At 41.9% G+C, this 71,522-nt stretch overlaps 6 protein-coding genes and 1 long non-coding RNA gene across 7 annotated transcripts in view; 1 reads left to right on the top strand and 6 right to left on the bottom strand.

Annotated features, from left to right (window-relative positions):
• The window catches only part of msna (moesin a), a 15,307-nt gene extending 13,905 nt beyond the window's left edge, over window positions 1–1,402 (bottom strand). Inside the window, exon 1 of the mRNA XM_079237280.1 lies at window positions 1,127–1,402. Coding sequence (XP_079093406.1) covers window positions 1,127–1,138 — 12 coding nt within the window. The 5' untranslated portion in view covers window positions 1,139–1,402. The remainder of the gene's footprint in view (window positions 1–1,126) is intronic.
• A 10,138-nt stretch (window positions 1,403–11,540) lies between these two features.
• Window positions 11,541–14,916, bottom strand: zc3h12b (zinc finger CCCH-type containing 12B; the record flags this gene model as incomplete). The annotated part of the gene is made up of 5 exons (XM_079237279.1): window positions 14,204–14,916; window positions 13,922–14,061; window positions 13,497–13,731; window positions 13,074–13,180; window positions 11,541–12,967 (listed from the first exon to the last, which is right to left on the bottom strand). The coding sequence occupies exons 1-5, from the start codon at window positions 14,830–14,832 to the stop codon at window positions 11,541–11,543; spliced, it is 2,538 nt and encodes an 845-aa protein (XP_079093405.1). The 5' UTR covers window positions 14,833–14,916.
• A 5,902-nt stretch (window positions 14,917–20,818) lies between these two features.
• amer1 (APC membrane recruitment protein 1) lies at window positions 20,819–24,996 on the bottom strand (the record flags this gene model as incomplete). The annotated part of the gene is made up of 2 exons (XM_079237899.1): window positions 20,819–23,957; window positions 24,914–24,996. The coding sequence occupies 2 exons, from the start codon at window positions 24,994–24,996 to the stop codon at window positions 20,819–20,821; spliced, it is 3,222 nt and encodes a 1,073-aa protein (XP_079094025.1).
• A 965-nt stretch (window positions 24,997–25,961) lies between these two features.
• On the bottom strand, window positions 25,962–36,336 carry gab3 (GRB2 associated binding protein 3). Its single transcript, XM_079237283.1, has 10 exons — window positions 36,250–36,336; window positions 33,255–33,555; window positions 31,157–31,313; window positions 30,596–31,056; window positions 30,384–30,433; window positions 29,334–29,580; window positions 28,880–28,970; window positions 28,573–28,657; window positions 27,481–27,600; window positions 25,962–26,780 (listed from the first exon to the last, which is right to left on the bottom strand). The coding sequence occupies exons 1-10, from the start codon at window positions 36,319–36,321 to the stop codon at window positions 26,664–26,666; spliced, it is 1,701 nt and encodes a 566-aa protein (XP_079093409.1). The 5' UTR covers window positions 36,322–36,336; the 3' UTR covers window positions 25,962–26,663.
• Window positions 36,337–40,766: 4,430 nt separating this feature from the next.
• Window positions 40,767–45,971, top strand: radx (RPA1 related single stranded DNA binding protein; the record flags this gene model as incomplete). Its single annotated transcript, XM_079237277.1, has 14 exons — window positions 40,767–41,364; window positions 42,018–42,160; window positions 42,274–42,466; window positions 42,561–42,669; window positions 42,814–42,914; window positions 43,045–43,164; window positions 43,262–43,357; window positions 43,447–43,614; window positions 44,083–44,234; window positions 44,320–44,465; window positions 44,600–44,829; window positions 44,913–45,149; window positions 45,271–45,453; window positions 45,601–45,971. 14 exons carry the CDS (start codon window positions 40,767–40,769, stop codon window positions 45,735–45,737), a joined length of 2,613 nt encoding a protein of 870 aa, XP_079093403.1. The 3' UTR covers window positions 45,738–45,971.
• Window positions 43,407–44,427, bottom strand: LOC306753416. Its single transcript, XR_013771237.1, has 3 exons — window positions 44,306–44,427; window positions 44,049–44,137; window positions 43,407–43,609 (listed from the first exon to the last, which is right to left on the bottom strand). It is a non-coding gene; the product is annotated as an uncharacterized lncRNA (long non-coding RNA).
• A 4,241-nt stretch (window positions 45,972–50,212) lies between the features above and the next one.
• On the bottom strand, window positions 50,213–63,381 carry npas2 (neuronal PAS domain protein 2; the record flags this gene model as incomplete). The annotated part of the gene is made up of 21 exons (XM_079237282.1): window positions 63,308–63,381; window positions 61,972–62,028; window positions 61,038–61,192; window positions 60,801–60,892; window positions 60,404–60,493; window positions 59,845–59,965; window positions 58,598–58,711; window positions 57,748–57,863; window positions 56,580–56,662; window positions 56,391–56,497; window positions 56,129–56,276; window positions 55,867–55,951; window positions 55,633–55,759; window positions 54,595–54,689; window positions 54,398–54,484; window positions 53,921–54,121; window positions 53,017–53,274; window positions 52,405–52,580; window positions 52,013–52,105; window positions 51,696–51,909; window positions 50,213–50,401 (listed from the first exon to the last, which is right to left on the bottom strand). Exons 1-21 carry the CDS (start codon window positions 63,361–63,363, stop codon window positions 50,213–50,215), a joined length of 2,664 nt encoding a protein of 887 aa, XP_079093408.1. The 5' UTR covers window positions 63,364–63,381.
• Window positions 63,382–71,522: the final 8,141 nt, after the last annotated feature.

The raw sequence follows: 71,522 nt of genomic DNA, 5'->3' as shown, positions 1-71,522 counted from the left end.
GGCTAGTGATGCACAAGATGATGAAAAAAAAAAATACTAATATAGGTATATAATGAATTAAAGTGCCTCCACTGTGACATCTAAATGTCTTTGTACAAAGCATCAGCTCCATCACATGGCTCCTCTGTCTCTCTTTGCAGCATAATGTCCCTTGTATTGTCCGAGTGAGCGTGTGGGTCTGGACTGTGAATAAGAAGGATGCCACACAGATTTCCATTTCTATATGAACTTGTACATTTAAGAGCATTGTGCCTACTCAAAGGCCAACTCACTCTCTCACCAGAGGCAAACAGAAGAGATGGGTTGGAGCCCACTTTCCCTTCTATCTGCAGCCGATGAAGGCATGAGCCGGACACACTGGGCTCTGCCCGGTGCTGTTTGAATTAAACAAAGAGTGAAGTCTGAGTCAACCACCATTCTCTTTGTTCAGAGCCACACCAGCACAAATCCATGAAGCTCTGCTGGGTGCTTCTTCGTGTGAAACCACAGCGCAGAGCAACCCTTTTGGCCTCTTTTCTTAACAGTGGCAATAATGCACCATAGTTCTTAGTGCCTCCCCCTTGGGCCACCTCCCTGTTTTTAAGTTTGCCTCCATTTGCTCCAGATTTGGGCAGCACAGCTGGCCCGAATGACAGTTCAAATCCCTCCTCGTTAGACCTCACTGAAAAGGAGGCCTAGCTCGTTAGCCGCGGCAGCAGCAGGCCACACAGTCGGCTTCCGCCGAAAGCCGACTGTGGGAACGTGATTTGTGGCTCTTCAGTGCGGAGAGAAGCTCGCTGTAACGTAATAGCGAGCCGTGCTGAGCCACAACGCCTAAATGAAGGATCTGATTTAAGGCGCTAATTTTTAATGAACAAACAGGCGGGAGCGCGCACGCGCACACATCTAACGGAAAGTACCCGAGTAACCCTCGGATGAGTCTGAGGGGATGGAAAGGGTATTAAAACACCACAATGTGCCCCAGAGATGCAGTCGGGGATATTTAAAGGTTAATATCAAGTACCAGTGTCAATAAAATAACCCCCAATCCTATTTGTGTGGAGGGTATGGAGCGAGAGAGCGACAGACAGGACTACACCGTAACGTTAGTTTTTACATGATAGCGTTAATGCGTTTTCATTCTTACCGTCTTCGGCATCTTTCCTTTCTTTTACGTCCGGTTCAGGTTTTATTAAAAAAATAAAAAGTTCTTAAATCAGACGAGCAGTTAGCGAGACCAGCAGAAAACTTTTTCCCATCAGAACAACGGCGCCAATCGAACGCCTTTCCCGTCGCGAGGACACGAACGTTACTTTTCGCTCGACCACAAAGAACTATTCTCAACCTTACGCGCGTGCGAGTGTTTTTTTCTTTGTTTCGCCTTAAAGTGAAATGGCTCGGGCTTGATTTCCTGCTAACGGTACCCCTGACTGCAAGACCACACCCAGGCCGATGACAGGACAGCAGCCAGCCAGACAGAAAGAGAGGGTTCAGGCCGACAGACTCCGCCTGCCGCCGCCGCATCGTCACGGCTGCAGTGTGCTGCCTCTCATTTCCAAACCCGAAGGATTCCCAGCACTCTCCCTCCTTTACCACACATCCATAGGTTACTTTTGTAACCCTCGAAATGTGATCAAGTCCAATATGCACGTCGCATTGATTCCATTAGAGCAGGTCCTGTCAAGAGGGGCTGTCACTTTAATTAATTTGAAACCCTAAAAACAGAAGGGGGGCCTCTTAATTAAGGGTTTGCTCAGTTTGCCAGTTACCAACACAAACAGTATGGTAGATATTTAATGATACAAAAAAATCCATGAAGTGGTTTAGAGGTGGGATAAAAACCTAATACTACTAAACAGATTGAACTACTTAGCCTACTTAGTAGCAGTTTTAAATCTCTTAAGCTTGAGTACATTTTTCCAATGCATTTTATATTCATTTGTATTTAAAATGCTGGTGTCTTATTTCGCCGGCTGCTCACATCCAGTAGACTACGTGTAGCTTACTGTCTGTAGCATGAGAATCTTAGTTTCACTGTCTGACACGAATCTGCTTTTCTCTTTCAGGTTTGCTCATGAGGAAATTGAATGTAATGAGCACTTCTGGCCCCTCTGGAGGTCACGTAGATATCCAGATCCAAATAAAGAGGGGGTGGACTCAATAACGACAGTTACTTCTGCATTTATTTCATGGTAATTACATGAGGTAGACATAATAGTGCATATTATACAACTGACTCTTTGAGGTAACTTCACATTTGTACTTCTGCAAACTTGGGTTTATGAGGTCAAATGAAAGGCATAAAGGACATCACTGCGGTTATGAGTGCTCAAAACAGAGAAAGAGAGAGACAACGGACAGAGCTCTGAAGAGGACATGTCATCAGGGCCCAAAACACAAAGAAAAGCCATTCCAAGTGCTGAATTGAGGTGCTGACAAAATGATGACAATGTCCAATGACAAACCAATGGGTAATGTCACACATTCACTTTATACCTACAGTATAATAATAATAATACTTGTATTATTATTATTATTCACAGTGGGAGCCTATTATTCCCAAGTGCTCAGCTTGTGTGGTCAGATTTGAAGACGAAATAATAATTTAATTGTGTCACACAGAGCCTTTTTCATAAAAGGTTTGATTGTTTTGTTGCACTCCCTGTGTAATGTACCAACATCATTTAATGTGACGTAGACATGCACCGCTACCAACTGTGTCGTATTGACGGAGAGGCGGAAACATTCAGGCACCACTCCAGAAACATCGGAGTCTGGTGTCTTGTTGAAGTTGCTTTCGTGGTTATGAAACGGCTTCCATGATCACGGACGTCCTGCAGAGACATCATCGTGCGACTCCGCTGCCTTCAGGGGAAAAATCAGATCATTGAAGCTAATCTTGCTTTGTCAGAGGTTCAACTTGTCACAAAATGTTCCCTCCCTGGACTTTATCGGACCAACTGAATACAGCATGGTGACTCATCATACCACATCATTTTCCCACTGCTCAGTTAACCAAAATATGTCTTCTTTGTACCACTAAAAGTACACTTTGTGTGTGTGTGTGTGTGTGTGTGTGGCTGCTCTGGATGAAACTTGCTGCTCCAATGAGACTGATAATTTGTGGCCGACACTTTTAGGAGTTGTCTCCGCTTCTTTTCTTTGCAGCTCAAGTGTTCTCACAGTCACACATTCTCCTCGGCAGCAGCCCCTAAATGATGACGTCTTAACCTGTTTTTATTTCAGTTGCCGTATCTATGGCCTCCAACAAAATCGATTAAATATCACTTCAAATCAAGAGTGTGTAACGCCGAGCGTACACTTGCACCCTGTGGACACAGCAGTTCAGGTTTCAAGCTCTCAAAGTGACTAACTTGAAAACAACTAAAACCATGACTACATGATGGAATCCCAGGAGACCGGCTGGTGCTCTAATAATCCCAGAGAGAGAGAGAGAGAGAGCACAGAGACGTCACTGCGTTTGCATGTTGACTCATCTTACACTCCCAGGGCAGGGTGACCTCCCACAGTCTCAACCAGTGAGCTGCTCACTGCAGCCGAATCAAAGGGCGTGGAGTTCCTAAAAAAATAAAAATTAAATCAAGGTTGATGCTGACCAGACCTTTAGTGTGCGTGTCACAAGGCCTCAGCTGGCCAGACAGAACAGGGCTGTCTGATCCTCCTTCGTCACCATCGCTGCGTGGCTTCTCCATACAGTCTGCCTCATTTTCACTCAGCTGAACGTGGTGGAAAAACAGCTGCTGAACTCAAGATCTCACTCGGCGTTAAGTCACAAATTTATATTTCTGATTTGTGAGAAGTCAGCTCGGGACAAATGGTTTCAGCAGCTGTGGCTTTGTTTTTTTAGTTTTTACTGCATTGGTCCAACAGGGTGATTTTAGTGTCTGTTTCTAAAAGGAATCAATGTAAAACCATGAACGTCTGTTTCCGTGAATGTGTGCGTCTCAATGCCCGGAGCCATTACACCCTTTAACCACCAGATAGTGTGAGTGTGCTGTGTAACACCATATCACTACCAAACCTCTAAGACCATGACAGGAAAATAAGACATCCTGCTCTTTGGGTACATTGTTCCTCATATACGTACAGTATGTACTTTCCATTCAGCCGGCATGGGTGAAGCATGACGTTATCATCTCAGTACAACTGAACAGGATCCAACATCTCTCTGTTCCAGGCTAACTTATTCAGGAAACATGTCAAAGTTATTGAGTAGTTGCTACAGAAAAGGCTTGAATTCAGGGAAAAGTTATATAAGAGCTGTAAATATCAGTCAGGACGCATTCTGGCATATTCCACAGAGGGATATATCTTCTTCTGTCAGTTTATTCACATAAATAAATAACACATTAAAACAGTTTGAACAGCACTTTGCTTTATTTATGAAGAGAAACACATTTTGTCATTGAGACTTACATTTTGTTTGAGCCCACGGACCCAAATAGTCTATTTTTGTATATTTTTGGTCTATAAAAGCAACGCTTACAATACTTGCAGATCATCACAACACATACACAAAAAAAACATGCTTTATATCCCTTTTTTATATTTTAACATTGCAAACACACTGGTCAACTCAAACAGGAGACCGACTTCAGAAATGTAACCGCTGCACTTCTCAATACTAGTAAACACCAAAGTATGTGATTTAAAATGTTTGCGTGACATTGACCTGAGTGTTACACCGTGTGTACGTAGTTGTGTTCAAATATATCTACCTCTTCTCGTCTGCATACCAACAATTTGATTTGCTCACAACCGTTTGTGTAAGTGTGTTTGGACCGATTGTTACAACAGGCGCGTAATGCCTCGTCTTTGCCTCGATCCAACGACCGATTCGGAGCTGAAGTTGACGTCACATTGACACCATCAGCCTAACTTCTTGTAAACGGCATGAGCCCATTTTCCACAGGGCCAGCAAAAAGTATGCAAACTGGCCTCAAATACATAAAGTGTGAAATTACAATTGGTGAATGGTACAAAATACACCTCTTCTTTGTCAACATGCAGGGTTGGTCATTGAATCAACTGTCAAACACTCCCAATAAGTTCTCATTTCAAAAAGGATCTGTATCTTAAGAGCGTTAAACGTCAAACACAGGTCGGAGTAAAACCCTTAATTTGTGTTTGGTGTTCACGTGACTCTGGATTCACGTTGTGTGGAAAATAAACCCTCTGTTTATTACTGAAATACAGAATGCATTGCATGACCACCCCGAGTCGAATCACAAGAACAGTATATGTTTGAGAAAGCCACCCAAGAACAACTTTGGCATGTTTTATTAGGCAAAAATGTATTCAAAATATATCGAAATTCCCATTAAAATAGCGCAACGCTGACACGTCAAATCAGAGGAAATAGATGCACGTTAACCAGGGTACACAGAAATCGTTTAAGTATTTTAACAACTGAAGTAACAGTTACATTTACAGATCGCATTCTATGCATATATACATATACACACGCACACACGTGTGACTATGTACAGAGAGGACATGATGCTAACTACTGTACACAGGGTATCTGTGCACCGTTATGCAGCACGTTAATGTCCCTGTAAATTAACTACTGTACCCAGTAAGAATTAGTACATACCAATGGGCTACTCCCAGTGACACACAGTGTCACGAACATTATGGCATAGATTTTTTTTTTTCTCCCTTTATTTAAATAAAACTATTTTCATACTATACATTTCATATTTTGTTACATTCAAGGTATAGATACAATTTGTATCAACAAGCAAAAGTCAATTCTAGACATTTGTGGCTTAGTTGTTTGCGGCACTTTCAAAAGGGAGGGGGAGGGAGGGGGGACACCCCGTTCTTGGCCTCTAGTGTAACCTTTTAACAAAGTATTCTCTCGTGATAGTGAGTATATCTTTAACTTGATAGTCTACTGTCCAGCGTAGCCAAATCTTTCTGGAAGTAGTGTCAGGAACAGGGACGTAAACTGAGTAATCCCCAATAGAGAAGGAAAAATCAATGAAAGACATCGCAACAGAATGCATGTCCCTACATTTATTTTCTCTCCGTGTCCAATGGGTGAACGTCTAACCTGTAGGATTTGGGCAGCCACCATCAGTACCACTTCAGCATGATGGGCACACAGTTAACTGCCACTGGGCTTTGAATGTGAATTTGCTCTCAAGCCCACGCTGCCCACGAGAGCATTTTATCTAATGACAGAGAAGTGCAAGCAATGTGGCACGGTGCCAGAAATAGTAGCACAGGTCAAACAAGCTTAAATTGATTTGACGATAATTTGACGGGGTGTAAATCCCGGGTATACTGTAGCGATACAAGGTTTACATAGTCATGAACTGCTTCTGTAAACATCACTCAATGATTTACTTTTTTATACCGTAAAAGAATACAAATCACTATAATAAACCCCTGACTCTTTTCACTCTGAACGGGCTGTGTTGTGGTTTAAATTACGCCGAGTAAATGTACTCTGCGTTCATCAGGATGCTTGACTATCCCAGTGTTAAAGAAGGATCTCACTATCACCAAGAAACATATTTCAATAGCATATTAACCATATCAAAGTCAAATCACTACTAATCACTCAAATCATCATTACTTTAGCCTCTCAATCAGCAACAACGCTGATATTTTCTTGCATCGAGCACACGTTTCTAGTCGATGCAACTATTTAGAGGGAAAAGGATGGCACGCAAACTTTTAGCCAAATGCCAGAAACAACCTTGACAGCAGCCTTGCAATCTGATTGTTTCACATGAAGAAACATTTAGGCAGTTTGTTTCACCTTCTCATGAGCAGACAGCCGGCCTTAGGTGGCCTCGTCTTTTTTTCATGAAAAAACAAAGTCAGCAAAGCCCAATAGTCATTTGGGCAAAACACATTCAAATTTTTTATTTTTATTTATGTCTGTTTATATACCACAGTTGTACGTAGACATTATAAAGAAATATAGATTTTTTTTTAAAACACCACCAATGAGAAAAAGTCAGGCTCACACAATCAGCCCTGTTAAAGAGTAATACCGCTCAGTTAGAAAATTCCCAGACATTTTTCTTTGTAATTATGAACATTTCCTAATTCAAAAGGACAAATATACGGGTCTGCTCCATATATTACAAATGGGAGGCAACTTTCTAGACAGTTTGAGCTCTACATCACCTCCTTTATGCTTTATTACCTTATTTATTAAGATAATAAAACAAAATAAATTGCCACCAATAGATTTCTGTTATTTGATCACAATGGAGTCAGAAGTGACATTTGGGGCGGCTCCTCTATTTCCCAGGCCCGACGTACTATACGGTAAATTTGTAATGCTCATACAATCCAATAGTAGGCCGAGGAAGACCTCACCTGAATCTCGAAATTAAGTGTCCGTTCCCTTCAAATGCACTGAAAACATGATCTCGTTATTAGAGCTGGCTTTACATGTTACAACCTCTTTGCAATTTATAGGCTGAAAGTTGCATGTGGCACTTTGTCCTGAGAGTGGGAATAAAGGCAATGGGTCGTTACGATCATGGAGGTTTATCCACTTGGGAGCCTGAATGTGCTTCGCATTAGTTCATATTTCTTGAGAAGTGATAGCTTTGACCTGAGGACCAGATGGCATGGTTAGCATCCAACACTAACGTCCTAAGGCCCAAAGTCTTGGGTCAAATTTAAAGGTTGAATCGAGATCATTGGCGCAACAACTGCCCGACAACCAGCATATTAATACAATATGGGGAAATCAAACTCCCATTTTTGATTTTGGCTGCATGGGCACCGTTATGGACACCAACATTACTTCACCTGACTGTAGCTGCATCACGTAAAGCCATCCCAATGCCATCTCCACCTTTTAACTGCACTAACTTTTAAGTACTACATGTTACATGTAGGAGGTTCACAAAATATATCACTACTAGATCAGAGTAGAATCTTGCCAGTAACCACTGAAAACTAGAAAATTGAAAGCATCCTGAGAGCAATGTGCTGCAAGGCACAACCAGACCGTCCACGCTCCTGAGGGCCAGCTGCATTTTTGCGTTCTGTACTGTATCTGTATTCCAAGCAGCCTCCCATAAAAATACATTTTATCTTCAACATGCTTTCTAACATTCCCTTCATGTTTGTATACACTTATTAAAGCCTCATACTCTACAAGACATAACAAAATGAGTCCAATATACAACTCAGTCCCAGTTCTGACTGTTTAAGCCAGATTCTTATCATTTTATCTGACCAAAGGTAACATCAGGCAAGTATTCAGTCTTTTGCAGAATTCCCTGTGCAAACATATAAACGGTGATGGTAAACACTGTTCCATCTCTAATAGCAAAGTTTTATCACATCACAGCCTAGTTAAACAAATTCTCAATGTTTCACTACGTTTACATGCACTAAGGAACCAGGTAACTTCCAGAAACCAAGTTTAAGGCATGACGTGGGGCAACTTGTTTAGATGCACTGCAATGGTTGGGTTTCTATAAAACCAGTTCACACGCAGTTTGTCAGAAAGCAGATTACTCCCATTCCTCCACCATACTTTAAGTGTATCTAATATGTTATATAATAAATTGGGGACACTGCCACATTGTTTGTTTTTTTTTGTTTGTTTTTTTAAATTGGCGCATTTGGAGTGACAGTAAAGTGAGAACGGTTAGCATGAAATCACTGGGTGAGTTCAGCATGGGCTAGTATGCATGGGCATAATTAACCAAATTGTCTTTAATCCTGCTAGATTTCTGCCACAGGAATGATGCCTTCCTTCTCCTGGGTCTTTGTCATGCACATTAGCACGCATTAAAAAAAACAAAAAAACTTTATAAAGTCTATAAATAGGATTCCATCAGAAATCTAGCAGGTTTAACCAAGTTTCTCTTAATGCTTTAAACTGATAAAAAGCTTCTCCTGCATCATGATTCAGGTCATTGAGAAAAGCTGGAAATCATCAGACTGCTAATGTGCATGTAAAAGTAGTCTTTGAAACGACATGAACCCACTCCTTAAAGCACACTGCTCCTCTGACAACTTAAAGAAGTCCATTAGAGCTACTGTTTGAAACAAAGATACTTTGAATATGTTCACATTGAAAAGAATCAGCACAACCAATTTGACAAATATGTATAAATACTTAAATCTTGGACGTAGCATCCCAAAAAAAATCTGAAAGGTAAACTATACAGTACACTATAGGAAATGATCCCAACACAGATGTTAGTTTATACTGTTATCCAATCGCTTCCAAGTTATGTAGAATACTGACACTATATAAAGTCTTTTTTTTTGGCATTATTTAGCAGCTTATAAATGACTTTGAAATAATGGCTTTTGTGTGATTATATTTACATAGATATGTGCACGTCTATACAAGTCAAATCTCTTTTTTGGCTTGCTTTGTGCACTGTCAAATTCTACCAAAATAGTAGCTTTGTTAAGTGAGGCTGAGAAAATATATCTCTTTAGATACTGAGATAGTGCTTTACATTTGAAAATAGGAGGCTTCAATGATGAAGACTTTCATTGAAACCAATTAGACAATGACTAAAGCGTGAGGTCATTCAGATATAAGGCCATTAAATGTCATAGTTCATGCTGTGAGGTATGTCACTACCCCCCTCTTACTTATCCTTAAAATAAAAGCACAAAAAAGTCACACAAACTATTTACAGCAGAGGCAGACCTAAGCAAGGTTATTTATAATTCCACTGCACCAGAAACCCTTTAGATCCCTTCCATAACACGTTCATAGGGCCTCAACAAGACCTTCATAGAAGCTACATTGTGTACAAATGTTGACATTATCTTTAGTCAGATTTAATAAGTCAATTATGGTAGATTTTTCCGAGTTATTACTTCCTGTCCACTTGGTTCACATAAACTCACATAAGGATCAGTTTCATAATGACACAAGCTAGCTATATTAGTTATTTATTAGATCATGATTGAAGTTAAGTCCAAAATATAATGTTCAACCAGCCGGTCACGATAATTATGTACTCAGTATTACTTAAATCAATAAAAGACAGTATGGATTAAACGTATGCATAAACTATGTAAAATATATAAATACATTTGATATTTTTTTTATAATTTAAAAATAGTAAAACTCTACACATGAAATTGGACTTCATTATTCTTATTGTATGAATACGTTTTTAGGATTATTTTTTTCCCATTCTAGAAATAGTTTTTTTCAAAAGTCTGTTTTTAGTTCACAATGGCATTTCTCCAATGACGCATCATTATCATCACGTCATTATTTCATAATGACACATACTATTTAATACAGCCATTTTTGATGACCTGATGTTGTCACAGCCTGCTCACCTCTCCAACGCCAAGCAAGCAAGCTCAACAACTGCTAGATTTAACCCTTTAGCACCTGTTTCACCTAGCGCAACAACAATGCCACTACTTCAGCTGGCTTGCAAACTGGCATACTTTAAATTGGGACGTACAGCTTCTTCCTAACATTGCACCTTTAACTTTGACCCTCTTGTTCATAAATATGCCATGCAGAGGATTGTGGGTCAGATTAGTCTGAAAGCATGCTGGTTTACATACTGCTAAATGCGACCTGATGCAGTCGGACATCCTGGTATTTTTTGGCATACTGCATTTGACATACTATGTATTCGGACGTACAAAATATTTTTCCTGCCATACTCCAGTCTGGTAGTATGGGCACTAGGACACACAGTAAATATGATAGCAGTTGTTAAGGTTGCTAACTAGAAGCAGGACATGTGATGGGTTGACAGGTGACAGGGTGGTGACATCACCACTGTCATGAAAACTGACATTTTGAAATAATAAATTACATTTTCTGACATGTAATAAAAAGTTACAGGACATTAAGCGCCATTGTGGAAAACGCCTTTATGATATAAACATTTTTTTTTAAGGGAACTTAAAAAATAAAAAAATAAATCTAATTATTTCTTCAATAAATGTACAGATTGTTTCATTTTGTATTTTACCCAATATATTCATGTGGTTATTTATATCATAATAACTTATTTCTTAACATAATGGTGAACAGTCCGGAGCTCCATACATCATTTTCATTACAAATGTTATTAATCGAATCAAAGAAACACTTTCAGAATTGATCTAGTGGACATTTAACAGCCCCACTAAATGTTGGCGGATTATTCTGTATATATCGTCTAGAATGAATGATGTTGGACAAAGGCTGAGTTAATTGTGGATATGGAACAAAGCTGGTATGCAGCTCCTGCTCAGGTGGTATGAATGTGTTATGAAGCAGATTTCTAATAAGGTGTACTGCACCACACTTTATATAAAAATGTAGCTTTCAAATGTGAAACATCTTACAATTTGAGATAAACTTATCAGACAAACTTTCTCTATGTTGATTACTTCAAAGTCATCTTAGTGATGTAAAATCTTATTTCCTCACCCGAGACATAAAAAAAAAATAAAAAAAAACTCCTGAGGGCAGATGTTGCATATGCAGCAACATTTTAACAAGTGCCTATCTTTGCAATCAAAATCTGTATTTCCCTTATCACATCACTTGAATGTTTAATACGATGAACTGCTTAACGGAATGCCCTCAGTTTTGTGACAATGATGGCAGCAAGTTGTTGTGGATCTGTCAAATGAGGGTTCTTCTCCATTACCGAGTGGACTACGTAAGCAGGAAAGATGTTACAAAGGTTCCGATATGTTTGATACTGGTGGTCTGGGATGACATACCGCTCTTGATGTTCAGCTGCAGACGGCATATCCCATGGCGAGTTCCAGATCTGTTCCATTTTGTCTGGCATGCTGCGGACCATCACTCGCTCGCAACACGGCATCAGGCTGTTACTCAAAGGATATGAATGATATCCATAGGACTCATTACCACAAGGCAGAGGGTCCCAGCTTGCATGCTGCTCACGGCACAGTGGAGGTCGCCTCTGTCTCATTGGGTTGCTATCGTATAGCCGTGAATCTGATATGCTGTCCATGCGAGTCATACCAAGAGATCGTGTGGGCTGCGAGGACAAAGGTGGAAGGACATTCTGAGTGAGGGGATAATCTCCGGGACAGCTGGACCTGGCTCCCACTGCAACATGCTGGATGTGTGGGGCCAGTCGAGATCCAGGCAGCTTGCGGGGGCCCTGCTTGGGTTCCTCAGGTCCATAACTCTGTACCCTAGACAGTGCCTCATGACGAAACCCATGGGAGAACGCGTGCATCCTACCCTGAGCAGGAGACTGCTGCTGCCCCTTCATGCTCTCCTCTAAGCTACTGTCCACGGAGCTTGGGTACATGTCCCCATAAGAGGAGAAGGAGTCACTGTTTGAATGGCTGAGGCAGGATTCAATGCAGTGGCTAGGATTCCTCTTATACACGCCATGCTCGTGCTCCATGCTACAGAAACTGTCGACATTATGCATACTGCTCATGCTCATATTGGAAAAATCACTGTGCAGTGAATAATATCCATGGTCGCTAACTGAGTCATACTTTGGGAACTGGTCACCGTATGTAATAGAGGCGCCGTGACTATTGGTAACTAAAATAGGAGGGTACTGTACACTGGACATGTGCTCCAGAGAACTGTGTGCGAACTGCAAAGAGCCTGGCACCGGGCTGCTGGCTGATCGTGTGTTCAAGGCCCCAGCTGCGTGACTCTTGGCGGGCTGCATGGTGGGCACGCTGAGAGCAGACACAAGGGAAGGCACTGAATTTGCCTCAGACTTCCTCGCGACGGACAGCGCCTCAAGAGGTTCACAGGCCACTGAGCGAATACTGGGGTCAGATTGACGTTTGGGTGCCACCCGTTTGACCTCGGAGCTGCCGTCCCCCTTTAGAGTTGCCGGACCAATACCGCATTTAGCTAAAGCTCCCTCACTCAGCGTCTTCACCGCAGACAATTTGGCAAAAGCCCGTAGTTCATCGGCCACCGAACGCAGTGGCTGGTTGACGCGCTCTGGATGATAGTACTTGCACTTATGTCCATATGTGCACTTTTTCCCTTGTTTAAAAGAAAGGGTACATCAAGTCAACAAAAGTACACATTCTGCAAACAAAACTGCAACATCATTCAGACCATGAATTGAAAAGACAATTAGAGAACTTACCATAGGGGCAAGGTTGTTTTTTGTGCTCTGGAACAACCGGACGCTTGCGGAGGAAATTTTCTAAGCTTGGACCATGTCTTCCCAAGGGATCATCAGGCGGCATAAACCTATTTAAAATAAAAATTCAGAAAATGTCAGCTTCATTATTTCCAGCATTAGGAGTCGCTGTTGATTCTCTCATGAGCAAAGGCCAGAATACAATCACTAAATAGATGATGTCACACATAATAGCTTTGAATAAATAATGTATACTACCAACCAGCTTTGATATAAAAAAAAACATTGTATAGTAGTGGATGAAATAGCTTATCTTTAAATAACTACCTTATCCTCAAAATTCATGACTTCACTCATGGGTGAAAGAGGCCGAGAATGCATTTCTAAATACTTTGGAATCTATAAGAATGAATTGTGGTTTCTTACTTGTCATTGACAAACGAGTACATGAGGAGACGCTCTTCTATGAACTTCTTCCACTCTGGCTTCTCATTTTGCAAGTCCCTGTAGTTGTCATTTGACACAATAATTCCATCAGAATCATAAGACAGCTTCACTATGAAGCGATCGTCATAGCACACCACTCTCCTTCCTTGAACCCTCCGAGATGGGGTGAAGACCAGGATCTTCTCTTTTTCCAGCTTGCGTAATATTTCTTGATCTGAAGGAGAAGTGTCAAGTAAGTTGCCATTTTGATTGAACAGCTCATCACAAATGCCCTAAAAAACAACCAAAATCCATAGCACAGAGCATTTTGGATGGCAATGGTCTGCATTCAGGTCCTATAGTATTTTATCAATTAGCCAAGCGCCACTTTAATTAGCAACCACCTCACAAAACAGCTTTATTACCTGTGATGAGGGCATCGGGCCTAGACTGTTCCTTTCTCCAGGCTGGGACAAACACAGTGATGTCCTTGTGTCCTTTCTCCAAGAACCATTCAACAGCAAGCTGGATACCACGGCACGAGAACACCTCTTTATTCCCGTGGCTAGAAAAGAAAACAGTGTGGAATAAGGACTTCTCTGACCTCACAAAATGGACATTCATTAGAGGCAAATGTTTCCGCAACAGAAGTGAATTCTGCATCAAGTGAAGACCAATTAAATGTGAGTGTGTGTCAAGTGTGTTACCTCATTGCCACATTTGAGCCATCAATGACGATGGGCCTGAGGTTATCAAACGTTTCTGCAGAGTCGTCTTCCACCGACACATCTGGGCTAACAGTCTCTTTCACACATGGGGGCCGTAATATTGATGTTGCTATGCTGCCACAAGGTTGGATTTCAGGCTCTACTTTGTTTCCAAGCCTCACCAGCTCCGCGAGAACGTCGTTAATAAGCGCAGCAGCCCCCAGCTTGTTGAGCACCGTCTCCACCTGCTCTCCCGAATAGCCCAACTTCAATGCAAATTCCATCTTAGTCTGGTACTCTCTGTCACTGGCGGGCTTGATCGCTGGTCCGGCGCCGGTGTCATCCTCGCGGAGATCTTGAGCCGTGCTACCCTGGGAAAAACTGGGCCGGTCGAGGCATGGAGAGCGACAGAGTTGTCGGTGGGGCTTTGCGACAGCCAATGGCTCCCTCTTCTTACACCTGCTCTTCACCCGAACCCTCTGGTGCTGCTGCTCTTCTGGTTCGCTTTCCGAGCTGCTTCCATCCTCAGAATCATCACTGGCATGCTGGGCCTCGCTTGAGTCAATGTTCTCCTCCCTGCATGGGCGTTTTTCCATTTTGAGCTTCTCCACCATCAACCATACTGTCATCACGTTCGTCTTGACACCTCAAATTTCCACCCCATGCTTCCTCACCTCCACCGCAACCAGGGAATCATACTGAATGCTGGACTTTAGCGCCACAGGTTCTTTGTTTAGAGCCAAAGTAACACGTGTGGGCAGGCAAAATCAAACTATTAAATCCTGAAAGAGAGCAAAAACACAATGATGAGTTTCAATTTTAAATGAAACAAAAGGAATCATTTGCCTGTGTTCCCAAACATAGGCAAAGAGTCCACTTGAATGAAACATTTTACTTTGTTAGCTTGTGAATTCAGTCATCTTTTTATGCACTTTGGAGAAGATCCACAGAAAGACGATTTAATTTGTGAATATATCTTTTTCTTGTCGTTTCAGCACTCACTCCAGAGTTAAACAGGTGTTCCCCCGCCCAAAACGGAGCTTTCCCAAAATGGTTCTCAGGGTGTGTAAATCTTAAAACTGTGGCTTGATGTTTCAGTGTGTACAGAGCAAACTGAGCTTTTGCAAAACGATTACCTAAGCTAGCCCAACAGGGGTCCGTAGCTGTGGGCCACCTTGCCAGTAAAGTTAACTTTAGTCGCCTCTAAAAGCAGAGCTGTCATTCACATGGATCTGTGGTTATTTTGCCAGGATTTTAATCACCGCTGGTCAACATGTAATGTTTATACAACAAGACTAAATAGCAGTCATACCACAAAAAAAAAAAAGACAGACAAATTTGCAAATGATGACAACTCTGATTCGACGCTAATGTGGATGCAAAACATTTTCACATGAAAATAGCTTTTGAAAATGTGGGCGTTAACTCAGTCTTCAGCGGCCCACCCTACTTGTGGTAGACCATTAATTGTCCCACCTGTGGGAAACACTGCTATCTGGGGCAAGTGACAAACCTAGTCAGACAAATGGAACATATTAGTCACCAGCACAAAGATGGAAAAAAAAAAGAAAAGAAACACACAGCCGAACAGGAAAAGGACTGATATGAATAGGTACATATGCATGGTCTCCCTGTCTGACTGTGTTTTTCTGTATGTGGTTCAGAAACGGCAGAGTTCATCTTTTGTTGTGTTTGTTGGCGAAACTGGACGGGTAAATACTCCGTCACTCCTGTTCTGAGTAAAAAGCTGTATGTCACAGCTACAAACGCTCCAATTCTTAAACATTTACAACCAATGATGTACTTAAAGCTGTAAGTAACTGCACATTCAAACTATAGCAAAACAACGTGTACTTTTTCACGATAAACAGATACAACATAGATACAAAAAAAGAAAATGTCCTTGATCGTCTCTTGCGTGTAGGTGCAATATGTACAAGTATAGATAGAACAGACAGCAACGTCTCAACCTGACTTCCCCGTCTCTCTGGCTGACTTTGCACTGAAATGAAAACCTCTCTCTTCCAGCACTGAACGTGTTAATGTGCTGCAGTACAACCCTTGTCTATATGAGCACAAAAGCCTTACTGGTCTCGCAAGCAACATTCGAGCCAGACACACGTGGAGTGAGTGCATGAGTTAACACAACCTGAGACAAAGTGTGGGCTGCACAGTGCATCCCTGCGCCTCCAGCCCTCTGACAGACAAACTGGATTCCTGAGGGAACAAAGCTGCTTCCCACTGAAACGGAGCGGGACTGCAGGTGCAGCATAAACATGTGTGCATCTTCACATGTGGTCACCCAATAATCTGGACGACGAGTGCATTCTTTCCGCTTTCCTCCGGTCTTGCAGAGAGAGACGATAGCAGCCCGGCTTCGAGCTTCAAGAGGCGCAGCCCCATGATGTGGGTTGCTTAGCAACACAGCTTTGTCATCAGCTAACTCCTTTTTACCAGTCACGACTAACACAAACACAGCTCATCATCTCTCTTCAGGCAGTCAGTAAATGCAGAACACGTACAGCTACACTACAAATCTACACTAAAACTATTGAAGCAGCATATTTTGTGATAATTTTTTTTTTTTTTAAATCACATTATTTAGCAAATACTATGTCACTGGCAACATCTTCTTCAGGTAATACACAAGACTGATATTCATGGGAAACCCTGAAGGTTGATAGATATTCTGAGGGTCAATCTACAGCTCCAAATGCATACCTTTTACCTCCCAGTTTTTAGCTGTGTACACGCTCTCTTAGGTTTAAACATTTCAATCAACTAAGGGGGAAAAGGGTGCTATTGAAGCACTATTGTGGAAATCACACATCCCACTGCCATTTATGACATTTTACAACATGTTTAAGGGGGCAGAGCTCTTCCAGTCCTTTCCCATCCACCTCCAGATTCACAGGCAGAGAATCAGCAAGGCCTCCAGACTATCTCTGCACATGCACAGGCTCGTGTGGTTCGGTTTCATAGCAACAGGTCCCCGAAGCCATCTTTTACATTGCTGATGCTGACCCGACATGGTATCCAGTATAAAGCAGGGATATACTGCACCATGGTCAGTGTTGGTTACACATGTGCCACTTGGCTAGTTGGATATCTTGCAATTAAGATTAACAAATTAAAAGTGAAGTGCAGCCAGCACTGTAAAAAATACAAATAAAAAAAAGATCCTGCAGTCATATGAGACAAATGACAGAATGGCATATAAGAGTACTGTGTATAACTGCGTTATATAGTTCTGACACTTTCAGCAGACTTAGCAAGCACCTTTCAGAAGACCTTTCACCTCAAAACTACAAAACTGAGATTCTCTTGAACAGCGGCCACTGCAACATGTAGTCGGTGTGTTCTGCAAAAAACAGTGCACGTGAAGAATATCCATGCCTAGAAATAACCTTACAAACATAAATAAGAATGTACATTTTTGGTCATGTATATGCTTTAACATATCCAAGGGGAAGGTAGCTGTCAACGTATTCTTATTTCCATTGATCAGATGATGCCACTGTGCTCCTATCTCACTTAACCCTCATTAGATCAATGATCTCTTCCAGTGTGTCAAGCTAACACTTCACCAAGAAAAGAAGATTTGTCATTCATAAAAAAAAAAATTGTCTAAGTGTCAACGGCTTATGTTGCTGAACAACTTTCTATGGAAATTCACTATAAACAGTCTAGCTTGAAGTCAGGCAGGGAAAAGGGAAGTCATTTCAGTCATTTTAAGTACAAACTTAGCCACATGTCATTACTGGGTACATGGATGATTACTCCTCACGTTTTAGGCCAACAGGCTAATCTCCCTCCAGAAAAATCTGGATCACTGCCTCGCACCACAAATACATAACATAAAGTTGCACCTATTCTCGATACTGTTACTGTCTTAAGTATGTGTTAACTTGCTTTATATCATTCAAGTGTATTGATTGTCAGGAACATTGCATGAACTTCTAACCAACAATGATGCTCTATTGATGGGAGCTTCTACTTCTATATTTTTTTGAGTTTTCCTCTCATCACTGAGAGGAAAAGGTAATATATATTAAAAGTAAGCATAAAGAAAGTGAGGTATCGAGATGAATTATCATGTTCAGCCAGTTCCTCCTTGACTTCACAGCAAACTACACGAACGTACAACCAAATCCAAAGTCTGCATTGATCCCGAGGACAGTGATCATACATAAAAAGCTCCTGAACTGTGAAATGAACCTAGACTGGATTTATTACGGCATCCATCAGCAAACTAGTTGACACGTCAATAGAAGCAAAAAACTCAAGTATGGCTTGATATCATTAGCAACAGCATCATGAGTAGAAGAGGGTGAAAAGCAAGGTTAAACAAGATGACAGCCACAGAGCGCTCATACTTACGATGCACTTTTCTCTGAACAGTGCCGTAATGTAACCGCTGTACACGACGTCACGTTTGTGCTCTAAATTGACTAGAGAGCGGCTGCTTTGACATCCTAAGGCCCCGAGTCACACTTAGCACGCGCTAGCACGCTAGTTTACCGTTACTTGGCCAGCCGGAGTCAACGGTTTAGCGTCATTAACTGACCGGCCTACTTCGGGTTATCCGTGTCGGTCAACGGCTCGAGAGCGGTTAAGGCAGCGGTTATCGGTACCAAGCTTGTCCGGCAACCCGGTCTGTGTTTAGTTAACGGTCGCAACGCTCCGCCGTTCGCTGCCGTTACCGCGACAGTAATTACAGCCAGCGGCTCTACTTAACCGTCAGGTTGCTAACGTCACTTAGCTCTATAGCTTGTGAGCGTGCGCTGACATTTTTCCCCAGAATACTACTGTAACTTGAGATAAAGTTGAAATACCGTTGACTATTTCAAGCGGAAGCGGCACACGGCCGCACAACGACAGTCTCTCCGTGATTTAGCAGTATTCCCCCGCTCTCGGTGACTTAAGGCGGCGCTCGTCTCACCTTGTTGCTGTCATCCTCCTCGCCTGTAACAGCTCTGTTTTGCTGCCATTGGCGTTGTCGCAGTTGAGTCCGGGTTGCCAGATAGCGCGAGGGAAACAAGTAATCCAAGCGGCGAAAAGACACCACGGGTCACGAGCCAGGGCAGATAATGGGAATAACGTCATCATTAATTAAAATCGGATCGTACATTTTTATAATGAAATCTGGTCTTGAATGTTTTAGTTTGAACTCACATTAGCTAGACCTGTACTCTGTTATGTGACTTGCAGAAGAAGCTTGAGCAGGTAGCTGTGCATTCAAATAAGTGATGTATCTGGTGAACATGAAAGACAGGTAGCAGTGATTTCTAAATTGTGTGCAAGCAGGTTCACATCAACTCCTGGTCAAGCCACGTCCTGGATTTGAACCAGACTCTCTCTCACGTTCTCCTCAGGTGTTCAGTTGAACTTAAAACTGCTCATAGGTGTCAGTGTGAACATGCGTCACCAATGTGTGTTGAATGTTGTACAAGTGAGGGGAAAAAAAAAAAAGGGAAAAAAAAGTTGCGTTTATTCTTGTATAAGGCAGTGTCCTACTGTGACAAAAATAGTAACAGATTTTCAAAAGGAACCCCCCTAACGTAACATGGGTGTAACTTAATAAAAAACATAAAGAAAACCAATATTGCCAATTTGTAACAACCATTCAGAATACAATGTTAAGAGTGTACAAATAGCTGAGAATATAAATACAAATACTTTGACATTTCTTCAGTATTACACTATAAAAAAAAAACCTACATCATCTGACAGTTTAACCGCTGACCGATCAAACATTAAAAGCACAAGAAAATGATACACGATGAAAATACCAGTTTATCTTTTGACATATCATTTCAAAATCAAAACAAAGTCCATCTACGTTTCCACAAGCATACAGTAATGCAATTATGGAGTGAATCATTTCAGTAAGAATTTAAACTTCACAGGTGGTCAAGCTGTTGGAAAACGGTTAGAGAACAGCCACAGTAAGGCCGATTCGGTTTGTCGGGCCAGAAGCACAACAGTTAATGTGATCCTGAAATGAGGTACCTCAAGAAAACAGCTAAACATAGTATATTTGAACATCATGACAGACCTACATAAGCCTTACTGAAGTAAAGAGAGGCTGTGAAAGAAAGTCGTAAACACAAACATAAGCCGGCACTTAAAGCATAAGCACATGTGTTTCGGGGCAATCGGCAAAGAAAGTCAGACTTGGCTGGCCCCGTTTGGCTGTCCTATGGAAACAGGGCGGATGAAGATCCATTAAGCAAAGCATGGCCTTACCAGTGATACCTGGACACCGAGACTACATGTGTGTATAAAAAATCTAGTCAAACACAGTAGCTTAATGAGATGAGTCTGTGAGCACTTTCAAACTCAGATGAAACTATTACTTGCTTAAACACTTTCAATAGACGGACTTGTACGTGGCCTTTGTGAAACAAGCTGCTGTTACTGTGGAAAAGCAGACTTCCCAGTGAGAGAACTCTCCACATTTCTGAATAGTTTCACGTCCCTCACGGCATACGGCATCTTCTAAATTAATCTGTTGTACAGGTTAAGCAACGGTTACGCAACGGTTACTCCTTTGGATGCAACATAAAAGCACTCATTAGCACATACAAGTGGGATTTCAATGCCAGGAGCCTATTAATTGAAGGTTGCCTCCGAGAGTTTGTTGCAAGCAACGTCCCTGGGTGTCATTTCGCCTTTGGGCACGCCTGTATTCAGAGGACTCGCGGTATGAGATATCCCTTCCCTGCTGGAGACTGGTCTGCTTTTACCACGCGGATTATAGGACTGCAAATTGGTGGCAGCTTTACAAAAAACATCCTCCTCGTCGACATTATCGGATTCATCGTCCGTCATTCCCGTATAAACAAAGGTGCTATGAGGTAAACAAGAATCTGACTGCGAAGGAAGGCGACACTGCCTATTGCACGGCTCTGTATTCTGTGAAATTAAATCACAGGACACTCTGTCCGACAGCTTCGAGCAAAGTTGCGATTTACTGTTGGCGCATTCGCTGCTGGATGAGCCCGGAAATATTTTGCGCTTAACTTGGGTTTGACTGCGACTCTGATCTTTTTCGTTGAATTCCCCATCTGTCAGGGGAAGGCTTAAAGCCATTTCTGACCTTGTTTGCCATGAAAAGGCCATAATGCTGCCACTGTCTCTGACATCTGACGCAGACACGAGTACATTCTTTTTGTAATATGACGAGGAGTCCCTTTCATAGTCCCTTTCGGTTGGACCAGAACCGATAGCGGCTCGGTTCTCTCTGTATCCGTCAGGCATCTTCAACTCGAGGCTTTCTGTGTCCAGAGATCTGCTTCTCCTGTCTAGAGACAACGGATTAGACATGGACTGGCTGACTCTCGTGAGGCCGAGGTGCCGTGGGAGACTAGCGATGGCCCACCTATTGCTGATCAGGTTCTGTTCATACAGGTCTAACATCTGATAGTCGCACTCGGCAAACGCATCTTTTTGCAGGTAGCTCTCTTCGAATTCCTGATAGGGCGATGAGATGTCCTCCTCCAGCTCCATCTGAATCTGCTCATCGTATTCGCCCTCGTTGTGCATATCCACAACGTCGAATGTGACTATAGTAGGTAAGGCCTGCATGTTTGGAGTGAAGGCGGAGTTTGTCTCCAAATCATCTACGCTGTTGTCCAAGTTACTCAGCATTTTAGCGCGTTTTGTGTAGTCCACAAGCGCTTGAGAGAAACACACAGTTTGCCCATCATCCAAGTCGTTGCTTTCATCCGGAGACGGAGAGCTGATGTTTTTGTACGGTAAAGCCACAGGCTTGTTCTCCTCCAGAAGTTGCTCTTTGGGTTCGCAAAACGTTTCAAAATCGGGGTCGGACGTGCTTCCGAATGATACGCTGCTGTGCCGTTTCTCACAATCAGCATTTACGGATTTGGTCCGTTTTTCAGTGGGAGCGGGCATATTTCCCTTCTCATCAAAAACATCTGTCTCGAAGGTATTCCTGTTGACTGATGCTTGTGGTTTTGAACTCAAATTACAGTTCTTAATCCTACCGATTTCCTGCCGACCAACCATATTTTGTGCCACCTCCGAGGATTTACTGCACGTGCTCGGCTTCTCGATAAAGTCGCGCACCTCATACATTTCAGCGGCTATTTGTAATCGATTCATGTCTGGAACAAAGGCAGAATCTGTCACATCCACCGGCTCACTTAAGTACTCGCCCTGTTTGGAACTGGGCAGTTTTGATTTGTTCTCATAATGTGGACTGATGAGACTCTCATCGGGTGCAAAGAGTTCGTAGAGAGCATCGCCGCTGTAACTGTCCCTGGGTAGCCTGTCTGCCCTCAGCCTGTCAGTTTTCTCTCCTCCGTCATCCGGCCCTGGTGTAGTCGAGTCGTAGTAGCCCTCGTCACTATTTGGAACCGATTCTTGATGCTCACTCTGAGGCGTTAACACATCAGCAATGGAAGAAGCGTCCATGCCACTGGCTTGCTGGGCACTGTTACTGTTCAGTAAGTCCATATTGTGAGAACTGGTCGTGTCAGGAGTCAAGTCTGTGTGATCCTGGTTGCAGGTGCAGCAAATTTCCTCGGACGCATTATTTCCCCAGAAATCATGAAGACACTCCTCATCCAGGTCTTCGGGTGAAGCCATTTCTTCACCGCCACCCTGGTAAGTGAGATAACAAGAGGCCCTCTTTCCTCCACTTCTGCTCCTTTCTCCAGAAACGGTGCTCTCCGTGATGCTGTCGTCTTCTTGATCTGCAATAATGTCCCCGCAGCCGGTGAGTGAATCAAAGCTCTTTAGTGATGCAACGTCCCCATAAATCAGGTTCAACTGATCCGATGAGCCAGCGGGTGTTTCCAACTTCAACGTGGGCTCAGATATCGTCTGAAGTTTCAGACAAGGCTCACTGTGTCCTCTCGAACTCTCCTTCAATTCACTGGGAACTACAGCCATCAAATTCACTTCCTCCATTTCCTCATCACACATCTCAGCATCGAGCTCGGATTTCGGGCTGCCTGGCTCCACGCTCTTCTCCGATGGCATCTCATCAGCAGCGATACATTCAGGACCAATGGAAACATCACATGTAACATCCTCAAAGTCAGGCACATCAGGTTCAGATGCCAGGCACTCTGTGACATACTGGTCGGTGTTGTCCTGGACAACAGGCACCTCGATCTTGCAGCGAGGCGAGGTCATTGCAATCATTTCAGTCTTATCCAATCCTACATTTCTGTGGTTTCTGTGATACCTAAAACTTTGAAAAAGGCTCCTCAAACCCCTTTTCTGCCGGGTAAGAGTCAGTGATTTCTGTTCAGCAGTGGAGTGACTACATTCATTGAGACAGCTGTTGTGCAGCTCTCCAGCCGAGTCCCTCTGGCCAAGGTACTCACAATCTCTAGCTGAGGTGCACCGACTGCTCAGATCGTCATCATGACTAACCTTACTCAGCCCATCGTGCGTTCTGCTTTTGCTGATTCCTTTCTTCGAAGACCACTTATTCGGATTTTTACTCCTTCCTCCAAAGAAACTCGGTAAAATACAGATGCTTTTGCGAACTCCAAAAAATGTCAGAGCAGTCCTTCTAAATTTTCCAGATTTCTGGGATTTCACCGTCGCAGTCATCGTATCCAGCTGAGGCTCTTCCGTGATGTCATCGGGACCGCAGAGCTGCGCAGACGCCGAAGCCAAATCCATGGTGTCGCTCGGCCGCTCGTCTACCTTCCGAGAAGCCACGGCTACCGCGTTTACAAAAGCAGTCCAACGGATGGCATAGCAGCTGGATTTTCTAAATCAACGGACAGGATCACTGCGGTGAATTTGTCCTCCATCTGACACGAACCCTGTAGCAAGAAAGTTGAGACAAAAATCAACAATCAATTTAACATTTGTCACATTGATATGTAGGATTCACATTGCAGACTTTAGACAATATTTCCGTGAGGAGGTTTGACTTTCTAGTAGTCATTTGTGTCATCTGTATCACTTTTGACCTTCACGATCGATTAGTGTTTTTCGCACAGAGCCCAGAAGTACATGAACCGTGGGTTTTTTAACCTGACATCTTCTGCGAGATTGAGCAAACATTGACTTGCAATATTATAATTTTTTTACATAGTTCGCTGCTGACTTCAGTAGATTCACTCTCCGTTAAGTCATTTAAGATAATCTTGTGTCAAGAAAAGCCGTATACATAATATACATAAATGTAAAAATGTTTGTGCAATATTACTGTGGTGCCACTTTGGCTTGGACTGTGTTTAATAGATAAACCTATATCATCAATATAAAGCCAATAGGACTGAGCAATATATATGTAGTTCGCCTCCCATTTCATTTGAGATCTTTTCATCTTTGCATATACACATCTATGCTCGTACAGAATCTATTGTCTTTGTAGCGGCTATTTGTGTATATTTTTTTCAAGTATGTTATAGAGGCCTATATGTTTTTTTTTTTTTTTAATTAAACCAATAAATTAAACCATATAGTAATGCATATCCAAACACACGTGCATGCATGAGAAAGACTATTCAGTCTATTTAGGTTTTAGTTACTACTTCTAAAAGTGAACATTAATAAAAACTTATATTTTTATGTAAAAGCCAGGTGATGCAGCAACAGGCTACTACACATGTAACGATGCTACAGACGTACAGTCGCTCTACCACAACAAAAACACACAATCCTCCTAATGTACTACAAACGAGAGCCTCGGCGAAGATAACGGTGACGTAAGCTCACGTAAAGTCGGACCCACCGCTCGTTTGAGGGGATGTTTTCACGTGAAACCAAACTAAACGCGACACCCCCACGTCCACCGCCATGGAGCTAACCGAGTGGGAAGGTAAACAAACTTACCAGCTAAAGCCACAAGCTTGCAGCGGCGGAGCTGGCGTCGTTGTTTGTTGGTTTCCTTCCACCAGAAGACCAAGTCGCCCTTCAGTGCATCGTTTCCTGCTCGCGCGCACGGTAACTTTGGGTCACCGCGGTGTCCGTGCGGCGGACTCGGGCCCCCGGAGCAGCTTCTCCCCGCAGGACCGTTTCGTTTGTTTCCAACCCCCGTTAGCTAGCCGAGGTCCCCGCTAACAACGCAGCGAGCACGGCGTGGCTTGAATGCGCAGCCAAACTACACCGGGGGTGAATTAATGGAGTAATGCATTAATGGGTCCGGTTCATGCCGATTTGGGTTGAGACGCTCCCAGAAAACCTTTTTGCGTCCGAGGTTTAAATGCCGGATGATGACTTCCTCTCCCGACTCCTCAGGTAATTTACCCAAATCTCCTTTCGTGGCTGTCTTTGTGGCGCATGCTAGTGACGCACCATGCGCGCAACCCTATGTGTGTAACGTGTGTTTTGTAATATAATATTAACAATGTTAATTACATTAATGATAATAATGTATTGATAATAATACAGATATAATCAGATTAAAAACAATCAAACATATTTGCATGTTAAATAAAATTTGACGCCACTAATATTTCTAATAATTAGAAATGCATGTCTATCCATTCTGGATTAAGTGTAAAATGTATATGGCTGCCTGCATATGCTTTGCTATTTATCTGGGTCAATTGTTTGGTCCATGGTTTTATCTTTATGTTTTACACATTTGGATGAGATGGGATCTTTTTCATTTCTTGATGTGTAGTGGAAATAAAATGCTGAGTTGTGTCATCTGTGAAGTAAGGAAAGTGTCTTAACAGAGTTTTAAATTATTATAAAAAAATATATATAAACTTTATTTATACTTAACAGCACATAGACATTAGAAAATACCAGTGGGGGAAAGACTCTCACATGAGAGAAAAGACATTATATAATTAAATAAATAACCAAAACACAATACATTAAAAATGTCTTAAAAAAACATTGACATTGTTCATGACAACATGTAATGATGGTTTGCCTCCATTTAATTTTGCCTGATGGATGTGATATTCAGCTAGAATTAAGATGTCATCTCTCTTAAAATCAGTATAGATAGCATTGTCACGCCTCGAGGTTTGTTGTTATGTTCAGGAAACAATGTCTAAAACTTGTTTACGGAATCTCTTGGAGTAATCACAGCACCAAAACAAGTGAAAAATATCGTCAATATGGGTCACAGAAGGAGCGGAAAGCTTTTAAACATGTTATCAATAAAATATTTGTCTTATTTACGTTCACATACATTTACAGCAAGTGTTTATTTAAAATGAAGAAAAATTATGCCCTTTTTGAAATTTGGTAAAACGTGATGCTACAGTAAAAAATAGTTATAGTGCAAAATCTGGTATTATTTACAATATTGATCTACTGAGAGAAAACGTTTTTCCAGTGCAATTTTGTGTTTCCACCCCATTTACAAGCAATCAAGCTGCTTACCAACTCTTGTACTTTTATTTCAAAGTGCGTTTCAATTTGTTTTCTGTCCGCCTCACTGGTGTTATTGTTGGTCTTATTTAAACCAAGTGTTCCTGATTTCTTTTTTCCAGCATGTTTGTTCCATTTATGTTTTTGACTGCCGGACATCTGTCCACTCCATTTTTGTGCTTTGCAGCGCCTGAGTCTTCTTCTCATCCACCTGCACGTAATCTACTTTGTACTCATCGGACATAGATGGCTTCTGCTGGACAAAGAGAAGGAGAGATGAGGAGACGGTGAGCTGCATGTTTCCAACATGAACATGGCTCTGCTTTACACGTACAAGCAGACAATCACATTGCACTAAATGTATTTAAACGACTGCTCCCAAGTGTACTGTAGAACTCTTGATGTACAAATCTTTGGGATCATATATTTGATTTCTCATTGCAAGTGATGTTGTGCAACATGCAATTCAGCATGACCATGATAGTAGCAGTAACTGTGTAAAGATATCACAAGGACCCGGTTTAAAATATGCTTACAGACAAGTTGTTGCTTTTTTTTTTTACCCTTTGCACTGACTTGGTCATTTAGTAATAATACAGGTCAGTGGAGCTAATAGGAGGTAGTGACTGTAATGTTACACCCCTGCTGAGTGTGGGCTGGCTGAGTTGAAGTTTAAAGAGGATTCCTTTCACAATGTCAAATATAATTCATGTGTGGTATTAGCTGTTTCCTCTCCACTTCAGACACTTCATGAATGCATTTGTTTTCCAGAATGCCTCAGCAACACCAAATTAGGTGGTAAAAAGGTTAGCAACATCAAGTCTTATTATGAGTTAAGTCCAGTTAAAAAGAGTCAAGAAGTCTGTTACTGTCGACAGTTACACAATGGTGCAAATGGTGTCTTCATAATAGCAAGCCAGTTCATTTCTGTCATTTATCTGATCCGAACATACCTTCTGTACAGGAGAGGGGGATGCAGAATTGAAATCCAGTGACAAATAGTCAAGGTTTGAGCTTCTCAGCCAGGGCTGAGTCGCTACATCAAAGGGGTGACAGAAATGTGGCCTGGACTCCTGTCAGAGAAAGGATGAAATAAAGACCTTACTGAATCACCACTGTTGCCAGGTAAAAGGATCAGAGATATGTTCATATGTGCTGCATTGTCAATAATTAGATTTCTGAAACTACTTGTGTCCAGAGTGCATCCACTTGCAGCCTGTCAGTATGTTTTACTAATATGTTTTATTCATGACTCTTGACTTTATTCTAGGAAGAATCAATTAAAAATGCACCATTTCCAGGAGCAGCCTTGTGCAACATCACACTGTCAAATGCTCACTCCCTAGAAGGTCCCCAGTGCGATTACAGTTTACTGAGCAGAACATTTTAGAAACACACGGTCACTTTCCACACCCACATTCTTGGCTGTGTGGAGATTCATCCACATTGGTCCACTTATAAATGGTCCTATAATTAAAAGACTGTAAGATTTAGTTCTTATTTAGTATTCTGGAAATTTAAAAAGTAGTAGAAGAGTCTAGAATTACCTAGAAATTCATTTTGGCCATTGACATGAAAGTCAACAGTGAAGTAAAGATTTCTGCCCACATGATGGATAGTAAATTAAAACACTTTTGTATTGCCGTGTTTAGACAGCGGATCTGCCCAACCACTGCAATATTATCACAATGTGATCACACATTGATTTACATTTTGTGAGGGAATGTGAAAAATGAATGATTCATTATGTTTACATACAGGGACGAGAAAAGGTGAGTTGACTGAGCAACACAATACAAGTGTATTACCATCAGAGCTACATCCAATTATCAATAATGTCTAGGTATTTAACTAAGGAAAGTAAAATCCATTTTTATGCCATGAATGGGTCATATTCCTTAATAGAATTTTAGTGCAATAAAAGAAATACAAATGTATGTTAAAGGCCTCCTTCAGTCTCTGCGAGAGAGAAAGGTGAGCATCATTAATCAAGTCCGGGATTTATGCCTTGTTTAAAATGTGTGGCCACGGCTGTAAATAGTTACCATTGCAGTGCAGTTTGGGTCTTCATCTCTTGGATTGTCCCCGTTCTCAAGTCTTCTTTCAAGGGGTGAACGGTTCACTGAAAAGCTGCAATAACACAATAAACACAAAAGACTGTCAGATTAGCAACTAGCTATGAATTGTCTAGAAAAAAGCAGGACATTACTGGTGAGCTGGGTCTGTGTATTAATGACCAAGGTAAAAAATTATATTTAACTCGTCATAATGTAAATGGCAGTACCGTAACCGACACACATGACTGGAACCTGTTATTACACTTTGAGGATAAAGAGACTATTTCTCTCTCACCAGGATTCAGTCATCGCTCTGCTCAAAGGAAGATGAGTGGGGCACTCTGTGATGGTAGAGAGGCCTCTCAAGTCAAGAGGTGGAGGTCGAGCTGTGGACCCAGAAAAGGGCAGAGTTACTGGATCGTTGTAATTCCCGAATATGCCACGGAAAGGCCCGCTTTCAAACGGTGACGGGTAGTGAAGATCATTGTGTGGAAAAATCTGTGTATCTGATATCTGCATGAATCCTGTATTGACATTTCATGAGCACATCAAAGCAAATGAATATTCAGCTGTTATTATTTCCTAGCATGTTATACATTTGTAAACCCTGTTCAAGGTGCAACAAAGATCACATAATGCAATACACCATGAGGACCTCCAGCCACGCAGCTGATTAACTGAGTAGAAATAAAAGCTCAGTTTTCCACACAATGTCCAGAGATGTAACATGAACCAATCGGGGCTCCCACCTCTCCTCAGGCGAGGCTTAAGATGCCGGTGAACTGGAGGCGGCGGAACATCTCCAGGTTGACACGTCAAATCGAGAGGGGCGGAGGGCTCAGCGTTGCCGTTTGTATTGGGGAAGCTGAGTATCCTGGGGCTCATGGGGATGTAGCCGTCACCTTCGGTGGTGGTAGCAAAGGGAGTCGGGGAGGTCATGGGGACGTATGACTCATCCTGGTAGCTTTGAACTCGCGAGCTACTCAAGCAAGGCTGCTGAAAGACAAAGTTTCATGAGGCCAGACAAGTTCACTATCTTGTCATTTTGGTACATGTTTCTTACGGCCAGTGTTTGCCGAATCTTTAAGTGCTGGTAGCATCTTTCAAATTATTTCATGAAATATTTTATTCATAGAAAAACCATAATTCCCCTCTGGGTGCTAACGTTGTACATTTTCCAATCCTACATTTCTTTTTTTAAAAGAATAGTAGTAGAGTTAGATGTGACTTCGACAATTTTACAAGCTTTTCAATATGGCATTTTGAAGCTAGCATTTAAGCTAGCAATTTAGTTAGCATTTTTGTCAATGAAAATCTCATAATATCGAACATAATATTAGTAATCATAACATAATTTGACCGGTATTACAGAAGGTATTCCTGTTGTGCAGTGTCTCTAGAGGCAGCTTGTGCACCCCTATTACATTTGGTCAATTTGTTTGTGTTTTCTGAAAAGCCTGAAAAAATGACTTGGGCCATTATTTTAGGAAGGTGACGATATGAAGCTCCAGCAAGCTTAGCTTAGCACAAACACTGGAAACAGGGGTAAACAGCTAGCCTGGCTCTCTCCGTTGGTAACTTTATCGACCTCCTGCACAAATTAACACAAGTAAATCTTGTTTGGAGACAGCTCGCTTAAGCGAGCTGTCTCCTGGCGGCACACCGCAGAGCGGTGACAGTGGTATCAATGTTCTCATCTAACTCTCAGCAAGAAAACAGATAAGCATATTTCCAAAAATGTCAAGGTTTTCTTCATGCAAATTCTTTTAATTTCTTTCTGCTGTTGATGATTCTCTTACCAGATTAAGACTCTGCCTCCTGTTCCTCATCGCTCTGCTATCGGCATTTGCTAAAAAATAAATAAAAAAAGATGTATGATTGGAAAATGACATTAGTTCACGTTCTCAGCTCTTACAATCCGCTATTGTCAATAAGAAAACATATGATGCCTCATTATAATAGCACCAGGATTATGATTCATTTAGTTTAGCCCAGTTTGCGTATTGCATACCTATTCTGAAATGGTCCAGGCTTGACAAAGAGGTCCTCCGGGGAAATAACGCAGTGTGGTTAGAGAAATGCTGTGCGCACGTTGCCTTCAGCCTGTGAGCTCCATCATCGGTGAGCTGCTCTGACAGGTGATTAGACTTGGGTGGCAGCGGAGGAGGCGTTTGCCTGTCACTTGTTGCCTCGCACGACGCAGCAGAATACGGTTTGTCAAACCTGAAGACGCTTGCGGCACAGTGACGTAGTGGAGACGAAGAGGATGACGGCAGAGCCATGGAGGTGCATGGAGCGCTGAACGGAGGGTTAGTCGACCTTCCATGGAGGAGAAGAGACGGACTGGGGCTGGCATGAAGGATGGAGGATGAAGAGGAATTGGTGTACAGAGGTGAGGGGACGATGTCCTTGATGGCTTCGTCTGATGACTTCTGCTCCAGAGAGATCTCAGAGTTTGAAAAGCTGTCATGTCTACACATACGAGGAGGGGGAATGAAAACATTGCATTAGTTAAACATGCACTACTGCCGTCATTTCGTCTTCTGCCAAAGGTTTTACTGATCGTACATACCTGCTAGTGCTTACACTCCCCGTTTCGCACTGGGAGAGAAAGAGGTAGTCCAGCGGGTGACTGGAATCCGGCTGGCTGGATACAGACACTCGGTCCGAGCTGTCGGGAGACGGATGTATTGATGTGGGGGTGTGAGGAAAGCCTTCTTCTGAGCTCTCTGTTGACAACAAGCAGAGCAGAGAGCTTGTAGTTCTCTGAAAACATTAGGAAGGAGTGATAATAAAAACTGCCATCGTGCTGACACAAAGGGCGGGCCAAAGGGTGCAAACTATAAGCAAACGCACAAGCAGGTTTCTCCCAGCCTGCCCTCAAATATGCAAAATACCGTGAATGAAGCAGGTGAATTTGAAAAGAGGAATGATACTACTTTTTGTTGGAAGGCGCCTTGAAAGTAGAGCCCTGCTGCCTCTTTTATTTATATATCCTCCAATCTTTTCGTCAGATTGGCTCTCCTTCAGAAATGTGTTTCATTCCATTTCACTCAAGGCCACCGAGTCAAGGCTCTCCCTACAAAACCATGTGTGGGGGGGGGGAATCCCAAAGTCTTGCATGTTCTCAAAAAACATTTGCTCCCCGTAATAGAGGTTTGTGTTCTCGTGTGGGTGCAGAAAAAACTTTTATACTCTTTTGAAAAAGTCATGAGGCGCTACAGCAGAGAAGCCTTTTGAGACCCAGACAGTCCTGCTCTCTGAAAACCCTTTAGAGCAGCATAACATTATTCTGTAACAATCTGTATGAGAGCGTTTAAGTGTGTGGAATCTAATTTTGCACCGTACTCGACTGTCCGTGTGTGCTTTTCTGAGAGCATATGAGATTTACGGTAAGGCAGGGCAGCCTATCAGCAACATTGCTCTATCTCCCTCACACAGAGGACTGTGTTCTAACAGACATCTCTCGACGTTTCCTCACAAAAGATCACAGTAGAGCAAAGGTCACAGCAGCATCCCTCTGACAATAGATTGATAGAAGCAGAAGAAATATAGAAATAAGTGTCAACACCATAAGAATACAGATGTCACGGGTCAATTAAAGGCATTACAATTAATAGAAAGATGATATTAAGCATGTTAAAGGAAAATTAAACAAGAATCTCATTATTCATCTGTTAATTTGAATGGGACCTCAGCTCCCTGTCTATCTGCTGTTATCTCCTCTCATACAGCAGCAACGTGAGGCTGCGTGACAGGGAAGTAGCAACGACAACATTTTGGACAGCTGGAATTATTAAACCATGCACTTTGCTTGACCTGAGCACTCATCTATATGAACTTCCATTCCAAAGGAGTTGTGTGAAAACATTAAAATATTTCTATATTTCTAATGGTAACCTTTTAGGATAATGCAACATCTACTTGTTGTTGTTGTTGCTGATGCTGCTGAAGACCAAGTGTGATTTGCATCTTGGGATATCGAGTGTGGTTTTGTTTACTTACAGGAAAATATATCTGAAAAGGCCACAGCTCTGTATCAAGCACACGCTAGTCAACGGACTTTTCACCTGATAAAAATGTTTTTGAAGTCCAACCACAAGGATCGTTTAGATAGATGGAAAGTAACTTGTTAAAATCTTGATGTTCCCCTGAGATTATCCCTCGGGGTTTTTTAGAAACTGTAAATAAAAACGCTTCACACTCTACCATAGAAACCAAAAATAATACAAAACAATGTGGAAATATTGCAGAAGTTTTTTTATAAATGTCTCCTGACACTGCCATCTTTTATTTTTAGACTTGAGACTCCATTCAAATTAAGAATGAAGTACTTTAGGTTTGACAAAGCATGAAAACTCAACCTGTGAGAACTATGGACGTTTTGCCGCAAGACAAAAGAAATTGAAATTTGAGGACTTCAGTAAACCGCAACCTGAAGTTTGAACCCTGACTAGTGTGTGAACCACCGAGCACCAAATAAACTGTTTGTTTTGACCTCTTTCTCAAGTTGTATTTTCAGTTCGCCACTTCCTGCGTGGGGTCAAGTGACACCAACATCTTCTGGACCAGCAGGGTGAAGAATCGGCTGAATTGCAACCAGTGAATGAGACGCCCTTCTGTTTTACACCGGTACTTTGTGAGTACTAGTAGTAGTGCTGTGTATTTACCTGCATCCTCCAGGCTCCCAAACTGGCAAATTCGACTGATGCTACTGATCCAGCTGTTCATCTCCTCCTCAGTTTTGGCCACCAGGTAAAAAACCCGAAATGAGGTCTTGACCACAAAGAGGTGCTTCCCATGGAAGTCTCGCTTTATCCTGAGCTGCCCGTTCAGCATTTGGACCTCACACTCTCTCAGGTCGATGGTGCGGATCGGCTTTTTGGAGTTATTACTTTGGTAGTACTCCAGCACATCAGGATTGCCGCACATGCGGCCTCTTCGAAGCACAAACCAGCGTTTCCTCCACGCCTGCAGGAGAAAGGGAGCAAACGGTTCATCATGGAGCTTTAACTTTATCCTGACTGTAGTATTGTTCATAGTACTGCATCGTCTCTCCTTTCCCCATCCACCTCCATTTCATTAGTCACGACCCGTCTTGGGAACAAGATCACAGCTCCTGCTTACAACAGCAAACGTTAAACAGTTTTTTTGGCTTTTGATTTGGTCAGTAAGCGGAACCTCAACTCAAATTTCCCAGCAGTACAGATAAGAGGAAGTTGTATTTAGCAGAAAATGTCTTACACACTGAAAGAGGTATTTATACTTGGTCAGTCCTTTTTACTGAGGACTTACTGAAAACCTAATACTGAAACCTATCAGGTATTTATAGTTTCTGAGATCTACTATGTTAACGTCCGGCCCGTCACGTAGGTGTCATATTTCATATGACAAAATAGCAACAATCCAAACAAATTCTAAGAGTAGTGGTGCTGGATGTATATATTTTCCCTTGTGGTTTTGTGGCGCTGTGTGCATTGTCGGGGTGGAGCCTTGTCCCCTAATTTTGTGGTGTGAACCTGAAACAAAACCTTTTTTTTGTTCTGCGTGTGGGTAATCCTGCACAAGTCAGTTGGTAAAATGTGTTTATACCAGGAAATGGTTAGACACGCCATACTTACCACAAATACAAATGCAGAGTTTAAGAGGAAACCGTAACTAGACAGATTTGAATCCATAGGTGTTTTGAACGTGGAAAGTTTGAGCTCTGAAAAATGAGTTGTTTTGTCAATATAGTGAAAGTAGAAGTGGATCCACTGTTAGTTTGTTTTTTCATTTTCCAGTCAAGACAGAGCCCTTCAGGAGGTTTCACTGTTTTTCTAAAGTCAACTTCTAATCTTTTCTTTCTGTTACCTGTAGGCCAAATCCCATATTTTCTCACACTGTGGATACCATGCATGTTTAATACAACGACAGCCAGGAAATCTAAAACAACAAGCTGAGGATTGTCAAAAAAAGAAAGAGATAAAGACTAGTATCTTCCAGAGCTTTCAACCACATCTCATGGTCTTCCTCGGCAGATGAAGTTTGATTAATTGACATTATGTGACCTAAAAAGGTGGTCAGTTCTGGTGGCAACTGAGCAAATGTAATCCACAGAAGGACCGTGAAGTGTTTTTTTCCCAAAGTCAAAAAACGAACATCCACGCTCAAGCTGAGGTTTTATATTCTTGACACTCTAAAACAGAAGAGGTATTTTTCATCGCGCACATCTTGACTTGTCATAGTAGCAAAAGCACAAGTGTAACTTACTAATAACAATAACGGTGGCTCAGGTGTATTCAAGACTCCCAGTAAGTCATGACAGAGGGACAGTGAGCCAGAATGAGCAACACCAGGAGCCTAAATCTGGAGCAGCTAAATGGAATTCATCCATCATTGTTTTGATTTTTTTCCACCTGTGCTTTTTCTACTGTGTAGTGTCAAAATGTTTTCAGAGAAAAAGGCCTTTGCATTTAGAAGTTAAAAAAAAACTATATGGTAACAACAGTACTTAGCATGAGATATTTGATGTTTATCAAAAGCATCTAATTCATAAGATTTGCAATATTTTATCTCAATGTTTTCCTTTTTCTGTGTGACCTTGAGGAATGGACTTTATATTAAAACAGTAGTAACATAAGGTTTTTAGAATAAAACATGTGTCCTCAAAAGGTTGCAGCGACAATAATGTATTTTTGTCTCGAGCAAAACCACGGTGGAATGCAACAACTAAACAAGCCCCTTTGAGAACATCAACAAAACCCTACGTTGTTTTCTTTAATGTTTAAAGTTAATGCTGCGTGAAGATTTTCATAGAGCAGCGTGCAGTTGACCGTGATAATGTGACAGCATGCGCTTGACATTTGAATACTGAGTCAGATAGTGTCTCATGTGTCTCATGTCTCATGTTGTGTGCCTGCCCTAACAACACATGTGTTTACTTTGTTCTCTTGTATCTACATGATTTGCATAGTATGCTAAAAGAAGTTTCTGTTTACTGCCCCAAGACCCCATCATTGCACACCTCCCATCCACCCACCCTGCACTGGTGTTGACAAATTGGCCTCCTCCTCTTCCTCCATTGGTACAGAGGAAGTGCAAACAGCCGTCATAAAGCCGGACTATTTCTGCTTGTAACTTACGTCTGTCTGACTGACATTACTTCCCATGTTTCACAATGCACAAACACACATACACAGAGCCGAGTGGCCGGCCAAGCATTATCACATGACCCCTCCCTCCCCAACAACCACAAAACACTGCTGTCCGTGTAAGCAATTACATGTTCTTGTTTTAGGGGTCATTTCCATGTTGTTTTACATCTGCATCCTCTGACATATATTGTTATTGTTGTTATAACTATGGAGTGCATCACAAGCCACAACACGAGAGCAAGGCGGTATCTTAGAAACGAGGAAGACGATGTAAAAGGAGAGGGAATTATAGCTCAGTTTAACAAACGCAGACAAACCGACAGTATGTTTCTAAATCATCATTCCACACCGTATCGCACGCACACACACACACACACACACACACACACACACACACACACACACACACACACACATACACACACACACACACACACACACACACACAGACGAGGCTCAGCAGCACAACCTGGCATTCCTACTGCTGGCAGAGGACATAAACAAGTGTCCGGTGTGTCCTCCTACTCACAAATCTCTTTAATTTCTTCTCCGGGGGGGATTTGATGAGCCAGCCGGTGCAGACCACATCCCCAGCACTCATCTTGACTGCAGAGCGTTTCGTCCTCGCGGTGGTTGTTGCTGCTGCTGCTGCTGCTGCTGTGAAACTGAGAGCACTGCGAAGCATATCCTGTGTTCTGGTATTCAGCCTAGCCACTCCAAAAGGAGGAAGTCGAAAAATTGATCACACTGACAGAGAGAGAGAGAGAGAGAGAGAGAGAGAGAGAGAGAGAGAGAAAGCATTATGTGTTTATTTTCTTATGTGGTCTGGGCAAGTAGATGGAGCTGTTGGCTATAATGCTACACATGATGAGGTTTGACAGGTTTCAAGGATGAGGTTGCATTGAATCCTGAGTCACATGCTGTTAAAAGACCTTTTCTTGTGTTTACTAAACGTGTTACAGTTTCCATTTTGCTGTTATCATGTTGTGCGTTTGTTTGTTTGCCCGATGAGATTTCTGAGCTCTACACCGAAACCAGAAGTGGGTTTTAATAGCGGGTAACTGATTCCAACGTCAACCTGCTGCACCTCTTTGATGCCTAATGATAAACTAACAAGGGCTCATTTGAACATGAGCTTTCAGGCGCAGAAAGTTGATAAGGTGAATTTAAAGATTAATGGACTATGTTGTTGAACAGATTTAGAAAGTAACTTGATCTCATGTTAGATTCCCACTTTTCGTTTCTGAGAAACTTGGTAAGAAAGGCTGCAAATGAAACTAACGTATACACATTTAAAGTCGTTGGAGGCTCTTTACTCTTTTATGCTGCAAATAGTTTTATACATTAGATGAACTTTTCACATTTTGTAACTCCTTAGTCACAAGCATCTTCTACAACAACCAAGCCTCTTAAGATGGTAAGCCACCATACAATTCCAATTGTGCATAGGAAGACGATGAAATCCCAACACTGCCATATTTGTGAAAAAAAATGTTTATGACAGACTAATAAACATATCCGTTATTGCCTATAAATAACAGTCTCCTAAGGTGCTGATATGGCTGGCGGTAGGCTATTTCTGAGAGTGTCTGGCTCAGTAACTGCATCTATGAGGAGCTGTGTGGCCTCTCCGCTGATATGTGGAATCTATTATGGATCATATTTCTATAACGTCGATGTTGAAACAGCTTTGAAAGAGTCAAGTAGTCGATGCTTATCATTGAGTTTAATGGTAATAGTATTAACTTATAAATGTAGTCAACTATTGCATTGTTTTTTCAGAAAGTTGCTGAAAGATTTTTCCAGTTAATTATAGCAAAATGACAACTATGACTTCCCGGTGAAATGCCTGATAATGCAACATGTTGCTGGAGAGAGACGGCACTGAACTGTAACTTTACGGTAAAAAAAGTCCATCAGATCACTGATTTAGCAGCAGCAGCATATGATGTTCTAGAAATGCAGTAAAAGCTGTAAAAACTATGCCACTTTGTATTAATTGCAAATTTACAATAGTATTGTAAAATACTGTAACGTTAACATTTTCACCATCTGTTCATCACAAACCTAAAACATTGAATACAATGTTTAAATTCACATAGATGCAAAAACAAAATATATTGCAGGTGTTTATTTCGCTTGCATCATACATTAATTTAGTTGATTTATAGTATCCAGTATTGAACTAAACTGAAGACTGATTACTACAGTATATTAATAAGTAGACAACATAGTTAGGACAGTGATATTAAACTCTAAAAAGTAATTCCAAATAATTGCATTAAAAGTTGTAATAGCATTGTTCGATTAAAAACAAATCTCTCTCCATTTACTCTGAATATATATCTATATATAGATATATATTGATACATATATATTTCCATTATATTTCTGCTGAATTTACAATCTTTTCGTATAATTTCCGACATTGGCAGTATGAGCTGGTTACATAATATCTGCCAGAAGGACAGCTGTATGACTCCAACAGAGCCGTTCATGTCAGCTCACTCACCATGAGGCTCGCTGTGCATGACGTGACACCGTGCCCACCCACAGCCGCCACATGTCACCGAGACCTCTTTTGATTGTCCCGTAGACACTCAGCAACAACACAATAACAGCTCCTGTGATGCGCATCAACAGTTCCGCGGTAACGAACAAAACGTGGAAGTGTCTGTTCACACGTCACGGCTGTGGCCGCGCCCCTGCAGCTCCAACGGTTCTCGTGTTTACGTCTCTCATGCGTGCGTGCGCGTGGCTCAACTCCTGGCTCGCGGTCTGTTATCAATTAGCTCAACACCTGTCCCAGTCTGCACACCTGCCTCTCATCAGCTCATCAGCCGTGCAGTACTTATTCGGCCCGTCTCTTCCCGCCTCCAGTGCCAGCAGGTCACTGTTTCAGATACCGGGGTGTAGTTACGGGTCTTCTCCCACACCATTAGCGTGGTCGGCGCGCCACCACCACGGTTCCACTTAGTTCCTTAAATAAACGTTCTTACCAACTCCTAGTCTGTCCCGCGTTTGGGTCCACCTGTACCACACCACAACGATATCTGTTGAGTTAGTTTTCTCCCTCTCCACGCTTTCCACATTGGTGAGTTGATCCGAAAACCTTCCACGTTTAGTCAGATTTGTTTGCAGCATAGGGGGCCGTTATCGAGATGTGTAACTTATATATAGACTTTATTGACGTCACATTGGGAAATTATTGTTATAGCAACGGGTTATAAATCGGCATTATAGAACATATTAGAATACACTATAAATATACCAAACTATCACAACTAAAAAATAAAATATGACCAAAGGATGACATACATTAGACATAAGTGTGCAAATTTATTGTATTTTTTTGTATTACTCAATCAAATGAGGTAGATGAAACATCTCAAGAATTGAGACACATCTTCAAACCGCAATCGGTTCTGTGATCGGTTCGGTTCTGTCAGCAGGCAGTATTTACAGTCGAGGCAGCACTTACCTCAGCACTTAAATGTAACCAGATGCAGTCAACTAAATGCAACTTTATAAATTAATTGAAAAATAAACTCATTAAGACAACTAGTAGCCCTCATATATAATTATGCACGACAAAATGTGCACTCTGCATGTAGCGGAGTGTCTCCTGAAACAGAAACTCGACCTGCTGTATAATAAATGTGGGGTGCTTGTATTTATGAATATATATGAATGTTATTTGTTATTGGAAAAATGTTAGATACGTGTTTTCAAATGTATTTTTATTTTAACGTTAAATTAACTCTATTTGAGGAATCAGTGGTCTCTGTCCATTTTAAGTAGATGAGTGTTGGATTCAGTCCAGGCCAGTAGGGGGCAGTAGCGGAGTGTTTGAACTCATTGAAGGTCGTTTGTGTTGACTTCACGGATGGGCGGGGCTTGTGTTTTGTGATGTTTGTCTTTCTCTCACTCTCTAAAATCAAATAATGACACAAAGTACAACCTATCTGGATATATTTGGCTACGTGTCATATCTTATTAATTGCCACCAATGTAACTAAGTACAAAACAATGAAGAATTTTATTTTTGATACTTAAACATAACTGTGCTGATAATACTCAACAGAAGTTTTGAATACAGGCCTCTTAATCATAGTGGAGTATTGGCTGTTTTAATTTAAGTAAAGGATCTGAATTCTTCTTCCACAAATGACTGTCACACATAATTGCATCTAGACATCCATTTATTTGAATCATAGTATTCATCGTTGAACTAGACTGGAGAATAACACTCTATGAATCAGTCGTTAACATAGTTGGAGGAAAGGGCTATCAAACTTTAAAAATACATTCAAATGAATTGCATTAACAGCTGTTCTAGCTTTTAGTTAAATGCAAATCACAGTTTGTCCTTTCGCCGTTTGCTCTTGTTACTCTTTGAGCTTTTGTTAAAAATCAATATACCTTTTTATGAAAATTTTGTACAAAAGCAAAAATACTGAAGGATTGAATGTGTTGAGAAATTATTCATATTTCTTAAGATAAATAAACTATGTAATAGTAACATACTGACAGGAACCATTGTTTGCAGAATAAGTACTTTGACTATAGATACTTTAGGTAATGTTTGCTGATAATACTCACACACGTTTATTTAAGCTTTTAATTAAAACGATGTATAGCTCAACAACAACTCCCTCGTCGCATTTATGACGTCAGGTCCTGCTCGGCGCGGAATTTAAAAATAACGTGAGGCACTTCCTGTTTATATGAGCCGGACAGTTGTTTATCTCCGACTGAAACGCTCGACATGGTACCTTTTTATACATATAAATACAGTATTTTAACTTGGGGCCGCATTTCTTTCATTCTGCGCACTTTCTGCTGTTCAAGGCAAGTAGTGACGCAATCAAACAGCACCCGCGTACAGTTAGACTGCGGTAACGACTACTTCGTGAGCCAAGGAGCGACGGATATTGATGACTGTTTGGTAAAGTGACGGCACTAAGACACGTTTATTCTACTTCACTGCTACACTAAGTCGCTCCTGACAGCTGGCTTGATGCCCTGACTAACTTTCGGTCCATAATGGAGGACAGCTCTTCTTGTTCCTCGACGGTCGCCGGTCTTCCTCGCGCGTCTTTCCTCCAGCGGACGTTGGAGCGGTTGTCCTCCACACAGCGTCTCAAAGTGAACCCCGAGGAGGAGGCGGCGGCTCCCGTCGCTGTCGTGGCGCTCCAGCGGTACTTGTCCGAGAAAACCGAGGGGCTCGAGCAGCCAGAGATCTACAACTACGACGTCACGGTCACCGACGGAGTCTGGCGGGCCAAATGCCGCGTGCACCCGAGTTTAAATGGCCTGGTGCACTCGAACACCCTGAGGACCGGGGGCGACGTCGACATCACGCAGTGCTCCTACGTTTACGACGAGAGGATACTGGGACACGGTTACATCTGCGTGGAGAAGCTCCGGTGTGGCGCGGAGAGGTCTGCGCTCCTGTCCCGCGTAAAAGACGTGGGTTCACTGCCCATGCTGGTCCGGCGGGGCATGGAGTGCAGCGTGGCGCTGCAAAGCGACGCTCCTCTGCAGGTGAGCCGCAAACATTACCTGTCTCTGTGGAACGACGACGACCCGGAGGGAGACATCTGGACCTCAGAGTGCCCCTCATCTGACACGGTGCTGGATGGTGAGATACTCTGCTGGTCCTCCTGCGGCTCACTGGTCTGTTTACATTTACACCACTGAGGTGGACTTTGCTCCGAAACCGATTATCACAACATGTGAGCGCAACGTGTCATATTGTGGCAATATTTTGATGGAAAGTCGGAGCAATATTCTAATGCAACAGACAATTGTGTGAATTTAACAAGTTGGATGTGATGAATGGCTGCAACTAACAATTATTGTCATCAATTTGTTGTGTTTTTTTTTTAAATATTATTTGTCTCCTGGTAGCACAACCAATTAGTGGAAATGCTCATCACAGTTCCAGAAAGCACAAAGTGATGCTTGTTTGGTCTGACCAACAGTCAAAAAACATAACTAATATATTTATGATATAAAAAGACAAAGGCAGCACACATTTGCATGCTGAAACTGAGCATGTTGGGCCTTTTTTATTTTCATTACAGTACCCACATTCCTAGTCTTACAATATGTAGTCTTACACCATAAAAACTATATTAATTGTCTAGAACATTTATGCTAGGGTTGACACATGAGTCGCTCTATTGCTTTTGCTTACAAAATGTATGTATGATTTATGTTGCATGCCATTCGGCACTAAATTGCAGAGAAAATCCTAAAGATGTGTCGTCCGCAATGTCTTCTTTCCAACAGTATCCAAGATTACTCTGCTGTGCAGTCTGGAGTCGTGCTTCAGAACGACATGGAAACCTCTTCCTCTCCTGGTGAAGATAATACACAAATCTAGATTACGGTATTATGGGAAGTTTGGGCTCAAGATTGATTATCCTTACCAGGTGAGTTTGAACTTAGCGCTGCAGTAACAAGATGTGATCAGGATCTCATTTCCATATATTTTACCAGAGCGCCATCCTGCCTGTTTTTCACCTCCTTCTTTGCCATATTCCAGGCATACTTTGAAGTGGCGGACCAGAGTGGGACAATGTCCCTTGTGCTTTGGAACGAACTTTGCCCGGAGTTTTACCAGAGTCTGAGCGTAGGCACCGTGTTGTACATCCAAAATTACACCTTGAAGCAGAGTTACCCAAACCGATCACGCCCGCAAATGGACCACCACAGAATGAAGAGTTTTAACTCTGTAGGTGTGTACAGATTTATTTTTGGGGTTGTCTAAAAGGGCTGAACCACAGCATACCGCAGGCCTAAATGTAATATCTCCATGTGTGTGTTTCCAAGAGATCTGTCTGAACCATCACAACCCTATTTCCTTCATCACCGTGGTCTCACCAAAGAGTGTGCTGCCTCAGTGGGGGTTGCCCGATGTTTGCTACAAATTCACCCCCAGGTAATCTAAAGCTTAATGTTAGTCTATCATTATCTAACAGGATGCACGCTATGCTATTTGTTACTGTTTTGGTTTATGCACCAAAGACAAACCGATTACAGTTTTGTTCAAACCAAAGTGCTTCATGCTTCATGGATCTTGCAGGTCAGAGTTGGAAAACGTAATGCACGATTCTGCATGTGATGTCATCGGTTTGGTGACATTTGTTGGTCGTGTTGAAAGAGTCAAGAGGCAAGGGAACAAGGGTAAAAATAAATTCAAATGTTATCCATCAACTGGAATATTTTTTTTTTTTTTTAATGAAGTAAAGCTGCTGATCTCCGATTTTACATTTTGAATTCAGTTTGTGGTGATTGACCATGTTCACCTTTTCAGGTCCAGAAAAATACTGGACGTATCGCTGGATCCACGCAGTGGACGGAACATCTGACCTTCCTTTTGTCCTGGAGCTTTTTTCCTCTTCCCAGCCAGAAGTCTTCAGCAGCATATGCCCGAGTAAGTCAACAGTATCGACTCCGATCCGACAGCTCTGCCGCCACACTTGTAAACATTTTCATGAAGTCTGTTGGCTCCGACGTGTTCTCTGCCACAGTGACGTACCTGGTGTGCACTCAGATGAGAGTTCGCCATGTGGAAGGCTCGTTGCCCTACCTCACCAGCAGCTCCGAGACAGAGACGTTCATCACAGGTGAGCACAGCTCGAACAATAAGTACCCGATAGTGCCGCCTGTACGCGTTGACGGTATCTGCCACTATGTCCTCTGTCTCCACAAAAAGGCTACCACAAAGGCCAGCCGTATGTGAGCGACACCGGAGTAAAGCGCTTCATCCAGTGGACCAAAACTCTCAAGGACAACGTTGTCCTCCAGAAGACTGCTGTTGGTGGTCATTATTGCTACCCTCGGCCCCCTCAGGAATTCAGCCAGTCATGTGCAGATTCCTTAAGTAAGGGAAATAAACAAATTGTTTTAGTTTTCAAAATAATATTTTTTTTCTATCTCAGAATACACTAATTATCCCCAGAATATAAAAAAAGAAAGAATTCAGTGCATGAAAAGATAAACTCCTCTTCTTCGGTACTGAAGCATAATGTGATTCACTCTGTTCTCTTGTGGGAGGCAGGAGTAAAATAGAATCTGGGTCAGCATTTTCCTGCAGTTCTGCCAGCTCACTGTACAGTCCAGATAAATCATTTGCACTTGTGCACCTGCGCTCTGTATTTCAATACGTGGTTGAAGGGAGTTATTCTTTCTACATCTTTATTTGAGATTGTAAAAGCTCTTCTTTCAAGCTGCCCATAAAAAGACCGTTAATGAATAGATTATCTACTTATAGACATTGGTTTGGCCTGTAAGGTTGAGTATAGAATAACCGACCACCTTTTTGTTATGTTAAAACCTCTCTGTTCTTCAGATCAAGCTCCTCTGGTTGCTGCGGCGGACTTGAAGAAGGAGTTGGAGACCCTGCACTATAGGGAACATAAAAAAGTTGCAATTCAAGGACAGATCACAGTGGTGCGGTACATGAAGAGCCCAACAACCACAGAGTCTCGTGGAACAGAAGAGGTAACGGACATTATTTCAAAGCATTTTTTCCCCCGAGAGCCGTGACCTTTTTCCGAAAAAAAGAAAGTCACCTGATTTTCTGCAGGTGCGAGATGTTTCTACCGATGCGTGTGAGCACGCGGTATCAGGCGCACATAAGCATCCCTCAACAGCTGAGCAGACTTCGGCGGCCAGTTCAACATCTGCCTCCCCTGACTCAGCCAGCGGAAGGAAAAGAAGAATTCAAACGAGGTAGGATTTGACTCTGATTTGTGAGCTTGACAATGAATCAATAATTGTGGTTTTGTAGCTAGACGGAGCACATATCAAGGAGAGTTTTAATCCATTAATGAAATGTAAAATATCATCATGTTTTTGTTTTAAAGAAAAGCCACCCAGTCCTCTTTGAATCAAGTCAGCACGTCGGCAAAAAGGTGCGGAAGATCCATCTGGTGTTCATCAGTGATCCGGTTTGAGCCTTCTGAGTTCATTTGTTTCTGCTCCTACAGGAGACATAAAGATACAGAGGAAAGACAAGAGCAGGAAGAAGAAGAGAGGGACTCTGGATCTGAGGAGGCTCAAGCTGTGGAAGGCCGCCAACAGCTGCAAAATCAAGGTGTGTTACGGGAGCTGCAGCTCCACCGCGCAGGAGGAACATGTTCTGACACTGCGCAACACCGTTCTGTTTGTTTCCATCAGACTCCGACGTCATGTCTTGGGAGAGCAGCAGTTGGCTGAAGCAACGACAAGAAGTGTCTGAACATCTGGTTCGAGGCGGTCTGTACCGGGACAGCGTGTCTCGGAGGTTCACGTTTGACGAAAAGAATGTCCTCCTGCAGCAAAGTAACCTTCAACCGACGCGCTGGACAGCAGAGGGAAACGCAGAAGCCATTACCCCTGTGCTTTGTCCAGGATACTACCAAGTTACAATATTAGGTACCGTTTTATCGTGAGAATTACTCTGATCACAAACATCCTTAAAAATCCTTTTTATGTTGTGAGCGTGTCAGAAAAGAAAGACGGTTTGCCTACCTCCTTTGTTGGAACTCTTTTCCAGGCATAAACAAGCAGATAGCCGTGGACGCTGCCTATTTGCCTGTCGTGAGCTCCGATGATCCCAGGGCTGTCGGCCTTCCTCAGGATCCCCACGGCAACACCATGCTGTCCTGCCTTGCGTCAGGCTTCCTCTGTCCGCTCGCCGACACCGGCTGCAACAGCGTGTCAACGCTTCCTGAGCCAGGTAGCACACACACTGGTGGAACGGGAGGACTCAAACCCATTCGGCTCAGCCAACATGAGCTTTTCCAACAGACCTGAAGGTCTTCTGTCTCTAATACACGACAGCGCTTTCAGAATCAATGTGACAGCCGAGATGTTTGTCTTGCAGAGGAGGTCCTGGCGACTGCCACTGAGCTGGAGGACACGCATGTCGTGTGCGTCTTGGACCTTTGCCATCTGGGTGGAGACGAGATGGAGGTCCTGATCAACAAGGTGTACAGAGTGACGGAGGTTTCTCTCAAATAAGATGAGCAGCAAACAATCATGTCATTAAATCTTTGGATAGAAAGAGCAAACGTTTTAGAGAAAATCTCAATTTGATATGTCTCTAAAGTCTCTGATTCCCTCTTACCTATGTACAGTAAATGTCACATCATTCTTTAAATAATGCTTTTGAAGAGAAACATATGTTAATGAAATCAATTGAAATACATGAAACTGCGTTATTTCATTAGCATCAGAAGACCACTGTATTTACTGCGGCTGACAGATTGTTCCGGTTACAAAGTAGCGGTCAGCTTCCAACGCGCTGCAAGTTTTAACTCCTCGAACCAGCAAATCGTCCGATAGACTTTTTTTTTTTTTTTTTGGAGAAGCGAATGGTGTTCTTGGATGGCTGACATCCAATGAATCAGTGTGAAAATAAAATCACAGGAAGGTGTGAATGGCTCATATGGGCTGCCCTCTGCTGTGAGAGAAGTGTTGAAACCTTGTTGCACAATATTGTGGATCAGTACTGCTGCCAAACCGTTTCTTCATCTTAATCTTTTTCATAGATTACCACTATAAAGATAATACGGCTTTTTGCTTTGAGAAACAGTCCCGTACATAAATAACTTTCTTTGTAAACATTTAGCTCAGAATACCAATACATGTTTAAAAATATTTATTTCAAATATTTCACAATATCCAGGTTGATTTATAAATAATTCTCTATACATCATAATTAATATCAAGATATTTTAGAATGTAAACTTAATTTGTTAATTTATTTTGAAAACGATTAACGATATTTTTAAAGCTTGTGTTGATGGTGAATACAGAAAGAAAACAAACCGTACAAGTGACTGCAACACCAACGGAGAGAAAAGCCTCACCTCCTCTAATAAGACACTTCATTATGTTACAAAATTACTTTAATTTTAAAATCATTTAACATACATATATAGTCTATTAGACATATAAAATAAACAACTATATATAGTCTCAACCTCCATTTTTTTTATTTTTTTTTACATTCTATTATACAATATATTCAATGTTTGTTTCTGCACTGAAACTGCAGTAATGTCTGTGCACCGGGTTTGTTTTGTTCGTGTCCTGGAAAATGTCGCACAGGAAGCGTTGATCGGACTCTCCACGCTTACATTTAAGGTGTCAGTTGCTATTTTACAAAACCAGAAAAGAACAATTTAAATGTGAATCACATGCCTTCAAAAACAATGACACAATGAAAAACCCCATGAAAGAGAAAGCACTATGAAAGTTGGATACAAAAATAAAAAGGTGCTGCAAATACTGTTAGGAACTACAAGACAAACCGTTCTGACAGAGAGGATGGATTATTTACAATAATGTGTTTGAAGCAGTACACACTTGAAAAATCATCCTGCATCCAAACATGTGGAGAGTGGGTGACGTGCCCACAGCAAAATCATTTCGGGCTTAATCCACATCTGGAGCACAATGCATAAACCATCTTAACATGCGTTTAATAAAGTCTATCCCTGGAACACCTTTGCAAGGCAAACAGCATGATAACCGTTATTTTGGAGACAAACTCGGACTGATGCGTTTAAATAGAAAACAACCCCAAAGGGGAAGTTTTCCTGCGATGGACTGAAAGGTGGAAAAGGGTATTTTTTTAAAATACCAAAAATGTCTTTAGCTGTCTTTCAGTGATTGAAATTAAATTGAGGGGAGAGTAAAAAATGTAGTCATTTATGGCACCTCTGAGTTTGCTGGCTGAGCTACACTTCACTCGCTAAACTGTTGCTATAACACATGCGGATGTATAGAAATACACAAAGAGAGACTGAGACGTCCCTTAACCGTCTAAAACAGCTCTTGATGAACAATTGCACTTTTTCTTAAATGCTAAAACACTGAAACCCTTTTAACTTTAGAAAAAAAGGAAAATTCCCCATTATAGACCTTCTGCTTAATGAGGACGTAAGGATTCAGTCATTTAATCTTTTTTCATGATCAAGGTGAACACATGACCTTTGACTTAATTATGTCTCTGCACCACATTCCCACTGGACACATCTGATACCTTTAAAAAATTAAAATAGAGATACTGCCGATAAACGGTTAGAGGAATGTTAGAACATTTTCATTAAAAAAATACTTCCATATAATTTACATGGACAATGGCTTATTATACACCTCTATATACATCGTACATCGGTCGTGAAACATTTAAAACAGTATAAATTAACATTCTTTTTCAAATTGACATTGCACATAGGAAAGTGTGAATCGGCACTGAACGTACATGTTGAGCGTTCTTGTCGTTCACTCTGAACAGCACCGGTCCTGAACAGGGCTCTGACGGGGAAAACCGGGACCAACCGGTCCTACGTAGCACGAACTTCTTATAAAGTGGACCACAAGTTCTGTTGTGAGGCGTTCAGGAGCCACTGAGTTTTTCCTGCTGAGCTGGAAACAAGCCTGTGATCCAGGAACATATTTAAAAGATAGATGTTTTAATTTGAACGATGAAGTCAGACGTTTCATATTGTATCTGAAGAGAGATGCTCGCATGTTCCTCTGTTCGCTTCACCAGAACACTCCAAACCTCTTTTTGGTCCAGCTACCAATAATCACCATTATTGTAGCGCTGCAATCGGACTGAACTGTATATTCACAATGGCCATTTTGCTATAAGAGGGCAGTTACAAGAAGCTTCATTAGAATCTCTCAAGATCTGATGAACTCAAAGTTCAAAAAGCACAGTAAGAAAAGATTGTAACGTCTTGGAATACTGACTGAACCTCCGTGTGCAACTTCCAGACGAACGCCTAAATGTAGTGTATTTGTTGTGATATTCCAAACAATAATACATGAGAGGTTTCAGGGAAAATAAAAACTCGCAGTATTTTAGTTTTTACGACAATATCACATTCACTGCAGGAAGCGATGTGTTGTTTTCTTGTAAATGAGCTCATTTGGTCACAATTAGAGAGTACACTTAGTGACTTCTCAGATGGTGGAATGAACCAAAAAAAAGAATGACCAGAATAAAACGGGGTAATACTGTTCTGTGTGTGTGTGTGTGTGTGTGTGTGTGTGTGTGTATATATATATATATATATATATATATATATATATATATATATATATTAGTAAAACAAGACGCAACCTTTCAATGTCTAAAAGACCTTTCAATTCAAACCTTTGAGTATGAAACTGGTTTCTTATCCCATATATTGTTTCAAATATATACTGTGTGTAATAAATAAACATGAAGTGATTTGGGGTTTCTGTAAATAGATACATTAATCTCATTAGCTACCTTCAAATAATTATGTGTTCAAAAAGATTGGACTTGATGAAACGGTTGCGAAAAAGCATCCGGTATATATTTGTAATGCATTCATTACAAATCTAGATTCCATTTGTTTAAATGTAATGCGGAAAACTATAAATGATGACCTATGAAAATATAACTTTGTATTCCAAATAGACCTGAGCTGGATTTTTAAAGCCGTAATCAGACAACCGTCGAACCGCACCGTGGACGGACCATGGTGAAAGGCACACATTTCTCCCCCCTCTTGTTTACGGACTCAGAGCTCATCAGAAGCACCTGGAATCAGGACTTCAGAGCTTAGTTGTCCTTTCTCAGTGAAAAGTGGTGCGACAGTTGCAGCAGCATCCCTCCATGCAGTCCCAGATTGAGGCTTTAAAAATCTAGATAGACCTTTCTAACAGTTGGAGAATATCCCCCCCAGCCACCAGTGTAGTGTCGCGTTACATTGCACTTCTTACCCGACCTGATTTCAGAGACGACATCTCCCCGCCGCTCGTTTCACAATAAAGCCCTTCTCTAGTCACGTGCCGCCAACGTAGCTGCAAGTAAATTATGGTTTTGGGGACAGAATGGGAGCGACGCTGGATGTCTGCCAGCTGAAATACACATCGACATCGATGCCAAATCCCTTTTATGAGATGAACCATTTCTACTGGAGCTAAACATCTGAACGAAACACCAGCGACAATTTGAATGATAGTCGCTGGGCAAAATATAATATTAATTCAGGGGCAAAAGTAAATATTCTACCTTTTTGGTAGGGAGCGGGACCAAAGTGCAAACACACACTTAGAAGGAAACGCTCTTGGATGAAACCCTTCCACATGTAAACATGTGGAAGTGTTGTCTTATTGAGAGCTTTGATAATCCACTTGTTCCAGCAGTTTCACTGATTGACGACTGAGTGCGATGGAGGCCGAGCCCCTCGGACTCTCCTCGGATCCTGCAGACGACGTTCGCTCCGTGGAGCCTCTGCTTGTGGTTTTCACGCCGGTGACGTACTGGACCGCCTTCCTCTGAACGGGCGACCAGACACTGTAAAGTCACTAGAAGCAATTTTCCACTTTCAGGCATCTCCGCAGCAGGACTTGACGTCGGGGTTCACATCCAAATGCCACAACGTGCTGCTGCCGACACGGCGACGGCACAGTGGGATATCTCAACGCTCTAACACGGGCCCAACGCGCTACCGAGTCAGCATATTTCGGAAGTCTGAAACACTGGCAGTCTGGTTTTGGGAATATTGGTATTGCCTTTGTTGCTGTTGCGCCTGCGGCAGCTGCTGCTGGATGTATCCCACAGTGCTTTGCTGTGGGACATTAGTGGTGTGTAAGAAGGTGGGAGTAGATCCACCGTGTACAAGTCCTTGAGCCATCTGGAGACACAAAAGAAAACATCAGTCTTTATTGAACTGTTGCCCGTTTATTATAATAAGCAGTGTCTACACTCGTGCCATCACCTCAAGAGGAAGTTAAACATGTGAGTGGAGGAAGTTTGCCTGAACCATCATCCGTATGACTTTACTTTCTTTCTCATACAAAATGTATACAGACCTTAATTTTGTAATGATTTCGAGTTTAAAACGTTAAATCACACATGAGGAGAGTAATTAGCAAAAGATGATGCAAACAAAAAACGTTTCCAGAGGTCAAAGAGGACCTAAATGCAAGACACCAGGCAGCTTTAATGTAACAACGTTAGTTCCAGAGAACAAACCTGACGGAGCAGGCTGGTGATAAGCCAAGACCAGGGGTAAACATTTCTAAATAAACTCAGGAGGAACACAAACAACCTGACACTGAACGACGGAGCTCACGCAGATTAAATACACAAGGACAGCTTTGTGATGAGACAGGTGGAACAAATCAGAGCGAGGCCGATAATCACAAAGACAGGAAATAAACCCAGACATGACACGTGAGGGTGAACCTTTTAGAATTCAACAGGAACCAGACGACGCACGAACCCAGGACCCTAACACCCTTTGTGTGTCCTCCAAGAGTTACTCAATGAACAGTTACCACTGTCCCCAAATAACCAGCAGCAGCTCTGCGGCTGCTCAAGAGTCCCGGCAGCGACGTAACATTTTCCTCTCACACATCAGCAGAGCAGGTTGTGCTGCCGTTTAACTGGCTGTAGTTCTGTTATGAAGCAAGAAAAAGACGAGTGGAAAAATAGCGCACTCTTTAGAGAGAGAATGAATTAAAGCCCCGATGCAGAGACGTGGCGTTGTCCTCAGCACATGGCGAGAGGAATTTATCTGATTTAACTGTCACAAGAAAAGTATGATATCAAATCTTGGGTTTGGAACTTGTGACTTGTGCGTGACAAACAAGTCTTGAGAAAATTATTAATGTGGCCTAATGAATTTTAGATTACATCAGAGCTTTGCTGCAAAGCCGAGATTTTAGAGTGATTGAAAACAACACGGATCTCTGACAGACTTACACAGTAGCTTGTTGCTGTGGTAACCGAGGATTTAGGTGCAGTGTAATGCCTGAAATTATCATAAATCAGTTAAAATAGAGCCATTGGTAATTCAACAGAGCTGCATTATGCGACTAGCCGTCACATATTTCTTGTAGTTAAAAGTCAGGAAGTCAAAAGGACGGCAGTCCACACAAAGGGACGGACGCACGCCATCACTGCGCAGCCGACGGATGTCGTACCTGAAAGAACTGCTGGGGCTGCTGCAGCTGCAGCGAGTGAGGAGAAGACAGGGGCTGAGTCTGATAGGCCGACTGGGACTGGTTTGCGATGAAACTGTTGTGTGGGATCATTATGGGGGACGTGAAGATCCCCGGGGAGGGGACGAGGACGGCGTTGCAGTTGACCTGTTGCATGGCGAACGACGGGGCGATGATCTGCTGCTCCAAGGTGTATCTGTTTGCAGGGCACAACGGCGAACTTAGGCACGATGTGAAATAGCACCGTGCAAACGGGAAGGTGTGTGTGTGTGTGTGCAGTGTAATTAAACAGTTCTCACATGGTTTGGGAGATGCCCATGTTGCACTGGGAAGGCTGCGAGGTGACACTGCTAGTGGGAACCAGCGTCTGCATCGGCTGGTTGAGGAGCATGCTGCTGGAAATGAAATCGGTCACTGAAAGAACTCAATCTGTATTGTGAAAAAAAGGACCCTCAAAGCAAGGTTTTAGAGAGCATTCGCCTCCTAAAAAGAATATCAAGGGAGTACAACACTAAAAAAAACAAGGTGGTAACCAGTTGAAGGAAGATGTTTTCCCTGCTAACTGCATCTGCTATTCGTAAAGCTGACAGCATACTTGTAATTTCCCATAATGTATGCCATACTGCCAATGTCATCTGGTTTGAAGTGGCTGGATTACACATTTCATGATGTGAAACATATCGCCTCTCACCGTAGCTGTCCATCTTGGTTGAACTCGGTGTCTGTGTGTCTTTGGTTGGCATCCTGCAGAGACCTCGTGCTGGTCTGAGAGAACATCATGGGGTTGCTGTAGAAGGGCATCGTCAGGCTCGTGTTCGTCTGCACGGGCACGCTCACCGACTGTGCCTGCCCGCTACGGGCAATCCTCTGAAACGAAGGAATCGCACACAGCATGTAAAAACTAAACATGAAGCAAATATTTAATATGCTGATACTTCCTTCCTGCATGAAAATACAGTATAAGTAGGTAAAAGAAAAGGAAACAGCACCTGGATCATCAGGTTTCTGTGTCTTTTTACCACAGTGCAAACAAGCATCAACTGCAAGCAACATATGGCTGCCCCCCCCCCCCCCCCCCCCCCCGTTGTTGTTGTGATGTTTATATCTTTAAATAACAGACTGACATTAACGGCTGAATCCATAACCTGTCTCCTGTAGTTTCGTGAGCACTGAAGTAGACTACCGGTCGTCAGCTACTAATGACTGAAGGTAATTTGATTCCATATTTATCCTCTTAACACTACAGGATATGTTTCTAAACAATAGTTGTTTTAGATTTTGTTTGGCTGGTGCAGCTATATACCTGTGTTGAGGGTGAGCTGTTCTTTCTCAGGACTGAGTGAGGGGATGAATTGCGGGCCCCGCAGGACGGTGCTTTAGAGTGGCTTGAGTGCTGCCTGGTCAACCCTGCCTGGCTCTGCTGGGCTGCCCTGCCTGATCCCTGCTGCTGCTGCTGTTGCTGCTGCTGCTGCTGCTGCTGCTGCTGCTGCTGCTGCTGCTGCTGCTGCTGCTGCTGCTGGGCCTGGCCAAAGTCATTTTGGATAGGCTGCTGTAACAACATCTTACACACACATAAACAAACATATTGATCTATCTTAAAAAAAGGTTTTGACTTAATTTGAATTGGAAGTTTGCTTTCACAGGGATGTTTCTTGAAAATCCTTGTTTATTATTAAAAGAAGACCAACTCTATTTTGTTATTTTATTCAGTGTTTAAAATCACAGCAGTGTGTCTGGAATGCCTTAGATTTATTCATATTTAGGTGAGGTTACATTGGCAAACAATAAGGGAAGGACAGTCGTGACAGTTTAATTTGTGATTGGCTAACTGTTAATCTGTTGCACGAAAATGTGCGTTTGTGTTTCAAATCCCAGCTCATCTCATGTGGCCTCCTCATCCAGCAGGCAATGACGTGTGACAGATTGTCTTTACTAGACAACGCCTACAAATGACCCAGTTTCTTCTCTGTGCTTATTATGGGGCCATGTAGTGGTTAGAGTACTTAGACTGAGCTGGTTTGTGCCGGCCTCTTGGTGGGGCCCTTCCACCACCACTCTGAGGGGTCAGGTAATGTAAGCTTACAATACAATGTTGAATTTCATTAACAGCTCTTACATGCCAAACTTTTTTTTTATGCAGCTATCATTTTTCTTCTTCTTTTTAATTAGCCCGCCATGTCATGGATAGTTCTTTACGGGAGTGTTACCTGGAGATTAGCGAGGTGAAGCTTCTCTTTAATGTCGTGCAGCTCCTGCTGCTGCGTCTTAATGTCAGCTTGCAGAATGCGCGTCCTCTCCTCCAGCTGCTCCTTCAGCTGGTTCATTACACAGAGCTGGGGCTCCTGCACCTGATACATGGGCGACGACAACTGCTCCTGCTCCTGCTGCTGCGGCTGTGTTTGCTCCTGCTGCAAAGACAGGATTAAAAAAAAGCAACAGATTTTTTTCTTTTGTACTTTTTTTTATGGTTTATTCTTGTGATTCTTCACACCTGAAATTGGTTTTTCAAGTCCAAAAAAGGATGAGTGACTGTCTTTCTCACTTGATTTATAGAACACATACGGCTTCAAGGCACACGCAACAGATGAAATAAACACAAAGCAGCACCAGTCATAACAATGAGACATTGTACACAAACAGAGGAGAGGAAGGCAACAGGCAGGAGAAGGAGTCTCAGCACTAACCATTGCGGAGCGCTTGCTGCAGGTGGGAGAAAGGGGGAGGCTCAGTTGGGGAGTGAGGTCAAAGGAATTTTGTCTTTGTTGCAAATTCTACAGGGAAAATGACAAAGTTTTACAATACATCTTTGCAATCTGTGACATGATGTTGTGTCAACGTATCTCGACAGACAGACAGAGACAGGTACACCTTGTGAACTGACCTTTGAACTACTAGGTTGAAGTCTGGCGGATGTCTTCTCTGTCCCAATGGAAGCAGACTGCCAGGATGGCGTGCAGGCTTCTGTGTAGGAGTTAGCTGGTGCAAGACAGACAGGTTACCTTTAAATACACTTAGATAATAGTAGACTGAGGATGAAAACAAAGGCATGATACACTTAAAGTCTTCAAGTTCTGCTCATTTCATGAGTGGGATACAGTTCATTATAAATCTTTTATTTCCCCGGTCATCCGGGAAAGAACAGCTTTTTTTTTGAGATTGTGCTCTGTGTTGTGAAGATGTACATATATCAAAAAGCATCAGGTCTTTATTGAGGAAAACCAAATAATCATGTGATTATAATTGACATTAGTGTATTAATAACACTGCAATGAACTTCGCATTTTTTGTATCCTCTTTGAATCAATGGGGAATTGTCCATTTTTCCTAAGCAGAGTAACTATAGCCTCTCTGAGGTGAAATGCATTTCTTTCTGGTTTTATAACAATAGCTCCAGATTGCCCCCTCATTCTGCCTCTGACTTAAACCCACAAACTGGGATGCATTCAGCGAATGCTTTTTCATCGTAGCCGACACACAATGAATAAACTGAGAGAAACCATCCACAAGCAATTTTTTCTGACATAGAGTTTTATGAATATGTCTTTGTAAATAGTGAAAGTGCTTTTGTTATGTGTGGGAAGACAGCAGCAGCAGCTATGTTTATGAAAAGCAACTGTAATTAGTCTGCCACGGCTGCTGTGTATTGGTCATAAATATGCAGATAGAAGTGAAAAGTTTTAGGCGGTGGGTGGAAGAGCAGCTAAAGTCAGAGAGAATGGAGGCTCAAACAAACACGGCATGCTAAAGTAAGCCTTGGAAACATGTCATCATAGGTGCATCGTCACCCACATATATACAGGTAGGTGTTTTCTTGACTTCTGGTGCTTAGTTACGGCAGCAAATTATGGCAGCTGGATTTCTGCATATATTGACCTGCTGTTGAGTGAGTTAGCACTTTAGGAGGCAGAGGATGACTCACATGCAGAGTCTGACATGGCCGTGTGGGAGGACTTCCGGGAGCTGTGGGAGGATACCGAACGTGCGCCGCTGTTTCTGTCCCGCGGAGGTTCCAGTGTGGAGCAGATGTCCAAGTACAGCTCCTGAGCCTGGGACACAGAGAGATGTTCAACACCGAGGGTCAGATCTGAAGCTGAAATAAACACTGACCGTGTAAACGACACACACTGTATGTAAAAGGGAACATAACGCTCACCTTCACTGAAGAGGGAGCGACCTCAGGTGGAGACAGCTCCTCAAAGCCAAACACTCTCCTTCTCTCAGCTCGCACCTCAGCATAACTGACAAAACAGCACATGGAGAGAGTATGTGTGAGTGTATATCTAATTTAACATTAATCTAAACGGTATTTTAAGACGACCAATGCCTTGCACACGTCCCTAATCTCAGGACACTGACAAAGTGCACCCATCTCTCACTCTGCAGACATTAGAGCACCACAAGGTGCAAAGACTTACCTGACAACAGTGTGAGTGCAGACAATGAACTCAGGCTTGGAGTTCCACTGGTGGTAAGTGATGTAGTAGTGCGTCTGCAACCAAATCCACTGCTGACCTTTGGTCAGAAAGCGATAGTAGCAGGATTTACCTTTTCCAAACTGCATTACTGAGGAGAGGAAAAACAGAACGTAAACCTGGTCCCCATATTTTCTGAGATGGATTCGTGGATGCGGTGGTGGTGGTGAAGGCGGTTGAACACAGAGAAGCGACAGTTACTCACGCTGCTTGTGACACTGAGCTATAAGCTCCAAGTCATCCACATGATAGTAATCATAGCCAGAAGTTCCAAGAACCTCGAAGGGTAAATATCCAATGATCGGTGACGCTCTGAAACATGAAAAGGAGATGATAAACATGCAAGGAAGACAAATTCTTGCGAAAAAAGCCAAACACTGCCAAATCGTTTTACCTGTGATCTAAAAACAGGAACTTCCATTCAAGGCTGTGTCTGGATGTGAATTCATCACAGGGATCTTCTACATTACACAAATCCTAAACAAAGATAACAGTGAGAAAGTCACTCTTTGGATTTCACAGCAATGCAAGGAATTCGCAGTCTTATAATATTTTATTTTTGCAGAGGTCACTGGGAGATTTGAATCTAAGGTAGTAAGTACTCTGATGTGAAGCAGGTAGAAGTTGTAACCCACGTCCTGTCTTCAAATCGTCCATTTTGTTCATACATAACAGCTAAACACATTTTCCCAAATACAATGTAGTCCGTTGAAATATAGAGAGGATTTAACCATTTTTGAAGGAGAAATTAAATTCCTACTGCTATGTTGGTGTAATGTTTGTACAATGAAACATATCTCAAAATGCACAGTGTGTTGCTGCTCCAAGGTCAAGCACTTGCCTTTAGTGCCTGACAATTGTTTATATTCAATCATATTTGTTTGAAAGTAGTCTGTGGGAGTAAAATAACACTCAAAAATACGTCAAGGGTAGAGTTAAAAAAACTGCAGATTAAAACCAGTATTTGCAGTAGATTTGTTCGAGGGAAAAATGTATCTATGTGTCATATGGTGCCGACTACACAGCTACAGTCCCTCCATCTGGCAAATCAGTGCAATCAGTGTCTTTTACATTTTGGAATAAGTAGAGGGGGAGAGTTGAAGGCTGTCCAACAAATCTGGTTCTTCTAGCGCCTTTTTCTCATGTAAGGCAGAAAAATGCATGAGTAAAAAAAGCAACAATAAAAACACCTGCCAAACTTGCCTTTTTTGGGCTTGTAGGTGTAGAGCTGGTTGAGTTAAGTATTTAACTGTTACTGTGATATATGACATTACCACGATCTCAGAAAGGTTACAGGAGTTTCATTTGCTTCAAGAACTTGTGTCCAGATTTCAGCTCAGAGAGCACCTCTGGGATCAGATGTATCCTAATGCTGTAATCAGTTGGAATGTACACATTGTGCAACAAGAAATCTCCAGATAGTGAGAGTTCGCACAGATTAAAATGAATGATCTCTCACACAAAATCCCACCACCTGTTTTTTTAAATGTAATGACAGCACACACATGCAACACAAACTGAGAAAGAAAGGCACAAGATTTTAACATCCGGGCTGGTCTTACCTTTACAAACTGTGGAGTGACTAATCGTACAGTAGCGATGAGGCAGACCTGCTCCTCCAGCGACGACTGAAGGCTTCTTGGCAACGTCAAATCGAGCCCGTTACAAGATGTAGGCACTATGTGAAAGAAGACAAGATACAAGGGGAATACAGTTAGATGTCACATCCATCTTAATTACATACCATGAAAAATAACCTTCTTTTATATCTTTTTGCATTCAGTTGGTTAAAGCTACTACAAGGAACTTTAACTTTGTGTTGTTTTTGGCGGTCCCTGTGGACAAAAGCGGTAGTGTTTCCAAACACCGGGGTCCATTTAGAAAACTTCTCATTTTGTTGCAGCAGGGTCCTGGTTTTGGTCCCTGTGCCTTCTCTTATTCCCAGTGGGCCCAGCAATACAGCCTTAAGTAGCGTGGTGTTGTTGGCTTTCAGCGGGGACTGGCAGAGCAGTGTGGCGAAGCTCTGCTCCTGGCCGGAGGAGGAGGAAACGCTGCTGCTAGGTGGGCAGCTCTCCACCATTGCTGCCAGCTGCCGGTGCTCCGCCAGAACAGGTCGCTTTCTGGTGAACCTGCGTGACTTTGTGGTGGAATCCAACCCGGTGGCATCGATTAAAAGCATTAAGAATAACTTAAAGAAATAGCCAATGCTCTCACCGTTGGTCTCATTTACTTATGTAGTTCATATAGAGTCATAAGTATTAAGTTGAGACTGTTTCCTATCTAGTTGAAAGTTCCTCACAGTAACTTTAGGCAAAAGCAGATTAAGAGAATTGATGAACCTTAAATGCACAAAAGTTACAGATTTTACTGAATATTAAGTCTTTAAAACAAGTAGAAAATAAAACCACTTACCATTGTTATGAAACTTGAAATCTCCCACAAACTTGACGTACTCGTACACAGGCGTCTCCTTTGGGTCAATGTTACCTCTGGCTAGATGACAGCAAAATTCTATATGTTTCTCGCCTGAAAAACAGCAGATTGTATTTTCAAGGTTAACAACCTATTCATAATACAGCATCTTTATAACAAAGTGTCTCTTAATGAGGGGCTTCTTGATCATGTCTGTGTGTTTTTTGTGTGACACTAACAGCACAGTAGTTCCTGATCTGCATTGTGGAGAGAAAGATCTTAAGTGTGATTTCTATGAAACCTTCTATTCACAATAATTCAACAGATCTCACAATAGATAATGTCCGCTATCAAGTATTAAAACAACAAGGGGGCATAATGCTTATGTATGATTTTAATATTCAATAATACATTATGTCCATCCATTGGCAGAGTCAAAGAAGTATATTTATGGTTATTAGCTTTAATCTTCAGTCGCTCTCCAATGTAGCACTTAAATGGCACTTACTGATAGCACTTAGTGGTTTAACTTTATTGAAGAAATTGTACTTTCTTGATTCGTGTTGTTCTGAGTTTGTACTTATTTCAAAATGCACATATTGTTTCAGCAGAATTTTCTGTCAAAAAAAAGCAGAAATTTTGCTTAAAAAGCCAGGCAATCATTTTGAGAAAGACAAAAGATGGATGTCTCTACTGAAATGTGCCAGAGGAGGCGATCGCTCCAGACATGGCTCCGTGACAGTTTGCTATTTAGGCTTCTAACTATAGGCCGAGACACTAGCTCCTCACCATCGCTCTTTCTCAGAAAAGACCAATAGTAACACAGGATTAAGGTCAGTGTCTTGAGCCCAATATACTACACTGCTTTGGATTACTGTGCTAACATAACAGTGATTTAGAGGTCTTAACTATGATACTAAGCTAGCTCCTATTATTAGCGAAAGGGCTAATCATAGAACCACACTAATCATCAATCCAATAAACTTTGGACACTAATTGGGCAACCTGCTCTAAATATAAAGAGTTTTAACTCGGAAAATAACTCGTCAAGAGTCAGGTATAGTTTGTATGATAGACAAACTATACTTTACACAGCTCTTTGAGCAGAAAATGCAACGCTGACTATATGTTTCTCTCACAAACTGAACTTTTAACCTCCTGATATGGGAGACAACCAGACACAACGTGGTGTTGGAGCCAGACAGGAGCCAGATGTGCGCGGAGAGGCCGCACGGTAGGACACTCACTGTCAAGGAAGTCAGCAGCAATGGGGTCAGTCATCAGCATGTGGGATGATAGCAGCTTATACACCTCTCCGTGTTCCCGCTCCGGGAGGAAATTCAAGATATTTTGGTCCACCATATCTGACTGGTGCAAAAGGATAGATGAACTTTAAGCATTTTAAAGTAGTTCCAGATAGACTCAGAGCTAATGGCAGCGTTGAACCGGCGCGTACAGTAATTTATATTATTCATTTTCATTCATTCATTCATTATCGTAAAGAAGTTAAGAGCCACAAACTGAAATCTGGACGTGGTATTCAAACTATCTCTTGTACATGTGTTTTAGGACCATCAAGGCAAATATAAAATGTCTACTTCCAACATGTCTGGGATCAGATGAATTGCAGATATCAATTTATCAGTGCAGGTCAAATATCGGCAAAATTAAATATCGGTGGACATGGAACTGGTATTCTTCTAATCAAGCAGCATTTGTACTTCATACATTCTTAAATAAAAACAGAACAACAGAAACAATGCTGTGTTAGGAAGAGAATAAGAGTCACTAATTTCAGCCTCTTACCGGTAAATGGCCAATGAGTGAAGACACGCTGTCAGATACGTATATGATGTTGCCATCTGTAGTTAACGCCACCAAGAAACCATCGAGGGCCTGTAGGAAGAGGGAGAAATTGGGCACTTTGAAGATGAGGTCATAAGATGTGAAGGCATAAATGAAAAATTACACTCTTACATTGCGACATATCATCATCATCTGTGGTAGTTACATGCATTACAACAGGTTTTTGTTCCCTATTTACCTCTAAGTGCCTCCTCTACTACAACCTTTGGAAGTTAGGCCAAGCTCTCCAGGGGCATTGAAGGGAGAGGGTTTCCTTTTTGTTTTATTAACATGATTCATCAATGCCAGATCTTAATCGACCCGGGCTCTTCCACAAACACAACCTCCTGAGCTTTACCTCCAGCATTAGCTGAGTGAACTCCTCATTACTGAGGAACGAGGGCTTCCAGTCCTGCCTCACATCACACGTTTCGTTCTGCGCAGTGATGTCTGAAAAATACAAGGCCGAGGATTGAGTGTAACAAACTGCCTGAGGAGAAGTGTGTTATCGGGTAATAATGGAAGTAAAGGGGGGAATTAATTAAGGTGTGTCTAATATAAATGGGAATACATGCTGTATTATATATTTCCCTACCTTTCTGTTTCTGCAGGAAGTCAATAGTCCTCTGCAGTATGGTGGACTTGTCCATCTTGCGCGGATGGCCTTGACCCTGCAGCATGGTGCATAGCTCCTTGATGAGCACATTGAATTGGTCTCTTCTTTTCTTTTCCGATTTGTTACGAGAAGCCCTACAGCAGTCAACACAAGAGAACAATTATGAATCAGTGAAATCGCAGGTGGAAGCTCAGCCAATCAAGCACCTGCAGTTCATGTTTATTTATCCTGTTTAGACTGAGCATTGCTTTTCCAAAGAAAAGCTCGCCAAGACCGCAGGGACACACATAGTTGCAGACAGACGTCGAACGGGGAGAGAGAAAGAAATGAGAGAGAGAGAGAGAGCAGCACAGCGATATAGAACAGAATAAAGCGGATACATTTACGCTGTACATTTTCATCTTGATTCCCTCCCTAATTGGTTTCAGCTGTCGCTTTTCAACTTGGTTTGAGCTAACATCAAAATGTTGGTGTAGTGTGAAAGCGGTCGCTCCTTGTGATGTTCCCACAGAGAATTATTAACCAACTCTGCAGCTGTTAAGCCTCTTTTAGCTCCCTGTTTCAGATGTATTAAAGTCTCTCTTTGATATAATTTTCAGCTGTTCTCAGCAAACGCTCAAACAAACCCACTGTGCGTTAACTTCGACACAGCAAACATCAGAAAAACAAAGTTAGTAAGCTAAAGCATATTTTCCTAAGGAGTTGGAGGACTATTGGATATCCAACAGGTTGCCAAAAGCTTTCAAATGAGTGCTAATGTTGCGCCATGAATCGGTACACTGATGCAGCAGGTTTGTTTTTTCATCCCCATTACTGAAGTAGCAAAGACAGAAACTACACATTGATTTAGTATAGTTGTAAATACAGGAGTTAAAATGTCGGACATACAAACATAAAGAAAAAGACTGAGCACCTTTTTGCCTTGTCTTTCTCATCTTCATCCATTAAATCGTCCACGCAGCTGTTGGTGCTGGAAAACACAGGCACAGGGTAGATGTAGTTTGTTTGATGATTTCACAGTGTCCTCGGATAAGAGCTTGGCATATTTATAAGTTGTCATGACACATTGTTAAATCTTTCATAATCGGCCTTTTTCACAGCGGACGTTTTGACTCGTCACAGTAGGATAAGGACACGTTGCTAATAACACTGACAGGGTCTCAGTGAGCCGTGACAGTGTGACAGTGAACCAGCATGCACCAACCCCAAACCATGAAGGCGAAGCAGCTAAATGGAATTCAGCCATCATTTGTTTAGTCGTTTACACCCGCACCTTTTGTGACAAATGTCAAAATGTCTACTGCAAAACAGACAAATTCAGGAGGTTAACCTAGACACACTGTGCTCCCATATCTGTAAGCACTTTCTACCGCTAACATATGACTCTGTTCGAATAACCTGGTAACCCAGTTAAAGTGCCTTGTTTTTCTGCCGCATTTAACAGGTCACTGTGGCATGTAAACGTCCTACTCTATATCTGGTCTGTGCACACTCAGACTCACACCGTTTGATAACGACAAGAAATATGGCTGAACGTGTGGAATCACATTTTATGTTTTAGAGGACACCTGTTCTGTCAAAGAGCAGAAGGAGGGCTTAATCAGCAGCCTGTGTTATCGTTTTTTTTACACATTCCTGCTCGTGAATATTTACTATCTGAGGCCAGAACGGCACGTGTGGACTTTAATATACTGTAAAAAGTTCATCAATGGCAACAGACATAACCATAAAGTCATAAAGCATTGAGGTATATGTAAACAGCCTCATTCTGAAAAGACTTTAACCGGCCAGTATGTAAGTTGTCACAGATAAGCATTTTCAAGGTGTGCCTGCAGGCTTCTGCTCCCCGAGCCTGACTCTTTGTCGGGTTCAAGTCGGGTTCAGAGTGTGTTGTTGAGTGAAGCTCCAGGCTGGTTGGGTTATTTTAATCTAAGTTAGAGGGTGCTGTATAAATAATAAAGCGCCACCAAGAAAATTAATGTTGTATTTTAGATGCTATTAATAATTAACCAATAATTAACCAAGTCCCCATTAATTCTTACAATCCAAAAAGAAAACCGTTTAAAGTGTTAGCTCAGGTTTATTTCACCCTTTATATGCAGCTTATTGATGCAACATTTTAGCTGGGAATAATTGAAAGGTTGAAGAACTATTTGTACAATATTAGCATATGTATATGTAAAGTACTGTGTATGGAGCAGAAATACAATAAAGATCACAAAGTGAAGGTCATTTGTTTTAATACTCACTCCCATTCCCTGTGGGTGGATGGACAGGGATCCCCAAAGTCAGAAAGGTTGTCCATACTCACTCCCTTTCCCAACCAGGCCCTTTCTGAAGTCTTAGAAGTCCCATCCGCGCTGACCTCGTCTGAACACTCTTTTGGGAAAACCTAGCGCGGACCAGTTGCCCACCACCTCCACGAGTCCACTAAAGAAACACCAAATCCTGTGAAAACAGAGACATTTCGTTGAAGGTGACAACTGTGTTGCGTAAATTCGTAATGTAAGCAGACAGGAAGATCCACTATTCATCTGTAAAAAATTGTTTAGCCCTGTCCTTTTCTTTTTACTATAAGGACGTATATTAATGTGTTCTGCAGAATAACCATTAATAATACAATGTAAAGTGTACTCGCAATCTTCAGCAACTACTTGGCTACAGTGCTTCATCACTAAAGAAGTGTTTTTGCACAGAAGAAGCTCCCCTGACCTAGAAAAATGTCTGAGGCAGAAACCTCTTTTGATAACCCAGCATAAAAAAAGAGAGTGTCGAACAGCCACCTCCTTCACATCCTCTGTACAAAGCAAGCTTAAACAACATGGGGCAGAGACCTCTATTATAAACCAAACTAAGTACTCACACGAGAGCCTTGGTCAGCTGCAATGAAACAACATACGTCTGTATTCACTTACAGATATTAATACAGTGTCTGCATATAGTCTTTATGTGATTGACATAACATATATCATCTTAGTCACCAAATATCAACCGTCTGAAATCAGCACAGTGACAAAGGTCAACTGTTTTACTGCTTTTTACTGTCTTTCCTGTTGGAACACTAAACATTAGTTTATTTGAGCCTTGATTAAAATAGTAGTTAAATTAGTTTGCGATCTGGAAATATTTGGCATTATATAATAATTACATCTAGGTTATGATGACAGCTGGTGGGTAATGTGAATTCAAGCAGTCGCCAGTGTTTTTGCTGGTTCATCCAAGTGATGTACACAAGAAGCCTCAAATTAAACTAACACTATTGCATTTTCTATAATTCCAAAACAAAATGAGACCCATTCCCCTGAATATTTACTCAAAAAACACTATAAGTCGTACAGAGCGTACAGAGTCTTATGGTAAAGAAGTATATTATGATACTAACATTGTTTAGACGTTTCAAGGTTTCAATATCCTTCTCTACTCCAACAGCATGAATGAACTTACAACTGTAAATATGTGAATGTGGGAAATGGAGATGGTGAATGCGCTTGCATTTATGTCGCTACTATCTTCATGAACAGGAACATATGAGCATAACAAAACTGTAAACTGGTTTGAGATTTTACACAACACAGGGTCAATTAACTTAACAGTTGCCACTACTTGTACATCAGCTGGCTGTCACTGGCTTGCTTCGTCATCTTCTCCCGTGTTGCACCACTTGAGAAATGTATTGAGCTGCTCTGCTTTTTCTCTCTCTCAGTCAAATCTGGAAATCCTCTCGTCCATTAGCTGCTTATCTTCGAGAGTGGAGCCCAGCCGACATTGATGTGTGAAGGTTGACATGTAGCGCACAACGCTTTGAGTGGTCGAAAGACTAGAAAGGTAGCATCACTGTTTCTGATCTGCTCCCCTTTTTCATATCACAAACTCTCTCCTTTCCACCATTCATGTCGCTGCTTCATAGTAAAAAAATCCTTCCAGGGTCCAAATTCCTGTCCAGTCGGCATATTCAATTATTTAGCAACAATGTATTATTGGTTGCTTCGTTATACTGTCTTTCAAGCACATCTGTTGATTAACATTTTCTCTGTTACACACCAAATCGAATGGGTCGGACACAGCTATGGATCTAAACTAAATCAAACGGAAGGCACAAAGCAAGGAGGATATCTTCAATAAATGATGTTCATATACAATTCATTTGCAATAGACATTTACTTTGGACTCACAGCATTTTTTTCCAATGCAGGAAGTGGCCTTTGTCTTAAAACACAGTTTCACATCACATCTCCTACTTCAAGTCAGCAATCTAAACATTTTAAAGTGTCTTATATTGACTGGCCTTAACCATACTGTTATTGTTCTCTAGTTGTCATGTCTATATAGTTTTGAGGGGACAGTTAACATTTATCAAGTTGACGTTTTGTTTTTGTTTGGCCGATCAATGCAAATTTGTTCAGTCATAAAATGAAGATTGCGCTCTCCATGCCCTCGCTTCATGATGCACACGCCCCACCTTCAGGCTCAGCGGGTTCAAAAATGGAACAAACCAGTTCAATTGGAACACACCTTTCCATTAGAGTCTAAATAAATATAAACAAACCAACATCTCCTCCTCTGCCGCTCTGTCCATACAAACACACGCACAAACCCATTAGAACAGAAAGCAGGAAAAGCAGCAGCGAGAGACTTTGCACTCCGGGATGCTGAATAGCCGACATGTTGCAGACAAATCAAGCTTTCATTTAATTGGGCCGTTGAGATTTGAATGTTTCCCAAATTGATCATGACATTTGTTTCAGGATCAGCAAGAAATACCATTTGTTACTGCTGAAGTAAACACAAAAAACCCTGCTTGCTGCAGTGCTGTTCTATCTTACTTACTACCAAACTCCTGTTTAGACAGATTGTAGCATCACAGCGTGAGCCGGAAACCTCCTTACTGCAATAAAGTCCCTGAAGTCTTGATACAGAAACTAAATGTCAAACATTTGTCTGAAGTGTATGTTGGCAAAATAATAAAAAAAATGCCAACATCAAACAAATGAATTCATGATGATAATTCAATTTCATCTATTGTGAAAATAGTGCACATCTGGATAATTTAGTTAAAAATCTCTTTAAGCAGCTTTAACTTGGGAGTGATCTTCACACTCCCACACTGTGTGAAATTAATCCTCATGTATCAGCCTGCATTCTTTTAACGTATTGAGGGCAAACCACACCTTGCGAGGTTAACCGCTAAGGAACACCAGAGTCTAGTTACACTTGTGCCCTCGGGTATTTAAAGCTTTAACCAGCGACCTCAACTCATGACACCCGTCTGTACACTCAAGTTCAAGTTTATGACTACACTCTCTACATAAACAGGCTGTAAAAGGGATGGGGACTATTACTCTGACAAAAAAATACGTTATTATTGCACATTACCAAAGAGGAAACACAAAGTAAGACTGTAAGTGTTTTTTCTTCTTCTTGAGAGCGTGTAGGTTTCATTTTAAAGTTTAATGGAGGTAAAAGCCCCCGCTGCCACAACAACTGAGCCTCACACCTCCCCCGGCCTTTGGCTTGTTGTGGGATACAATGTTCTCCCTTAGTTGATCTAGTTTAACTGTATCTACGAGGTTTCCTGAGGCAAACAGCACTAGCAAACTGTAGATTTCAAAAGTCTCTGCCAGATTGTTCAACACTGTGCCGTCCTCAGACAGCAGACCTGCTCGCTACTGAAGATACAATCTGAAAAGCCCTTGTTCCCTCTTCAATTTGACCTCTTCCCCGTCTCATCCGTATACTGGTGCTGGTCTTTGAACAGAGCAGTCTGTCACCTTGTAATGAAGTGCTGTCATGCTGTCTGTCAGATCCTCATTTACAGAGCTTGCGTGCGAATCATGGTAATTATGGAGGTAATGGTGCATTAGCTATCGAGCACACAAGTTGTTTTAGATACCATCGGTAGCTTTACGATAATAATGCCGTGCAGAAGACCTAGGCACAGATGATGGATCTTGACAGCAGATCTGGCCCTAAAACGGTCACAGACAAAATACCTGTTTGACATCAGTGATTGGGGAGTGGCCGGCAAGCATAGCAGCTTCAGCCCAAAAGTAGTGTAGCTGCAACATTCTATGAGCGCTACGTTCACATCTGACACACAGAATGACTACACAGACATCCTAACACATTATTGTCTGCCATACAATCTTGCAATAGCTTCAAAATGATGAGGTAGACAAGTGCAAAATTCTCCAAGACTTTTTTTTTTTGCATAGATGATGTTCACTGGGCAATTCATACAACAGTGCAGTTTATCTTTAATATAACATGTAAGCCAAACCTAAGAAAACCTACTTTACACCTGAATATAATATAATAATCTACAACTAACAAATTTGAATTAACACTTGCACAATTCCCATCATCGGTTCATGGCCATACTTGATTTTGGCAAAAATGAGATAAAGCGAAAGATCAAGAAAAAAAACGGCCTGTCCAGTTTCTCCATTGATTTTCCAGAAACCCCGTCACAATATATCAATATGGAAACCGTATAAATCGCATCCTCTCCTCAATGTTTAATCACCAAACAGAAATGTTCAGTATGGGTGACTAATACAACTGATATATCAAGTTCAAACCCAGCCAATATCACCAGCGCCGACATTCGCAGCAGTTTCCAATTTATTGATATTTCAAAACAGAAACTTTAAATGCCACAGGCCATTTCTGATTATCAACCCCATACAAATGCAAAGCTTCAGATCTACAAACTCCATACAAAAAAAACAGTACTGCTTTCAAAAGAGGCAAACCGGGTAAGTTACAAATAATGGCTCCATTAACGGCTAATACATTATTTAGCAAATCAATATCAAGAAACAATCATACACACGTACAAAATATACACATTCTGTACAAACACCAATCAAGTGGACGACCAAACATCGACCAAACATGAGCCAAGTCCTGGTCCCTTCTCGCTGGAATACTACAATAAATCCACAATGAAGAAAATACTTTTTCTAGGGCTGCACCGCTTGGTTGATTCTTAGTTGAGTCGACAAAGATTTATTTAATTTTTTTATACTCAATGACTAATTTCCACAAAAGTTCTGAGCACATCTTGAACAACTCAACACAAGGTTTAAAGTGGTGCCTTTGTGATTCTTTGAGGCTAAACTCAGTACAACCAATCGATTTGTCGACAATGAACCAGGTAATAGACTGCTGGTGAGGGCCGACTACCTGCAAGCTTTGGGAGAGCGAACCACAATTCCAGCTGTGGATCTCACAGTGTTTTTGCTGCTCTTGTGCTGACAGACTAATTTAGGTTACTTGTTAATCCAGGGAGTAGTGACTGCTACTGTCTGGTTGGGGAAAAATGTCCACCTGCACCTGCATCTGGTTTTGAGCTGACAGCTCAAGCTGTCAGGTAAACATTAACTGGGCCTGGACAAGCGTAGTGCAGTCACACGGCAAATGTTTGGTTTGACATGTATCTATTCTATGTTTTATAAATAATAAAATACAGCACAGGTTATTTATAAACTGATATCCTCAACCTCCAACATATATGTGAACACAACTGCTGGTACTTTGATTATGTCGACATATTAGCCCATATATGTGCACAATGTATATGTATTTGCAAATGCAGTGTTGTGAACATATTTAAGTTCTAATAACATGTAAGAACGAATGGCCCAGTTTTTAAATCTTTTTTTTTTTTAAGTTTCCGTTTTCTGCTGGGATTTATGGTTATAACTGATAAGGAAACAGGAAACACTTCTCTTAGTTACACACTAAAGGAAACACAGCAGGGAGGCCAATGAGTGCACTCAATGACCCTGTATCTTCCAGTATACATAGTAAATAAGTAATTCTGCCACATTTCATCCTCAGGTCTTTATAAGAAAACCATGACGACTGCAAATGAGAAGCCCAAAATGCCTCGAGAACAAGAAAAGAGAGGGTTAGTCAGAGAAATGTGAACTCAAAGCTGCCAGGTTGGGTAACATTAGCCTGACCTGAGCCTGCTGAGAAATTATTTAAGCATTTCTTTTCCTGTGACATTCAACATTTTGCTATCTGACGTCTTACAACGACGAGCATCCATCCAGTGTTTGCCATGAATGCCATCGCCAGTGGCACAACGGGGAGAAATAGCTTTTATTTCACCTTAAAAACAGGGCACTTGTCAGGGAGCTGAAAACATGCAAGCAGCGTTCAAGAGCGTCGGGTATTTGTAACGTTGCAAATATACACTCCTGCGTTTGACTAAATACATCTCCAGCCTACGCAGTCTGGGTCGCGCAGACAATCTTGAAAAAAAAGGGGTGCTAATCATGCTGTCGACGCTTTCTGCCGCGTCTCCCTTCATTGGAAAAAGAGGCCACTCGTGAACTTTCATTGTCACGCAGAGAGTGGAAGCGGGTGACAGCGATATGACAACCCTTTTTTTGTTGCGCCCGTGCCACGAAGCTGAAAGCTTTAATTAAATCTCACGTACCTTGAAAAGGGGTCTCCGGCAGAAATAAAGCTCCACGCGCAACTTTGATAAATCTGGACATTGTATTTAAAAGTGCAGCATCGCAACTGAGCGCAAACTAACGTCAGCAGCGTCTGACTGAAAGCGCTACATTGTATAACAACGCCTAAGTTAATAACGTGCTGTTATTAATCACCGGTGAGCTGTCTTGTGGCTTTGGCGGTCCTCGTTTATCCACAACGCACGAAAGAGAGAGAGAGAGAGAGAGAGAGAGAGAGAGAGAGAGAGAGAAGAAAAAAGAAGAAGAAGAAAAAAAAAAGTCGTGGTGTTTGCTCGTTGCGGGCTGAGTCCGTCTATTTTTTTCCAGGCACTGTACTCCACATCCTCCGCTGGCAGCGACTTGTAAACAGGACCGAGTGGCTGAGAGCAGAGAAAGTAGGTCAGCTGGTAGCTCAATACTCGGCTAACGGCGGTAGCGGCATAAGCAGTCGGCTGTGCAACGCAACCGAAAGAAACCTGTAGTGACCAGGAGGAGGGGGCTGATTGTAATCTTTAACACGTGCTAAATGCATAATAGCACCCCACTGAATGTCGTGCTTAAGTGTTGCCTGTAATGCCACTTGGCCGTGCACGCATGCCAAGAAGCCTGATCGATTAAAGGTCCTCATTTATCCAGATGGATCAGCCCGGTGTAAACTCGTAAAAGTAGGGGACTGACGTGTCTGCCCGGCTCCAGTGTGAAGGCAGATCACTGGAGGAGGAGGTGAGGATGACTGGTGTCTCCTCCATGTAAAACGGAGCAGATTAGCCTGTCTGACCCTGTCTGTACATTTATAAACCAAACATTTCAATCTGGAAGAGAATACAAATTCATTAAAAAAATGTGACCATCACAAATTCATGAGCAAAACAAGAATCTGTGGGCTTTTTTGTTTCCCCCCTCCCCTCAGGTAGTTCCCACTTCCTATGGATTTTTCTTTTTTTTACAACTTCCTGGTTGCCTTTTCCCTCAGCTGAAATGTGGGTCAGCAGGCTGCATGACTAATTTCAATGGCTCATGATGGACCGGCTCCAAATGTTTTGCTCCTCTTAAGTGATCACACAAATGGCTACAGATGCAGATGTACATGCACATGTTGTAAACTTTTAGAACAACCACAAGTTCACAGTTAAGACAAGCTGTCTACTTTAAGACTGTGTTTTGAGATAATAACAAGGATGTGAAACTTTAAACTCTAAACAACCCTGCTGTAATTGATTGTCCTAATCAATCAGTTTGTTAATCATTCCACAGTTAATCTGTGCAATGTCCACAGAGTATGTCAACAGTCTTTAATTGGATTAACGAGGCAGGAACTACTGATTGTCAAAAGGGAGATGTTCATTATGATTTTGTTATTTTTTGACAGACATGTGGTTGTGCGTTTTTACTGATAAAAGAAAAAACCCTAAACAGAAGCTATTACAATTGCAGTTGCTTTATGTGTGACCCTTTTTGCAGTCTGAAGTTTGGAAATCTACAGAAAAAAAGAAAGAAATTTTAACACTAGCTGACTGCTGTGTAATTACTTTTGACTTTTTTTTTTTTTAACGCTAATGCTAGCATGACAACATGCTTGTGTTGACAGGTTCAAGTGTTTAGCAGGGATCATGTTTAGCATGCTCTCTGGAGTATGTCAGTGTGATAACATTGACTAATTGGCGATAAACACAACGTAGACGACAGCAGAGGCTGATGGGAACGTTATTCGCCTTGAAGGCCTTTAAATCTGCAACGTTACTACAATCATCCTGAGGGGAACAACTTTGATGGCGATGCATCCAATAGTCGTGGAAACATTTCACTCAGAACCACAGATGTGAACCTCTTGTTGAGTCATTAGGACTCAGTCAGACTCTTTCACTGGGACCAGATTGTCCAAAACATCATGGAAATCTTATACATTAGTAGTCGTTAAGATATTTCAGTCTGGAACAAAGTGGTGGACCGACTGACCGACTGACATTGACATTCATAAAACCACACCCCCAGTGTC

This window comes from Taurulus bubalis (assembly GCF_910589615.1).
Source record: "Taurulus bubalis genome assembly, chromosome: 2".
Classification (NCBI taxonomy): Eukaryota; Metazoa; Chordata; class Actinopteri; order Perciformes; family Cottidae; genus Taurulus; species Taurulus bubalis.
This window is presented reverse-complemented; position numbering and strand designations above follow the sequence as displayed.

What these genes read in the sequence shown, in the direction of transcription:
- gab3 (XM_079237283.1), bottom strand. Translation starts at nt 36,321, where the DNA reads ATGAGTGCTGGGGATGTGGTCTGCACCGGCTGGCTCATCAAATCCCCC. An exon ending in GGAGGCAGAGTCTTAATCTG is followed by an intron (nt 29,581 to 30,383) that starts GTAAGAGAATCA and finishes TTTGTCTTTCAG; the next exon opens with CAGCCTTGCTTGAGTAGCTC. An exon ending in CCCCCTCTCCTGTACAGAAG is followed by an intron (nt 26,781 to 27,480) that starts GTATGTTCGGAT and finishes TTTGTCCAGCAG; the next exon opens with AAGCCATCTATGTCCGATGA.